Consider the following 63,585-nt stretch of genomic DNA (forward strand, 5'->3'; position numbering starts at 1 on the left):
AGGAACCAGTGACTTCTCGGTTCCTGGTTCAGTGCTCAACTACTGAGCCACACCAGCCAGGCTGATGTAAGGTTGGTTTGTTTTTTTAAATGATCTTTCATCAGAAGCCCTATAGATCTTAGGCCATAGTGGGTGGAAAGTAGTGACAATGTGGCCTGTGACGTAATGAATAAGCCAAGCACGGCAAATATGAGAGCTGCCGCCTTCTATATAGGCAACTGGAAACACTGCATAAGTCGTGGCTGTCCAGTGCAACGCATGGCTTAGCCTCACAGAAATTTCTGGGACCAAGACCCTGGGCCCGGAGCTCTTATTATAAGAAGTTAGAACTCCAAGCGCTTGGTCATGGAAGTTGACTTTGACCTAATCTGCAGCAGCTCATTCAAACCCTTTTGAGGTCAGAATCAGCTAGGGGAGAGGGAAGTACAGTTACACCATTTCTACTCCTTTTACTTTCCCTGCAAGGATCACTAACGGTTAGTTTTATGAACAGCAGCCTCCCTCTCTCCTTCCCTTCCTTGTTGTTTCCTGCTTTGTAAGATCAAGGGTCCATGGCCCCTCAAACAAGCCCTGGTTGGAGATAGGTTTTGGCATTTTAGCCACTTCTGTTCTTCTCTGTACAATTCAGCTCAGCTCTTCCTGTCGTCGGTGAGCACATGAGTCTCATAGGGACAGAAGAAGCAGTAAGGGGAAAGGAACTCTGTCTCTCTTGGGTCCTGTGTGGTGGCTGCTATGTTCCTGGCCAGTGGACCCAAGCCTTCTTTCTAGTGACCTGAAATCCAAGGGCATGGCTATGGTGTCCAGATAGTGGTCAACACTGGGAGGAGCCCCACTCAGGGCCAGTGCTTAGGGGCCAAGCCCAGCTTGAGACCACCTCTGTGTTCAAGGGTGGCAGCAGGGGGCAGTGGCATGAAGTGGGTAGACATGCTGCTACTTACTGTGTAACTAGCTCTGGCTGTGGCTTCTCTCCTGTTTACTGATTCCCACAAACCTGGCCCAGAACCTGAGCAGGGAGAAGCAGGGAAGGGGTCAAGGGCTCTGTAGGTTTACAGGCAGAAGAGATTTTTTTTTTTTTTCGAGACCACTTCCTTTCCCTAGAAAATAGGCTCCCCACCCTGTTGGCCTGGATGGATGCTGCCTCCCCACGGACCCTACTCAGCACTGACCAAAAACTGATTAGGTGAGAGGGGACGGTTCTACTCCATTTACATTAGCAGACCCCTGAAGATCCAGCAGGCCCTGTGTTACTTGTGTTAGGAAGGAGCCCTGCAGCCACCTTGCTCCTAAGGCTCACTACCGCCCTGTGTGTAGCAGAAGCTTATGACCCAATCTTCTCTCTGAGACAGATCCCATTTCTGAAGAGGCTAAGTCTAGGCGGCGTCCCCTCCATAAAGACCGAACTTGGTGTGACTGACTGCTAGTCCCTGCAGCCTCCCTTCAGGGCTTCAGGAACCCCGCCCGGCTGGCGGCTGGCGGCTCCACCCTGAGGCTAGTCTGGAATCCCAGTGAAAGGAAAAGGCTGGAAAACAAGAAGTCCTTCAGAGTGGACAAAAAGAGGAGGGAGAGGTTTCTGGCTAAAATCTAAAAGGAGCGGCTGAAGGAAGGAAGGAAACTCTAAGCCTCTGCCCAGGCTTTTTCCTGAGACTTCAGGACAAGAGAGGAGCTAGGCCCAGTGCTCTCCCTAATTTCCTTTGCTGCCTTGAGAGTTCCCATCTTGCAGCGCCTTTCTCCACCCACCCCCTCCCCTAGGCTCAAGGCCCTCGGGGACTGACAGGGAGGGAGGCTGAGCGGCGGTGCTGTGCTGTGGGCACGCCTGCTCCTCTCCCTTCCCCCTTCCCTTAGCAGCAACGTCACCGCAGCACCAGCGGCGGCAGCAAGGATATTGGGGCTGGGATTGCGCAGCCTCCTTGCATTAGCAACGATGCCATTGTATTAACAGAAATCAGACCTTAAGAAACCAGCCCCGTCCCCGCTGTGTGGCCCCTCAGCTGGAACTGTCAAGGTAGCGCTTGGTCGGAGTGCAAAAGGAACAGCTTGGGGTTCAGCGCGAGGCTCCTTACAGAGGTATGGCTCAGCGGGGCTGGGGGAGGGGCGGGGCGCGATCGAAGGATAACGGATCAGCACATTTGGACCCTAGTTTCTAGGATTGGCTTTGTCCTTCCTAAAAAGAGAGTGAGATCGAGCATGAGAAGCAGACATTAGACAAGCTCATCCATGCATAGATTTGGGCTGTGGTGCAGAGATGGGTAAAAGCAGAGGCTGGGCTAATGCTTTTTGTGTGTGTGTGTAGAAGAGCCTCTCCTTCCTTTCTGAGCATTTCTAATGAAGCTGCTGTAGTGTGGGTCCCGGTGGAGGGGGTCAGATCTAGAAACAAAGACTTAATGGGAGGAGACAGCACTAGAACCATTGTAAGTTTATGATGGAGAATAAGCAAGGATCCATGCAGCCTTCAAGAGGAAGGGCTGGGAAGCATGCAGCCCATCCTTTCTTTCCACGCAAGCATACATGCACATAGACACACATACTGTATCGTCTGGCACTATGGGAACCACCAGGCTCCAGGAAGGATGGATGGAGTGAAAAAGAATGTTGACCAAGAGGCTCCACAGTGTGGGGGAAGGAGGGGGAGGCAGTCAGTGTAATGCCTAGGAGAGCACCTAACCTGTTATAATTAATCTTCTTATACAGACTTAGATTTCTAACAGGAAGAGACCTAAGCATAAACTGACATTCCTGAATTCACCCTCCTGCTCTCTTCCCTCCATTCCTGCCCAAGAGAGGACCCTGGCAGGAAAAAGGTTATCAGTCCTACTGCAGCTCCTCCTGGAACCTCAGGTCAAGGTCAGGCTGCTGCAGAGCAGCCGCTGAGTACCGCTGTCTTCCCCATCCTCCTTTAGGAGGCCAAGAAGAGAGGGGAGGGGTTCTATGACTGAAAATGCTGATGATCAACATCAGGGAAACCTGTCTTTGAAGTTTAGGAACATTTTCCTGCCCAGAGCAGATAGAAAGAGTTCCTTAAATTCTCATTTCCTTTGACCACCTTAGTGGGAGATTCAAAAACATATGCTAAGCCCTGGCCGGTTGCTAAGTGGTTAGAGTATCAGCCTGCAGAGGGAAGGGTCTCGGATTTGATTCCCTGTCAAGGGCACATACCTTGGTTGCAGGTTCTCCAGTCCCAATAGGGGCATGTGCGGAAGAAAACCAAATCGATGTGTCTCTCTCACATCGATGTTTCTCTCTCTCTCTCTCTCTCTCTCTCTCTCTCTCTCTCTCTCTCTCTCTCTCTCTCTCTCTCTCTCTCTCTCCCCTGCCCAATCTCTCTAGAAATCAATGGGGAAAATACCCTCAGGTGAGGATATTGCATAAAATAACCTAATTATGCAAATATATGGTTGAGGAGTATACTGGGAAGTTGTAGAAAGGTGTTAGTTCCCAGGAAGCACTGAGGACTATGAACTTCAGAGCAGGGGAAAGGGTTTGGGGAACTGTGAATGGGGCAGAGACATGAGGGCTGGGAACTATGGCAAGAGGTGGGATTGAAGAGTGTTATTAGAGCCTGGGGCAGTGACATGAAAGGGACAGTTGGATTAGAAAAGGAAAAGTGGGTAAATGCAAATCACGTAAGAAGCTCTTATGAAAAGAGCTCTTCCACCTCCTTGTTTTCTCTTCGCCTTTATTAGAGCTCACGGGCCACAGAATTAAACTTGTCTTGTTATGGAACAAACAAGTCACTCCCAGGGAAGAAGTCAAAGAGATGTGTTCTTGCTAAATGTGCTCTGTTGTATTTGAAATAAGTCACCTGTACAATCTATTCTCATTACATTCTTAACTGAGCAAGAAAAAAAAGTCAAAGGTTAGGATTCCCGAGTCCCATCTTAATTGTGTCATTTATTCACAATGATCTTGGGCAAGTCATTTTCCTTGTTTTTTAAAATGAAAGTGGTTCTGCCCCTTTGGTGAGTTGTGAGGATCAGTGAGATGACATACATAAAAATGTGCGTGTGAAAGTTTGAGGGGGGGGAAGCATGGATATAAAATCTCATGAGATGCCTACAGAACTTCACCTTAGTTGGCTGAACTAGAGTTGTCTGTGGAGGAATGATTGGCAGGTATTTCCCTTGGTTGTGTGGAAATCAGAAAGGAGTAAGACCCCTGAGATACAAAAATATAAAATAAACTATAATCGCCGAAACCGGTTTGGCTCAGTGGATAGAGCATCGGCCTGTGGACTGAAGGGTCCCAGGTTCGATTCCGGTCAAGGGCATGTACCTTGGTTGCGGGCACATCCCCAGTGGGAGGTGTGCAGGAGGCAGCTGATCGATGTTTCTCTCTCATCGATGTTTCTAGCTCTCTATCCCTCTCCCTTCCTCTCTGTAAAATATCAATAAAATATATTTAAAAAAATAAAAAAATAAAAATAAAATAAAATAAACTATAATCAACCAGTGAAAGAGTTTTATACTTAAAATAGAATTTAGTACAACCTAAATGAAAAGCTAAAACTATACAGCTTTTAGGGGAAAAAACAGGAAATTTTATTTATGGTCTTAGGATTGGCAGAGATTTCTTAGATGAGACATAGAAAGCTTTAACCCTAAAAGAAAGAAAAAGATCAATGAAACTTCATAAAATTAAAAGTTTCTTTAAAAAAAGTTTCTATTATTAAAAAATAAATAAATAAAACCATTAAGAAAACAAATGGGCAAAGCCACAGGCTGAGAGAAGATATTCTCAACACTTAATGGGTGTCCCCAAAAAATCTATGCACACACTTTGAATAATTATAAAGGCAGTGTTTATTAAAATACATTTAATTTTCAAAATTAAGCTATCAGCTCTTAAAGTATCTATACATTTTAGGGGGGACACCCTGTATATCTGAAAAAGACATATCCAGAATAATTTTTTAAAATATATTTTTATTGATTTCAGAGAGGAAGAGAGAGGGAGAGACAGACAGAAACATCAATGATGAGAAAGCCTCATTGATTGGCTGCTTCCTGCACACCCCCTACTGGGGATCGAGCCCGCAACCCAGGCATGTGCCCTTGACCGGAATTGAACCTGCGACCCTTCAGTCCACATGCCAATGCTCTATCCACTGAGCCAAACCGGCTAGAGCCAGAATAAATTTTTTTTTAATTCCTAACTTCAATTTTGAAAAAAAAAAAAGGCAATTTTTAAATAGATAAAATAGGAGTCAACAAATAACCAAGTACCTACTATGTTCCAAGCACCATGTGTGGGCTCTGGGGACACAGAGTTAGCTGTATCACAGTTTTTGACTTCAAGGACAGTCTGGGGGACAGATATGTAAACATGATATTATAATACCACTGTCAGAGCCCTCCAGCCAAAGGTTCTTCATCACCTTCCATATCCATTTGTTCCTTATTCCTGGTTGAGAGGATCAGCTTTCTGTCTAGACTCTGTATGTCACTATGTTTTTCCATATGAATGCATGTATGACCCCGTAATAGTTTTGTGGGTCAGAAACATAAATTCTTATGTGTGTATACTTGTGAATCCCTCTTGAAAATGGTGCTTTAAAAGGGGGGAAAATATTCATTGAAGATCAAGTGATGGCTGTAGCCCATAGGTACACCCAAAATTACTGCTATATGTACAAGAAAGCTTTCTATGCTCCTGCTAGTCCAGACCTTGGATTATGGCCTGGGTCCTAGGGAAACCTACTACCATATGTAAGGGGAAACCCCCTCCCGAACCTCAGAACCACAGTATCTGTGGTGTTTAAAGGGGAAAAAACCCTGTTTGAATTATGTACGTAATGGGTATTTATGATATACAAATTAGAAAATACAGATGAAACAAAAGAATAAAATTAAAAATAATCCAAAATCACTCAACAGAGATAAGCATTGTTAACATTTGTTGTATATGCTTTTGAATTTTCTTCCATGCATACCACTGTGGTCTGAATGTCTGTGTCCCCCAAAATTCATATATTGAATCCTAACTCCCAAAGGTAATGAGAGTAAGAGGGGAGCCTTTGGGATTAGTGCCCTTATAAAGCAAGCTCCAGAGCGAGCCCTTGTTCCTTATGCCCTGTGGGGACACAGCAAGAAGGTGCCAGTATGTACCTGAAGAGGGCTTTCGCCAGGACACAACCATGCTGGCACCTTGATGCTGTGAGAAATAAATTCCTGCCTTTTATAAGCCACCCAGCCTGAGGTACTCTGTTATAGCAGCCTGAACTAAGACAGATTAAGATATACTTATTTGCAAAAATGGTGTCAGACTGTACGGGCTGTTTGTGATCTGCTGTTTTCACTTAATATTTTGTGAACATTTTCCTAAGTCGATAATCATATTAACACAACATTATTTTAATGATATCCTGTTCTGTACATTTTTAAATGGACGATTATTGAAATTTTAGGGTGTTTCCAACCTTCTGTTATCTTTGTGGCATACGTATTTGAGCCCAAAGTTTTCTCGACAAAGGAATAGAAAAGATGGGAGGAATGAAAGGAAAATGATCTCATAGCAAAACTTTAAAAAATCCATTTTCCTCTCTCTACAAAACCCCACACGTTAAGGTGGCTGTTCCTCTCTTTTCTTTTTTTTTTTTTATAAATGTTAAAACTTTTTTGTTTATTTGTTTTTTAATATATTTTTAAATTTATCTCAGTGAAGAAGGGAGGAGAGATAGAAACATCAATGATGAGAGAGTATCACTGATTGGCTGCCTCCTGCACACCCCCCACTGGGGATCCAGCCCGAAACCTGGCATATGCCCTGACAGGAAATTGAACTGTGACCTCCTGGTTCATAAGTCGATGCTCAACCACTGAGCCACGCCAGGTGGGCTGTTCTCTCTTTTCTTACTCTCACCTTTCTCTCTGCAAATGCCCAGTATCCTCCACTGCTCAACACTGGTTCCCTCCCTCACCTCCTTACCTCTTCCCATAAACCCTAATCCTTTTTTCTATTTTAAAAAATGTTTTAAATAACAGCTTTATTAAGTTATTCATATGCCATAGAATTCACCCTTTTATAAAATTGAGAGATTATGACATACCATAAAATTCCATTTTGATTTTATTCACAGACTTGTGTAACCATCACCACTGTCTAATTTCAGAGCATTTGAATCACCCCAAAAAGAACCTCCAGGCCCATTTGCAGTCACTCCCCTTCCCAGGATTCTAGTCCCTGGCAACTACTCATTTACATTCTGTTTCTGTTGATTTGCCTATTGTGGACATTTCATGTAAATGGACTCATACAACATCATACAAAGAAGCCTTTTATGACTGGTTTCTTTCACTTAGCATTTTAAGATTCATTCATGTTGTAGCATGTATTAGTATTTCATTCCTTTTATTGCTAAATAATATTCTGTTACATGTATATACCACATTATGTCCATCTATTATTAGTTGATGGACATTTGTATTATTCCCACTTTTTTGGCTGCTGTACACATTCATAATGTTGCTTTGAATATTCATATACAAGCTTTTATGTAAATATATGTTTTAATTTCTCTTGGGTATATACCTAGGAGTAGGAGGGCTGGCTCAGATGGTAACTTTATGTTTAACATTTTGAAGAACTGCCAGACTGTTTTTCCAAAGTGGCCGCATGGCACCATTTTACATTGCTGCAGCAATGTTTGCGGTTCCAATTTCTCCACATCCTCACCAACATTTGTTACTGTCTGTTATCTGAGCTAACATAATGGGGGTGAAGTGTTGTGATTTTTATTTCTCTAATGACTAATGATTTTGAGCATCTTTTCATGTGCTTATTGACCATTTGTAGAATGTCTATTCAAATTCTTTGCCCAGTTTTTAATTGGGTTATACATCTTTTTTTTAATTTAAATTCTTTATTGTTTAAAGTATTACATAAGTCTCCTTTTTCCCCCATTGACCACTCCCCGGCCGCCCCCACCCCCCAGCACATGCTCTCACCCCTCCCCCCCCCGCGTACCCCCCACCCCCCGTCTGTGTCCATTGGCATTGGTTATGCTCATATGCATGTATACAAGTCCTTTGGTTGATCTCTTACCCCCTCACCCCACCCCCGCCTTCCCTAATAGGTTGGACAGTCTGTTCGATGCTTCTCTGACTCTGGTTCTATTTTTGTTCATCAGTTTATGTTGTTCATTATATTCCATAAATGAGTGAGATCATGTGGTATTTGTCTTTCTCTGACTGGCTTATTTCGCTTAGCATAATGCTCTCCAGTTCCATCCATGTCGTTTCAAATGGTAAGGATTCCTTCTTTTTTACCGCAGCATAGTATTCCATTGTGTAGATGTGCCACAGTTTTCTAATCCACTCATCTGCTGATGGGCACTGAGGCTGTTTCCAAATCTTAGCTATGGTGAATTGTGCTGCTATGAACATAGGGGTGCATATATCCTTTCTGATTGGTGTTTCTGTTTTCTTGGGATATATTCCTCAAAGTGGGATCACTGGGTCAAATGTGAGTTCCATTTTTAACTTTTTGAGGAAACTCCATACTGTTCTCCTCAGTGGCTGCACTAGTCTGCATTCCCACCAGCAGTGCACAAGGGTTCCTTTTTCTCCGCATCCTCACCAGCACTTGTCATTTGTTGATTTGTTGATGATAGCCACTCTGACAGGTGTGAGATGGTACCTCATTGTTGTTTTGATTTGTATCTCTCAGATGATTAGTGACTTTGAGCATATTTTCATATGTCTCTTGGCCTTCTGTATGTCTTCTTTCAAAAAGTGTCTATTTAGGTCTTTTGCCCATTTTTTGATCGGGTTGTTTATCTTCTTTTTGTTAAGTTGTATGAGTTCCCTGTAAATTTTGGAGATTAGACCCTTATCGGAGATTACATATGCAAATATGTTCTCCCATGCAGTGGGCTTTCTTGTTGTTTTGTTGATGGTTTCTTCCGCTGTGCAGAAGCTTTTTATTTTGATGTAGTCCCATTTGTTTATTTTCTCCTTAGTTTCCATTGCCCTAGGACCGTGGTCAGCAAACTGCGGCTCGCGAGCCACATGCGGCTCTTTGGCCCCTTGAGTGTGGCTCTTCCACAAAATACCACGGCCTGGGCGAGTCTATTTTGAAGAAATGGCGTTAGAAGAAGTTGAAGTTTAAAAAATTTGGCTCTCAAAAGAAATTTCAATCGTTGTACTGTTGATATTTGGCTCTGTTGACTAATGAGTTTGCCGACCACTGCCCTAGGAGCTGTATCAGTAAAAATATTGCTACGATATATGTCTGATATTTTGCTGCCTGTGGCTTCTTCTAGGATTTTTATGGTTCCCATCTTATGTCTAAGTCCTTTATCCATTTTGAGTTTATTTTTGTGTATGGTGTAAGTTGGTGGTCTAGTTTCATTTTTTTTTTTTTTTGCATGTATCTGACCAAATTTCCCAGCACCATTTATTGAAGAGGCTGTCTAATCTTTTTTTAAAATGTATTTGTATTGCCCAGCTGGTGTGGCTCAGTGGTTGAGTGTCAACCCAGGAATCAAGAGGTTGCTGGTTCAATTCTCAGTCAGGTTACATGCCCAAGTTGCAGGCTCGATCCCCAATAGGCGGTGTGAAGGAGGCAGCCGATGATGAGATGTTTCCATCTCTCTCTTCCTCTCCCTTCCTCTCTCTCTAAAAATCAATAAAACATATTTTAAAAAAATAAAATATATTTGTATTGATTTCAGAGAGAGAGGAAGGGAGAGAGAGAGGGAGATAGAAACATCAATGATGAGAGAGAATCATTGATCATCTGCCTCCTTCACACCCCACACTGGGGATCGAGCCCACAACCTGGACATGTGCCCTGACCGGAATCGAACCATGACCTCCTGGTTCATAGGTCAACACTCAACCACTGAGCCACACAGGCAGGGTCATCTTTTTTTTTTTTTTTTTTTCCTCACCTGAGGATATGCCCTACTGGTCCTAGAGAGAGGGAAAAGGAGAGAGAAAGAGAAATACCAATGTGTGAGAGAAACATTGATCGGTCGCGTCCCATACACACCTCCACCAGGGATGAACCCACACCCTAGATATTTGCGATGACCAGGAATCGAACCAGCAACCTTTTTTTTTTTTAATATTTTATTGATTTTTCACGGAGAGAAAGGGAGAGGGATATAGAGTTAGAAACATCGATGAGATAGAAACATCGATCAGCTGCCTCCTGCACACTCCCCACTGGGGATGTGCCCGCAACCAAGGTACATGCCCTTGACCGGAATCGAACCTGGGACCCTTCAGTCTGCAGGCGGACGCTCTATCCACTGAGCCAAACTGGTTAGGGCGAACCAGCAACCTTTTGATGCATGCATGGATAATGCTCCAACCAAGTGAGCCACACCAGCCAGGGCAGATTATACATCTTCTTCTTTTTTTTAAATTGCTAGGCTTCTGATCAGAAACCTCTTATCAGATATATGATTTGCAAATATTTTTTCCCATTCTGTGGGTTGTCTTTTCATTTTCTTGATGGTATCCTTTGAGGCACAAAGGTTTTTAATTTTTATGAAGTTCATCTTACCTTATTTTGTCACTTATCATTTATGTTTTTGGTGTCATATCTAAGAAACCATCGCCTAATCCAAGATAACAAAGATTTATTCCCATGTTTCTATAACTTTTAATGTTATAGCTCAGTTTAGCCTCTCTAGTTTCTGCCTTCCTCCATATATACTCATTACCCCGAACCACACAAATAGGCTTAGAAGTCCAAAAAAAGGAGCCTTCCTCTCAGAAAGAAGAAAGATGATAAATACTTGCTTTTAAATTTTAATGTAATTTAACCTAACACACATAGTTATATCATAATACTGTGTCCCTCACACATGTATTTATTAGCCGTTTGAATTTTTTATCTCTTGTATTACCTGTCCATGTTTTTAAGCATGAACTTGCCTAGCTCTTTATTGTACTTTACATGAAGAGCTATGAGCCTATGATCTAAATGAGTTAAATTTTTAAGAATTGGTAGTATTGCCCTAACCAGTTTGGCTCAGTGGATAGAGCATCGGCCTGCGGACTGAGGGGTCCCAGGTTCGATTCTGGTCAGGGGCATGTACCTTGGTTGCGGGTACATCACCAGTGGGGGGTGTGCAGGAGGCAGCTGATTGATGTTTCTAACTCTCTATCCCTCTCCCTTCCTCTCTGTAAAAAATCAATAAAATATATTTAAAAAAAAAAAGAATTGGTAGTATTAAGAGTTTAACTAAATGAGTCTAAATGATGGGGGATTTAGACTCATGGTGGATGAAAGGAAAATGACAGGAATAAAAAGGGAAGAAAGAGAAATGAATGAATGAGGAGACATTGGATATGAGGAGTCAGAGCAAGTAAAGACTGTTAGGATCTGAACTTGGTAGCACAGGAGACTAGAAATTGCCTAGTCTGGCCAGGAGACCAGAGAAGCTCAAAGGGGGCTTTGTGTACTTGGAAACCTTGAACAAGAGAGAACCTTAGCCTATCAGAGGTAAAACTGGGGAGAGAATATTTCCTAAAGGACCCCCATAATGAAAGTTCTAGGCTAAAACTGAGCAGAATTTGGATACTTCAGAAGATCTATATCCTGCGCTAGACAAATACTAAGAATGTATTATGCCTCTTATATTTGCCAGGCCTATGTGATGTTGTGCGAGAGTGACAGAAAGGAAATAAAAATAGACCCCACCTCCATTGAGAAGGAAGAAGTTGGTATCAGCCATACTTGCAGTCACTCTAATGCCCACCTTGGCCTCTGCGTTCAAGAAGCATCAATACAGCCCTGACCGGTTTGGCTCAGTGGATGGAGCGTCGGCCTGTGGACTTAAGGGTCCCGGGTTCAATTCCGGTCAAGGGCATGTACCTTGGTTGCAGGCTCATCCCCAGTAGGGGGTGTGCAGGAGGCGGCTGATCGATGTTTCTCTCTCATCGATGTTTCTAGCTCTCTATCCCTCTCCTGTCCTCTCTGTGAAAAATCAATAAAATATATTTAAAAAAAAAAAAAAAGAAGCATCAGTACAGTAGTAGGGAGAGTGAGGATCTTAGCCCACAGCCATCAGAGAGCAGCAAGTATTCTGGGGTTTAGAAGAGGAGAAAAGGAGTCTAAGATGACATAAGGGTCAAATGACAGAGTATACCTAAAAATACTTTTCTTGCAAAATTATAATTTATTGCTATTAGGACATGATTTAGAATTTGTGATTTTTCTCCTCATCTGTAAACTTCCATGCTGTAGCTGTGTCTAAGGCATCTCTGTATCCCCTTAGTGCTTAGCACTATATCAGATATCCTAGTAGTGTTTTCTTAGTTACTTCACTATTCATACTTTTCATTTTTACTGAGAATTAGTCATTGTTTACAGCTAAGAATAGGGTCCTTGATAAGAAGAAAATGCTGCCCTGAGATTCCCCAGATCTTCGTATCTGGCTCACAGTGGACACATGGCAAATTAAAATGAAGGGGGAACTCAAGGGCTGGACCTGTATGATGCAGAAAGTGTGTTGGGTTACCCTTTGTCCTATTGGGCTGTGTTATCAAGCTCCATCTTGACTCTGAGTCTTCTCCCCTTGGGCTTTTCTTCATCTGAAAATCATATGAGGAAGGGCATGTCTCAGACTTCCAGGGAAGTGACATTAGCTTCCCTTTCTTTCCCTCTCTCTCCAGGTGCCAAGCTCTCCTGATGAAATGCGTTCTGCCCCATCGGGCTCCGGGGGCAGTGTCTGGTGCTGTTGATGCCCTTGTTCGAACTTTCCAGAATGGATAGTCCCCCAAAGCTTACTGGAGAGACCCTCATCGTCCACCACATCCCCCTGGTACACTGTCAAGTCCCAGACAGGCAGTGCTGTGGGGGGGCAAGTGGAGGTAGTGGGAGCACAAGACCCAATCCCTTCTGCCCACCTGAGCTGGGCATAACCCAACCTGAACAAGATCTAGGACAAGCTGACTCCCTGCTGTACAACAGTCTGCACTCTGCTCCAGGGGGATCTGCACGGTCTGCAGACAGCAGCACCAAGAGTAGGGGTCGGGATGGAAGAGGCCCTGGGGCCCCTAAACGACATAATCCCTTCTTGCTGCAGGGGGGTGTGGCTGAGCCAGGACTTGGTGACTTATATGATGACAGCATTGGTGATAGTGCCACCCAGCAGTCCTTCCACTTGCATGGAGCTGGCCAGCCCACCTTCCATCTATCCTCTTTCCAGCTGCCACCACCTGGCCCCAGAGCCGGCAGACCATGGGGGTCAACACAGAGTCGGGCTGGAGTGGTGGAGGGGCAAGAACAGGAGCCGGTGACAACCTTGGATCCCCAGCAGTGCAGCAGTAACCACTGCTGCCGGCCAGAGCTGGAAACAGAGACCATGGAGCTGGATGAGTGTGGGGGACCTGGTGGGAGTGGCAGTGGAGGTGGAGCCAGTGATACCTCTGGCTTTTCCTTTGACCAGGAATGGAAGCTCAGTTCAGATGAATCCCCAAGGAACCCTGGATGCTCAGGCTCAGGACCCCAGCACTGCCGCTGCAGTAGCACATCCAGTCAATCTGAGGCGGCTGACCAGTCCATGGGCTATGTGAGTGACTCCTCCTGCAACAGCTCAGATGGTGTACTGGTCACCTTCAGCACCCTCTACAACAAGACGCATGGCAACTCCCATGCCAATCTCAACTCTGCCCCACAATCTTGCAGCGACTCTTCCTTCTGCAGCCACTCAGACTCTGGCGCCTTCTACCTGGACCTGCAACCCTCCCCAGCTGAGTCTAAGATGTCTTATGAGTCCCATCACCCTGATAGTGGAGGAAGGGAAGGGAGCTATGGTTGTCCTCATGCCTCATCTCCTGAGCTCGATGCCAACTGCAACTCCTACCGCCCACACTGTGAGCCCTGCCCAGCTGTGGCTGACCTCACAGCCTGCTTCCAGAGCCAGGCCCGTCTTGTTGTGGCCACACAGAATTACTATAAACTTGTCACCTGCGATCTGTCCTCCCAATCATCACCAAGCCCCGCTGGCTCTTCCATCACCAGTTGCTCGGAGGAACACACCAAGATAAGTCCTGTACCCAGCTCTGCCCCAGACCCTGGCCCTAACCAGCCCTCTGAGTATTATCTATTCCAGAAGCCAGAAGCCCAACCAGAGGAACAAGTGAGGCCCATGGAAGCTGAAGCTCCCACGGGCCCCACTGTGATTGAGGGGCAAGTATACACTAATACTTCACCCCCCAACCTTGGCACTGGACGTCAGCGCTCTCGAAGCTATGATCGCAGCCTGGAGCGTAGCCCTCCTGTCCGCCTGGGCTCACTGGAACGCATGTTGAGCTGCCCAGTGCGCCTGAGTGAGGGCCCTACAGCTCTGGCTGGGCCAAGCTCCCCACCTAAGCGGGTCACCTCCTTTGCTGAGCTCGCCAAAGGCCGGAAGAAAGCTGCAGGCTCTGGTTCCCCCCCACTTCGAGTGAGCGTTGGGGACTCCTCCCAGGATTTCTCACCCATTCAAGAAGCCCAACAAGATAGGGTGGGCTCGCTGGATGAGGGTACTCACTGTAGCCATAGTCTACCACCCATGCCCATGGGGCCAGGCATGGACTCAGTTGGCTCAGAGCCCTGGTCCACCCAGGTCTATCAAGGCCCCCAGTCCAGTGAGATGCCACCTGCTGTCCTCAGAGCTTCTGGGCAAGGCTCCCTGATGCAGCTGATGGATCCAGGCTCTGCTCTCCCAGGGAGCCCAGCCAACAGCCATGCCCAGAGGGATGCAAGAGCTAGAGCTGACGGTAAGGAAACTAAAGGCTGGAGATTACCCGGATAAATGCATGGCCTCCTCAGTGACAGGGCCCTTCAACCACCCCATCCATATCACTAGCGGTTCCTCAGCCTAGACCAAGCATCTTTCCAGTCCAGGGGAGAAGGAGGTTAGAGGATAAAAAATGCACTGAAGAGATAAAATCGACAGAACTTAGAGGATGATTGGGAAAGGAAGCACTCAGAAGATTGTGATTCTAAGCCTGGATAACTGGAAAGATGATAACGTGATTAGGGACTGCCAACAGAATTAGATTTACTGGAAAAGGGATGAGGCAAGAGTTCAGTTTGGGACATATAGGAATTTGCAGTGCTTAAGGGTTGTGTATAAAAGCCGAGGATATGTCCAACAGGCAAACCACACTGGGTGTCAGTGAAGCTCATTCTTTGATCAGTCATTGTAGCCACTTTTCAAAGAGCCTGAGAGCTGACACTTGGCCTTTAGGTCTCCTAGCCTGGCTATTTCCTATTTATCTTATAATATTTAAGTAGTGATTTTATAAAGACTCTCTGTTAAGTGGGTGCTGCTGATAGATGAGAGGGACAATTTCTGTCCTCAAGGAATTCAAACCAAGGATGGAAACAGGAAAGTAAAATGCACAGATGGCGGTTTACAGAACATCTAAATCAGAATGAAATGCCAGAGAAGGACTGCTAACACAGTTTACATTCAAGCACAGTCTAGAAAGACAATTAGGAATTAGCTTTGTGCAGATTCGTAAGAACATCCTAGGTCATAGAATAGTCTGTACAAAACCACAGAGGCACAGAATAACTTGCTGCTTTTTAGAAACTACAAATTATTGAGGATAGCCCTAGTGGAATGTGATAGAACCACTGAAGGATTTCAATCAGGAAAGTGGCTTGTTTGTTTGTTTATAGCAGCTTAGCCTGTTTAGATTTGCATATTAGAAAGTTCACTGGTTGATTGGGTGAAAGGTAGATTGGAAAGGACCCCTGGAGGTCAGGAGATCACCATGATGGGAGAATCATTGGAATAAAAGTGGTAGTTGAAGCTATGAGTGGATGAGAGCATCCAGGAAGAATGTGTGAAGCTATAAAGGGAACAAGGATAGAGCCCTGGGGATACCATGATTTAAGAATGAGCAGAGCAACCCTCAAAGGAAACGGAAAAGAATTAGGCAGGAAAATATAAGGAAAACCAGGAGAGAGCAAAGTCACAGAACCAAAGGAGGAGAAAGTTTCAAAAAGAGTTAGGTTCAACCAAATGAGTTTTGAAGAGAAATCACTAAGAGTAAGGCTGATAATCCTAAAAGCAATATTCGGGAGCAGTGAGGGTGGAAGCCAGATCTCAGCGGGTATGAAAGGAAAGGGAAAAGGCAGGTAAAGGGGAATTTTCTGCGCTGCAGCCTTAGCTTGGGTGTCTTGGCTTATCAAAGGAAAGGGGTTAAAAAGCCATAAATAGTATTATCTCTGCCATTATGGAGACACAGTCCAGCAAAAGATTTCACACCTAAACATACACAAAGGAGCTGCCCTTGAGAGAGGGAATAGAAGGGGGAGGGAAGATGCAGGTCAGAAATAGAGGGATTAGCCAGTCCTTTGGAACCCATTCCCTTCTTAGACTGCAGTATCTGGTGGGCGTATGTAGGCACAGGGGATCCTGTGGCTGGCATTCTGAGGGCAAGGATACTAGTAATCCTGGTCAGAGATGGGAGGAGAGGCATTGGAAGTGTTTTCTATCAGATGACTTTTTGTATCAAGATGGTGTGCTGTTCCATAAGTCTCCAGTGACCTACCACAGGGCTCTTCTCTTGATTCTGTAAAAAAAAAATTTTTTTAATTAAAAAATGAGTGCCAATTCAATGAATTCATAAATGACAAAAGAAGCTGAGATCTCTGAGATCCTCAGCAGCAAAATCAAGATTCAGAAGGATCTTACCAAATCTGGAAAGAACTGATAAAGCAGGGACCCGCGTGAAGTTTGATGTGTGAGCTATGCTTGAGTTATTTGGGATATTTAATTGATTGCAAACTCAGAGTGAATCAGCAGTTTTGAAGGATTTTCAGAAGTTAGGACGACTGGATTTATTCCTAGGCTGCAGAGGGGAGCTGATAGTCCCCCACTCCTCTGAACCAGTTAGTGCTCCCCTGGGAGTTCCGGGCCCTCCATTTTAAGAAGAAATTGAGACTGTGGGGCTGTGTCACCTACAGAAGAGCAGACTTGTGTGAATGTGGTCTGTCTCTGTCTCCAATTTTCTTAAGGGTTGTCACATGGAAAAGTGAAAAAACTTATTCCCTGAGGGCAGAACTGAGACCCACTCCTCAAAATAATCCCCCCTTCCCTCATCGTATTCCTCTGCCTCAAACTCGATCCTGGGAACTTAGCAGGGAGGATGCTTAAAGAGTAGGATTAAATAGTCTAATTAAAACATTCTTTATATAGGAGGTATGTAATATAGGTAGGGTTGAGAGGACCTAATCTGATAGCCAGGGTCAGCTCAGCCTTGAAATGTGATGTTGAAATAAGCGGAAAGGAAGAAGACATTCCCAGCAGGAAAGGCAGCATGCTTAAAGATGGGCCTGCGGTGGGAGGAGTGGTGTAGATGAGGATGGCAGGTGTGGGAGTTTGAGCGGAAGGAGCCTAATCTGTGGCCAGTGTGGGCACCTACCTGACTGAGAAGGTTCCACTTTATTCTGTGGGCAGTTGTGGCCACAGGGGATACAATGAAATCGGTACTTTAGGAAGCAAGCCGATAGGAAGATTTTGGATGCAGTGAGGCTAGCCTTAATCAAAGGTTCAGTGGGGATTCACTCATTTAACAAAGCTTTATTCATTACCTACTATGGACCAGGCTGTGTTCTAGGCACTGGGGTACAGCAATGAACAGCTTTTAAAACCTGCCTTCCTGGGGCCCTTACAAGAAGTAATAGACAAAAACAAATAAGATCATTTCTGGTGGTGAAAAAATGCTGAAAAGAAAATGCAACAGGGTAATGAGAGTGACTGTCCAGAGGGGCTGCGGTGGTTGAGAAGGTCTTACTGAGGAGGTGGTATTTGAGCTGATGCATGAATGATGAGAAAATTTCAGGCAGAAAGAAGAGCAGGTGCAAAAGGCTCGGAGATGTTGATAAACTTGACATGTTAAGGACCGAAGGCAGTATGGCCGAATAGAGTGAGCAGGGGAGAATGACAACGGTTGCTCTCTAAGCACTGACTGGGGATAACAGGAGAGTGTCATTTGAAAGTGTCCCCGGGGAGTGATTCTGAAACACCTCCCTAATGGGGTTGTGGCCACCAGCCCCTTAAGACCCACCGAAGTAAATTGATGGGAAAAGATGAGGGATAGGAAAGCCCAGCCTGATACCATTCCATGTGCAGCGCAATGTGGTAAAGAGAACATCAGCCCCAAAGTCAGACTCTGGCTTAGGCAGAATTCTAGCTCCGCCACTTCCTAGTTGTGTGAACTCGGGCAAAGGACTTAATCTCTGGGTTTCCAATATCCTAATCTGTCAAGGAAGGATGTAATTTCTGCCTCACAGAGTTGTTGAGCCACAGAGCTGTGCTAGTGAGCCACACCCAGGGGTTTAGGCCGTGTGGCTGCCTATAGCGTCACCTTGTGTTCGTCCAGATATTTGCAGCATGCAGTGTTTCATTAGAAGCACCACCCATGCACAAAGACAAAGTGACGGGAGTTTTGGGTTTCGTTCTGAGCCCCGTGTTTTGAGGGACATGGACCTGAAGATTGGCTGGAAGAGCAGGAGAGGACCACTCTCGGGAATATATGAATGTGTAGAGGAAGCAGATATGGACTCTGAGGCTCCAATGCCTGGATCATGTAGGAGTGAGGTGAGGAGGGGTGACAGGAGGCTGATTCTGGCTGCAAGTAAAGAAATATTTTATTATGGCTAGATTTGCTCAAGAATGAGATGTGCCTACTTGGATGGAGATAGGGGATGCTGAGTGGAAGTGTGAGGCAAATAACATCTTGACCCTGGAAATCTGTGGCTCTGACTCCAAGTCTTTGGGCCTTAGAAACAAAGAAAACAGTAGTTCTGCCACTGACAGAGATGGAAGTCATCAGGAGAACGGTGATGGATGAAGTGTTCTAAAATTTTAAATGAAAGCAAAACCCTAAAGCAGAATGATGGAGGGATCATAGGAAGGGGGGTTCGGGGAGTATGAATGTCCGAACTTGAATAATACAGGGGAGAATGTATAAAGTGAGATATAAGAATTGAGCCTTCAGATATACCCACCTTTGAAGTCAAGAAAATGAAGAGTTAGTGAACAGCCAAGAATACAAGACAGTTCCATTTCATATCCGATAGGAAAAGCTTTACAAAAGAAGGGGGGAAGCCATGTCATAGTCCACAATCTTGGATTACCCCAACCCCACTCAGTTCCTACAACCCAGGTCTTGCCCACCTCTTTCCCCTTCCCCAGGGAGCAGCATCTCCTGTCTGCTTCTGTGCTTCCTCTCATGTGGTTTCAGTGTCTATCCATCTGATTCCTTCTCCATCCATGTTGCCACAGGGGGTGGTGCTGAGAGCCGACCAGTCCTCCGCTACAGCAAGGAGCAGAGGCCAACCACGCTGCCCATCCAGCCCTTCGTGTTCCAGCACCACTTCCCCAAACAGTTGTCCAAGGCCCGGGCCCTCCACAGCCTTTCCCAGCTCTACGGCCTGTCGGGCTGCAGCCGTGCACAGCAGCCTGCCCCCCTGGCCGCCTCAGAACCTTCAGGGGAGTCACAGGCATCCACCAACAGAGGTGCCAGGAAAGCTGGACCTGAGCCAGAAACCTCACGACCGTCACCCCTGGGCAGCTACTCCCCTATCCGGAGCGCTGGCCCCTTTGGGCTCAGCACCGACTCTTCTGCCTCCGCTTCGTGCTCCCCTCCCCCAGAGCAGGCCATAGCCACAGAAAGCTCACCCCCATGGAGCCTCTCCTGTCCTGCTGTCCAGCCTGCCACCTCCCAGCAGCCCCAGAAGGAGGATCAGAAGATACTGACCTTGACTGAGTACCGACTCCATGGAACAGGAAGCTTGCCTCCTCTGGGCTCCTGGAGATCTAGCCTCAGTCGAGCAGAGAGCCTGGCCCGGGGAGGTGGTGAAGGCTGCATGGCCTCCAGGCCCAATAACGGTATGAGCTTCACAGCCTGCCCCCAAACACGTTGACACCACCACCCTCTTTGAATAGTTTCTTATACTCCAGCCTGGGATCTGAGGTTAAAATATTTGCATCTCGCCCTGATGTGTTTGGCTCAGTGGATAGAGGGTTCACCTTCGGATTCAAGGGTCCCAGGTTCGATTCCGGTCAAGGGCATGTACCTTGGTTGCAGGCACATCCCCAGTAGGGGTTGAGCAGGAGGCAGCTGATTGATGTTTCTCTCTCATGGATGTTTCTGACTCTCTCCCTCTCCCTTCCTCTCTGTAAATATATATATATCCTTCCCCAACATCTGTGGATAATATGTACTCACTCCTAACGCTCATGTTATACATGGGCCCACTGGGTGGGTATGAAATGCTGTCTCCTGCTAATTCTTTCCTGTCTCTTCTGCTAATCTGTTCTGCTTTCAGTCAACCACCTATCCCCTCAAGCACTCAAGTGGCGGGAATACAGGAGGAAGAACCCACTAGGGCCACCTGGTTTGTCAGGGAGCCTAGACCGAAGGCCACAGGAAGCTCGGCTGGCCCGAAGGAACCCCATCTTTGAATTCCCTGGCTCCCTCAGTGCTGCTGGCCACCTGAACTGCCGGCTGAATGGTGTGTAGGCAGGTCCCCAGGATACCAGGGCAGGCTCTGCCCTAGCTGGGAAGGGCTGGAGAAGGGGTCAGTCTCAGGGGGAATAAGGCACAGAACTGAGCTGCAACTCTTGGAAAGAGAGTTCTTGTGACTGATTTTTCTCCTTTTTTTCCAGGTCAAATGGTGAAGCCGTTACCACTGGCCTGCCCTGACTTCCAGGATCCCTTTTCCTTGACTGAGAAGCCTCCAGCTGAGTTTTGTCTGTCCCCAGACGGCAACTCAGAAGCCATTTCCATTGACCTGCTTCAGAAAAAAGGTGGATGTTACCCCAGCTCAGGCCAGGAATTCTGTTGTCACTACCTATTTGTGCCTGTTGCCCTGCTGTCTGGCCCTCCCTACCTTAGAATTCCAGGTGCCAGGAAGGAATTAGCAAAGGCATTGGGGCAAGAAGTCTGTGTACCATGTGCCATGAGTGTGTACAAGTGAGAAAGAGTCATTGATCAGATGCTTTGGAGTCAGACTCAGTCTCTTCTCTCCGGGAGCTTAGTGAGGGAGACTACATGTCATAAACAAACGTCCATATGCTCTAATGGGGGAATTCCGTTACCACAGGGCCTAGAGGCCAGGGAAAATGTGATGGTAACATCTAGTAAGATACGGACTAACAAGGAATCAAGCTATTTAGCAAATAAGAGACCATAAGAGAGAGCAGTTTCAGTGCGATGATGGAGAGAAAACATTGAGGGGCTGAAGGGGAAGGAGCCTATTAAAGGGGAGAAAGAGGAAGCTAAAGTCCCTTTCAGAGACAGAGTGGGAGATTCAGAGCTTAGGGAGAGGGGAAACTTGGGCAAGAAGGGGAGCAGCCACCTTCCTCCAAAAGATGGAAAGAGCGTGAGAGGGGCAGCAGGGGGAGAGGAGAAATAAAATAGTTATGTCTTTTGGATGGAGAGGAAAGTTGGAGGAACTCATGACCAATGGCCTCTGCTCTCTGTGTGAAGTAGAACCAAGGGCTTGAGAAGAGGGGTAAAGATTTGGCATGGCAACTTGAGAGCATAGCTGAGGGTGCCACAAGGCACACTTCAGAGAAGTGCCCTTGTCGGTCACCAGTGTGAGTGGCCCTGGACTTTACCCAGCAGTCAGTAGCCTGGTGTCTCAGAGTGGAGAAGACAGGTAGATTGATCCAGGATTGGAGTAAGATGGCAAGGAAGTTAGGACTTTGAGGGTCTCAATAAGGTAATCATTGAAGTGGGTCCCAGCTGGGGCATGAAAACAGGAGGGGCTTAAGAACTGGGAAAAATAGGAAGTGGCCTGGGCCTGGTACCTTGATGAGACCCATGTGCAGGGACAGAGAGAGACAGTATGGAAGCCCTTCCTCCTCCCATGGAGGGTCAGTCCCAGCTGAGTTGCTCAGGGACTTTCCATGGAGCTGTTACATGCGATTCTCTCCTGCAGGGCTGGTGAAAGCTGTTAACACTGCGGTGGACCTCATCGTGGCCCACTTTGGCACGAGCCGGGATCCTGGGGTGAAGGTAGGAAAGCAACTGTGGAGAGCTGAGCCCTACCCGCTGGCCCTCACCTTCTCTTGCTCTCTTGCATCTAGGACCCAGAGTTGATTCTTAGGAATGGGGATCACAAAGAAGCACCATAAGGGCTAAGAAGGTCAAAGAGGACCAGGGTTGGACTTCCAATGATCCCCTGTACTTCCCTACTGCATCCACAGGCAAAGCTGGGGAACAGTTCTGTTAGCCCCAATGTAGGCCATCTGGTTCTGAAGTACTTGTGCCCTGCGGTCCGGGCTGTGCTAGAGGATGGGCTCAAGGCCTTTGTCCTGGATGTCATCATCGGGCAACGTAAGAACATGCCGTGGAGTGTGGTTGAGGCTTCTACACAACTAGGTAAGTGCTGTGTGCAAGATGGGGACCCCAGGGTGAATTTAGGGTCCCAGAGATTGGGCATGTGACCTGCAACTCTGGCTTCCTCCTAGGCCCATCCACCAAGGTCCTGCACGGCCTCTACAACAAGGTCAGCCAATTCCCAGAGCTCACCAGTCACACCATGCGCTTCGATGCCTTCGTCCTCGGCCTGCTCAAGTGAGTGTGGTGGCGCAGCGAGATCTGCAGCCACCAGCCCTCCCCCTGGTCACGGCTGCCTCTGAGGAAGCAGCTCCCTACCTGAGACAGAAAGGGGGCTCTGTGGGACCTGCTGCCAGAGCGCAGGCTCACTTCTCTCCACCTAGCTACAGCCTCTCAGTAGATCAGTGTTTTCCCACCACACCCACCATCCTCCTGCACTGACACCAACATGGTCTTCTGCTTTTACAATTCCACAGTCTGGCTTCTTTGGAAATTAATCTGGTTCTGTTTCTCTGGATATTGTAAACCCTGCTCCTCTCAGTTCCAGCAGTGCTTCCAAATCCTGCTTGACCCTAAGTCCACCTTGGGATCCATGTCATAGTATTCTTCTTTCTCAAGCATGGATGGGCCCAGGTCATCCCCTTCGGCTCTGTACTCTCACTCAGGAGCTGCCCCGACTTCCTGGGTCTTGTGCAAAGTGACTCCATTCTAGGAGGAAGTGACTGGTTTGTGAACCACATGTTCACCCCCTCCCTACATCTTCACTGGCTTGTCAGAACTACATGACATAAAATGAACCAGGTAGCATCCCTGCCTAGAAGGGAGACATTCACCTGCAGTCTGCCCTGTGTCTGACCCCTGTGTCTGTCTCCTTTGCACCTTATGATCTGGCTATGCTCACATAAGACTCACCTCTCTTCACCTATCTCCCTACAGCATCCGGTCCCTGGAGTTCTGGTTTAATCACCTCTATAACCACGAAGGTAATGCCCAGAACCCTGCCCTGTCTTGCAAACTCATCATAGGCCAGGTCTCACAGGCTCAAGAGGGAGGCACAGCTGTCTTTTCAGATGTTAGAGGTGGAGAGGGGGACCATGCAAAGCTTGGGCTTCTACCAGAGTCCTTCCCCAGCTTCGGCTGTGGTAGAGCCTGGCAGTCAGCGGGACACTCGGGCCGTCGCAGCTGCCACTTAGGCTGTGGAGTTAATGCACCGCACCACTTCAGGAATTGCCTACACTGTGGTGCCTCTAAATAGCACATTACAGCCTGTGCACGATGCAGTGGCTCTGCCCAGGTTGCCTTTCAAAGGCCACCCCAGGCCAGGCTCTGTTTTCCTGTGTGGCTCAGTCCCTCTCTCTTTCTCCCTAGATATCATCCAGACCCACTACCAGCCGTGGGGCTTCCTGAGTGCAGCGCATACCGTGTGCCCTGGCCTCTTTGAGGAGCTGCTGCTGCTGCTACAGCCCCTGGCCCTGCTGCCCTTCAGCCTAGACTTGCTGTTCCAGCACCGGCTGCTGCAGAGCGGGCAGCAGCAGCGGCAGCACAAGGAACTGCTGCGTGTGTCCCAGGACCTGCTGCTGTCCGCCCACTCCACGCTGCAGTTGGCCCGGGCCCGGAGCCAGGAGGGCCCTGGAGACATGGACAGCGCAGCCCATGGGAAACGGGTGAAAGGTGTGGGTGCCCCAGAAGGGGGAGAAGATGAGGAAGAGGAGGAGACAGAAGAGGTGGCAGAGGCAGCTGGGGGCTCAGAGCGTGGCAGGGCCCGAAGTGGGCAGGCTGGTTGGTGGTACCAGCTCATGCAGAGCTCCCAGGTCTACATTGACGGCTCCACTGAAGGTTCTAGGTTCCCCCGTGGTAGCAACAATAGCTGCAGTGGCAGCAGCAGTGAGAAAAAGAAAGGGGCAGGAGGTGGGGGCCCACCCCCCCGAGAGGGAGTAGTAGAGGGAGCTGAGGCCTGCCCTGCCCCTGAGGAGACCCTTGGCCGGGACAGGGGCTGGCCCTTCTGGATGGGGAGCCCCCCTGATTCTGTGCTGGCTGAGCTGAGACACAGTCGGGAGAGAGAGGGGTCTACTGCCCCCCCAGCAGAAAGTGAGGAAGGAGCCTCCGGACCGTCACCTGGGGGCATCAAGTGGGGACACCTCTTTGGATCCCGAAAGGCTCAGCGAGAGATCCGGCCCACAAACAGGTGAGAGGCAGCCCATAGAGGGAGTGGGGAGCCTGGTCTAAGCCAGGGCTCAGTCACAGCCCTGACTGCTAACCCCTAGGCTACCCTCGGACTGGCTGAGTCTGGACAAGTCCATGTTCCAACTAGTGGCGCAGACCGTGGGTGCCCGCCGGGAACCAGAGCCCAAGGAGAGCCTGCAGGAGCCACATGCTCCAGCCCTGCCCTCCAAGCCTCCATGGTGAGCCCTGGGGGACTGAAGGACTGGGGATGGGGTTTGGTTTGGGGTGGGGTTTCTCTGACCTCCATTTGTTGTTTCTCCAGCGAGGTAAAAGCACTATGCCACCATCTGGCCACAGGCCCTGGACAGCTGAGCTTCCACAAGGGGGATATCCTTCGAGTGCTGGGGCCAGCCGGAGGAGACTGGCTGCGCTGCAGCCGTGGCCCTGACACTGGCCTGGTGCCTCTGGCCTACGTGACCTTGACCCCAACTCCAAGTCCAACTCCTGGAAACAGCCAAAACTGAGGTCCTGTGCATGCTGGTGGCCTCAGGGACCCTCAAAACCATCAGACTCAGAGCCTGAGAGTCCCTCCCAAGCCCTCTGGCTTGGCTGTAGAGAGCAGACTGAGAGCTGGGGCCACGTATTCCTGTGCTCAGTATTAATTACCCCCCACCCCAACTGTCCCATGACCATGTCCAGACCACCCAGGAAAGAAGGGAAGGGACGCAGCACTGGGCTGCCAGGGTTTCCCCGGCCCATCTGGGCCAGCCTTTCCATGGGTACAGACAAGCACGTCCCTGTGGATGGTGGTGACCAGAAGGCCCATCTGCAGGGCTGCGCAGGCCAGGTAGTGAGGATGATGGGTGACAGTGTAGGGCAGATCCCTAAGCTCCCAGATGTAAATAGGCTGTGGCCAATGCCTGGTGGTCAGAAGAGGGAGGAGCAGCCCAGGCTTCTGTTTATGTATTTATTTATTTATTTATTACACCTATTAATAAAAAAGGTGCTTGGCCTCCAAACCATTCTCTTTGTGCCTCCCCTTACCCCCCAGCCCATCTCTCTTTCTTCCAAAAGCATGGCTGGGATACATGAAAAGGGAAGAAAGAACTTGAAGTCCAGGTGCCTACGCCACAAGCTGCTTCTGGAAGGTGCTGAGACCCAGGGCATCATGGGTGAGATGCCCATATGTGCGGCCAAACTGGAACTTATATCCTGTGTGGTCAAGAGAGTCTGTCACATGTAGTCAGTGGCATGGAAAAGCCATTTATATCTCAGCCAGTTGCCTAGACCAGTGGTCGGCAAACCGCGGCTCGCGAGCCACTTGCGGCTCTTTGGCCCCTTGAGTGTTCTAACGCCACTTCTTCAAAATAGACTCGCCCAAGCCGAAAACCGACTTCTGCGCATGGGCCACGAAGTTTCAATCGCACTGTACGTGCACGCCCGCACATGGTATTTTGTGTAAGAGCCACACTCAAGGGGCCAAAGAGCCGCATGTGGCTCGTAAGCTGCGGTTTGCCGACCACTGGCCTAGACCCTCCAAGCTGTCCTCCAAAATCTGGTCCTAATTCCCCACTGTGAGCTCCCTCAGTTTTCTTTTCTGCCCAATGATAAAGCTGAACTACATGACCTGAGGTCCCCCATATCTATTCTTTCCAACTACCAAAACTACCTCCACCCATCTCACACACACACACATACACACACACACACACACACACACACACACACAACCTCACCTGGCACGTAGCCCCCATAGTTAGGTAAAAGACCCAGGTTCTGAGGGTAGATCCTTGAAAGTGGGGGAAGATGTTTGAGACCCTTCTGAGCTTTGCCCTCTGAGCACATCTGTCCAAATTCCTGCAGTGCCTGGTTGGTGAGCACAGGAAAGCTGGAGCCGAACAGGAAGCGGGCACGGGGCACATAGCCAGTGAAACCTGGGGAATGGGGATTCTGGGTCAGGATCTCCTGGCGGCCTCCCCACACCTTTAGTCATTACCACCTCCCCTCACCTGACATGAAGAACTTGTGCGGATCTCCGTCATCCATCGAATAGGGGGAAGCCTTGTGAGGGAAGTTGACAGAAGAAAAACGATGCTATCAAACTTAGCCCCCATGCTCTGACACAGGCTCCCAGGGAGTGGAGCTGGCAGGCAAGCCCATGTCCCCAGCCTACACAGAGGACAGCTCCCCACTCCCACCACACTGCCACCCCCTCTCCGCAGCCTTCTCAGCCTCACTTGTCCTGCCTCCTGCCCCAGCTCTGCCCCCTGCGCCTCCAGCTCTGGCTTCGGCTTTGGCTCTGATTCTTGGTCTTCCTCCACATCTTCTCCCTTGACCTGCTTTGACAGCTCCTGACTCCCTTGTTCCCCGTGCCACTGAGTAAAATCGTTCAGAGCCTCAGCCCAGACCTGGTTGCAGTTCTTGGCAAAGATGAACTGTGCCTGGGGGATAAAACCTGGGTGGGCAGGGGGCAAAGAAGATCTCTGTTAGTGTTTAGGACACACATTCAGGGATGGGGCACCTGTTCATATTTGTGTACATACCTGTGTACCCAGGGATCATGCTGGAACTGAGCCTTTTGTGCCCATACCTGACAGGCAGGCTTCCACGAGGAACCTCGGGAGATCTTGGAGGCCGAATGGGAGGCAGAAGTATGCGATGGGCAGGGGGCCAGGCTATGCCAGGAGCTCCCCGAAGTAGCTGACCAGTCATCTGCCCATAGGTCTGGCCCATGCTGAACCGAAGCAGTGGGCAGTGTCCAGTGTACCTGTAGCACAGGACTCACCCACTCATCTCTAGATTCCCCTGCCCGCCCTCCCCAGAGACAGAAGCAGAGAGCTCTGAAGCCCTCATCTTTTCTGGACTCGGCTGGTTGTGTATTTGGAGCAGGCATTTCCCTCTGCTGCTACCCTGTTACCATGGAAAAGACAACATAGAGCTTTGTGGCAGCCCCAGCTACTGTTCCTTGCTTTTCATTTTCTATCCACCATAAACATTCCAGCCCTGGGCCTCCTGCACAGGTGTGTCCACTTGGCCCCCAAGGTCCGGGTGCACAACTCCTATATCCCTAAACCTCTATTCCCAGAAGCATGCAGGGATGTGCTCTGGGTAGAAGTCTTACCCCGGGATATAATGAGGATTCTGAGGGTTCAGCCCCGGCACGAAGGTGCTGGCCATAGCCATGGGAACACAGGCAGTCTTTTTGTTTCCCTTTGAGCAAAGGCTCTAGGCTGTTTACCCTGTGTCCAGGGCTGTGGGGCGGAGCCAGAGGCAGGGGGCGGGGCGAAGGGAGGCGAGAGGGGAGGGGGCGCTAGTGTGATGATTGCCTGGGCCAAAGCCAGCAGAACCTGAGAGCAGAGGCTCACTGGTCTCCAGAGCAAGTGCAGTCCTGCCACATGGGGGCAGGGAAGAGTGGCAGTACAGCCTCCCCACTCCGGGACCCAAGGAAGGCCTGAGGTGGGAGAGCGAAAACTGTTAGGTCTCTTCAGCTTTATCTCAAAAGAGGACCCTTCCTTCTTAAACCCTCATCTGAGCACCTGCCTGAGGAGATGTGGATTCTGCTCTTTGTGAGTCTTGACTAAAGGTGATGGATGGAGTTCATTGGAAAAGAGAGTCTCTGAGGGGAGCCCAGGGGGGAGGTGACAGGGAAAAAGGAAACGAGAGAGCTCTAGGCAGTGTGACATCGTTAATTTTCACTAGTATAACTTGACATTTATTGAATACCTACTATAATCTGGATCAGCATCCATTCAACAAATATGCCTGCCACTCTCTGCTAGTCACACTTCATGGTGGCAGAATGTGTACTATGTAGGAGTCAGAAAAGCTAAGCTTCACGTGACATTGGCAAATTATTTACTATCTCTAAACCCCACTATCATTTATAAAATGCAGATACTATAGTCACCCTGCCACTGTTGTGAGGCTCAAATTTATGTATGCAAATGTTTTGTAAAAATTAAGACCATGAAGCCAGATTTTTTTTGGGGGGGGGGGGTTGGGGGAGGGGCGCAGCGGGAGGCTGGGTAGGGGAAAGAGCATGAACAGAAGTTCAGGCAATCCTGGGCTCCTAATAGCTTGTGCCCTTGAGCTGACCTTACCTTCTCTGAGCAGGTGACTTAACTTCTTCTGAACCTGGATTCTCTAAACTCTAACATGAAGGTTAATATAACCTAACCTACCAAGGTGCTGTTAAGGATAAAGTCAGATAGTGTGTGAGAAAGAACTTGGCACACGGCTCCTAAAATTTAATTTCCTTCCCTATTGTCTGGTGTTGTCTCTAAGCTTCTAATACATATGGGAAATCAATGAATGATTAGTAAATTCAGTGGATACGGGTTTTTGTTTTGTTTTTTACTGTGGGAGCTCAAGGAAAAGAGATATGAGGGTAATGTTGAGATTTAAGATTAGGGGGCAAATTATGTGTTAAGAGAAGAATTCGGATTGTAAGAGAAGTACAGACCAGGAAGAAGAGATCTCAGAGGGAGTGGAGATTAGAACTCAGCGCTGGGCCCGGCTGGTGTGCTCAGTGGTTGAACATTTACCTATGATCCAAAAGGTCACCAGTTCAATTCCTGGTCAAGGCACATGCCCTGGTTGTGGGCTCAATCCCCAGTAGAGGGCATGCAAGAGGCAGCCAATCAATGATTCTCTCTCATCATTGATGTTTCTATCTCTCTGTCCCTCTCCCTTCCTCTCTAAAATCAATTAAAAAATTAAAAAAGAACTCAGCTCTGGGGCCCAGGCAAAGCCAGGCCAGTCCACCTTTCCAGGAGCCTCTGTTCTTCTCCCTGATCCCAGACTGTGACAGTGCCTGGTCTGACTAAGCACAGGTCACTGACTTCTCAGGAATTGCACAAGAGCGCTGGATCCCAAGGAATACATGTCATGTGCCCCACTGTTCTGCCAAGGACAGCCTTGGTATGTGTTATTTAGAGCTAGAGTTGTAGAGAACTTGATTCACAGTTAAGGAAATACAGCAGCGATTTTCAAACTTTTTCACTTCATGGCACATAAACTAATTACTAAAATTCTGTGGCACGCCAAAAATATATTTTTGCTGAACCAACCCAAAAAATATGTATAATTTTGATTCATTCACATCGGACATGTATGTTGTGTTGGCTGTTGTCATTTTTTTATTTGACAATTTAAGGGAAAAGAGGTCAATGCCAGGTATTGCAGGTAAGTAGTCAGGTATTGCATGTTTCAAAAATTCTTGTGGCACACCAGTGTTGAAAATCACTGTGTTAGAGTAAGGGTGGGAGCTGAGAGGAGAGCCCAGAATAGCAGTACTGTGTCAAGGTTAACAACCTGGGCACTTGGATTCTGTAACATACTGTTAGTTGCACACCACATACCTATTCTCACCCCCATCTTCATTTTTCCTGAAGGAACCTTACTTTTGTTCTACCGAGCAGCCAGCAACTTCAGGGAAGCTTGGAGCCAGCCCTAGGAGTGAGTCTTGATTAGTCAAAGCCCATCATAGTGTTCCTGTACCTCTTGTCAGTGATAGGCCTGAGCTGTGGCATTCTGGCAATATGAAAGGAAGTCTGGGATGAGGGAAGGTCATAGAAGAGTTTATTTGCTCTTAAAAAAAGATGCACAACAAATTAAAAAGAAAGAGATGGACAACAAGAAATGATGGCCCTTGTCAGTTTGGCTCAGAGGATAGAGCATTGGCCCACGGACTGAAGGGTCCCGGGTTTGATTCAGGTCAAGGGCACATACCTTAGCCCTGGTTGGGGCATGTATGGGAAGCAACCAATCTATGTGTCCCTTTCACATTGATGTTTCTCTCTCTGTCTCTCACCCTCCCTTCCACTCTCTCTAAAAATCAATGGGAAAATATCCTCAGGTGAGGATTAACAAAACAAAAATAAAAGAAGGAATGATGTATTTTCCTGCCTCTAGAAGTTCTGTGGATGTGATGATGGGACTTTGGCAGGCATCATGAAACGGTATGGAAAGCTAAGCTAAGGACTTTTAGTGAACCAGGAATAGAAACATGATACAGAATATTTCAAATGAACAGCCATGCCCTGACCAGTGTGGCTCAGTTGGTTGAGTGTCTGTCCATATACCCAAAAGGTCACTGGTTTAATTCCCAGTCAGTGCACATGCCCAGGTAGTGGGTTCGATCCCATTCAGGGTGCATGCAGGAAGCAAACAATGGATGTTTCTTTCTCCCTCTCCCTTCCTTTCTCAAATCAATAAAAACATTTAAAAAAAAAATAAAATGAAGAACCACTATCAAACTTCATCAAAGAGAAAAGCTAGAGCCAGGGTTTGCAAACATCTCACTCGTTGAACCAAATCCAATTAACTGTAGTCACTTATGGTGGTGTAACTGTGAGGTTTCTGGAGTAGGGTCCCAGCTTAATAGGAAAAAATAGTAAGGATTTGCAGTGTTTTCCAGGGTCATAAGATGGATGCCAGCATATAGCATTGATAGTCCTTCACGTTAGACAATCTTAGACTGATCACTATCACCTTTATATCCAACATTATTCAGTGCATGAAATCAAAATAATAATCATAAATGTTAAGAAACATGTTATCTGCTTAACTCTAAAAACTGAGAAACCACTGAAAAACAATGAGAACTAATCAGAGTACTGTAAGACTTATTACATGAAAAATATATTCAAATGTCAATAGCTTTCTTATTAACCATCATTGCCAGTTAAATGACACATTGGAGGACTTCTACTTCCAGCATGATGGCAAGATAGGTGTTCTTCAGAAGATTTGTTGAAAGCAAATCAACTATATATGGTATAGGTCATTGTGTGTTTGCCTTTCGACAATTTTACTAGATTCTAATCCCTAGAGCAGCCACTAAGGAATTATCTAAAACATAAATTTTTTTTAAAACTCAGGACAATTAGAATAGTATGTTAAAAATATTTATTTCAACCAAAATAAGGTAATAAAGGGAGGAACAGAGGAATAAAAACAAAGCTAAAAGGTCAGGAGACAAAACATTGTCCACATGAAAACCTGTATATAATTGTTCATAGGAGCAACATGTATAACAGCCAAAAAAAGTAGAAACAACCCAAATGATCTTCAACTGATGAATAAACAATCATGGTATATTCATACTGAAACATCAACCGTAAAAAGAAGTAAGTACTTTTCAACCAATGGTTGTTGGTGCCGTTCAATGCCAACAGGAATGCCCAATTTGGGGTGTGGTGAAAAAAACTTTTTTTAGTGCAAACAGCTCAATTGTGATACAGCACAGCTGTAAGAACTGTTCAATAGTGTTACAGCTCAATTTCGAAGCAGCACAGGTGGCCCTGGAGCAAGGCGGCCCTGGGGAGGCGGCCCTTGGGTGAGGCCACTCTCTGACTAGATGGCTCTGCTCTGCTCCACTCTGCTCTGGCAAGATGTCTTTGGTGTTTCAGCTCCAACGGGGGAAATACGGTCTTCAGTCTTTGGTGGAAAGAGAAAGTGAGCCACAGAGGAGCTGACATATGGAGAGAAGTCCTCACCCCTGATCCCTGATTGGTTCATCCTTCTGCAAATGAGGGCTCCAAATCCTCAACAGAAGTTTGGTCCAAAGGCACTGTCCTGATTAGTCATAATGGAGCCACTCTGGTTGGTCAGTAAAGATGCTGACAGGGATGTAACTTCAGTTGGGTGGAGTAAGCCTCAATCCTATGGATTGAAATACAATTCTAGGATCTCTATAAGGCTGGTTCAGATGGCAGGAACACTGTGTAGGCGGGCACTTCAGTGTGGGAGGCAGTATGAAGTGCACTTTGGGAGAGAGACCCTGTTTAGAAATGGCTGCTAGGCTCTGCTTTAAAATTTGAGCAGTTAACCCTGGCCAGCATTGCTCGGTGGTTAGAGCATTGACTGTGCACTGGAGTGTCTTGGGTTCGATTCCCAGTCAAGGGCATGTACCTGGGTTGTGGGTCTGATCCCTGTTCCCCACCCCCTGTTCCCCACCCTCTGCCCCCCCGTCAGGGCCCATCTGGGAGACAACTAATCGATGTGTCTCTGTCACATCAATGTTTCTCTCTCCTCTTTCTCTCTCTCCCCCTCCCCCCTCTTTTCACTCTCTAAAACTCAATGGAAAAATATCTTTACTCCTCAGGTAAGGATTTTAAAAATTGAGCACTGTTAGCTCAGTTTTTAAAAATGGAGCGCTTTTTTTTTAATTAGGTATGATATATAGTTATTTTTAATTCTTTATTGTTGGAAGTATTACATATGTCTCCTTTCCCCCAGTGACCTCTCCCAGCCTGCTCCCTGCCTCCAGCACAGGCCCTCACCCCGCTATTGTCTGTGTCCACTGGTTATGCTTATATGCATGCATGCAAGTCCATTGGTTGATCTCTTACCCTCCCCTCCCACCAACCTTCCTTAATAGGTATCTTCTTCCCCACGGTCCACATACTGATACCTGCTATAACATGAATGAACCTTGAAAACATGTTAAGTAAAAGAAGCAAGATATAAGATATTGTATGAGTCTATATATGAAATGTCCAAAAAGAGGCAAACCTATATAGTCAGAAAGTGAAATAATGATTGTTTAGGGCTGGGGGTAAGGGAATTAGCACATGAGGTTTCTCCTTGGGATGACAAAAATTTTCTATAACTGATTATGGTAATAGTTGCACAACTCTGTGAATAAAAACCATTGAACACTTTAAATGGGTGAATTATATGGTATGTGAATTATATCTCAGTATGAAGCTGATAAAAAATAAAATTGTAAAATACCCCCCAAAACAACCAAAATCTAATGTTAAAAGAAAATGAAGGGAAGAGAGTGGAAGAAATATCAAATTGGGTTTATTCTACAAATGCAAAGTCAGTTTAACACTAAAAATTTAATGTAAAGTATCACTGTTTAGAAATATTTTCTCCCTTTCTACCACCATCTCTACAGACAGTATACTTGGGCTTGGCCCTATGACTTTCTTTGGCCACTGGAATGTTGACAGACATGGTCTAAATACATGAAAAGCAGTTGCTAAACTGTGTTTATCTTCTTGCCCTGCTTCTATCACCATGAGAAGAACATGCCCGAGCTGTCCTGCTGGTTGTAGGAGAAGTGAGAAACAGATGGAGCACAATCCCAGTTTAGAATGCTGCCCCAGTCAACCTGCAGATTTGTGAGAATAAATAATTGCCGTTTTATGCCACTGAGTTTTGCTAGGGTTACTTACATGGCACTTAAAAACAAACAAACAGCTAATTGGTATAAGTAGCTACAAAAAAACCTACAGTAAACATGAAACTTAGTAGTGAAACATTAAAAGCATTCTTTTCAAGAACAGGAACAAGACACGAGGGTCTACTGCACTACTTCACTCAACATTATATTGATGCTCTTAAGCAAGGGAATAGAAATTAAAGGTATAAATATCAGAAAGAAAGGAAACTATAGAAAAGATTTTGGATTTGATTCTGAGATGACAGAAGGTTTAAAGCAGAGATATAAAGTGATCTGACTTGCACATTAAAAGGAATATTTGGCAGCTGTGTAGAGAATAGACTGTAGGGAGAGAAAGGTATAAGCAGGAAGACCAGAGAGGAGGCTACTGCAACAATCCAGGCAAGAAACTGGTGGACTAGGCTGGTTTAGAAGCGGTGGAAATGTGCGAAGCAGTTGGGTTATAGATAGATTTCAAACATACAGCATACACAATTTGCTGATGGGCTTAGATATGAGATAAAGAGAAAGAGAGGAGGCAGGATAACTGAATTGCCTTGCCTGAGCACCTAACAGATTGGATTTATTGAGATGGGGAAGCCTTAAAGAAAAACTGGGAAGAGGGGTAAGATTCAAGAGTTCTATTTTGTATTCATCAATTTTGAAAAGCCAACTAGATAACCAACTGGAGATGATGAATAAGCAATTGAATATAGGAGTCTAGAGTTCAGAGGACAGTTTGGGTGGAGAGAGAAAAAGTGGTAGTCACTAGAATATAAATAGTATTTAGAGCCTTGGAATGATCTACCATGTATGTGTGTAGGGAGAAGAGAAGAGGTCCAATGATGGAGCTGTGGATACACCACTATTTAGAGATCAGGAAGAGGAAGAAGAAACAGCAGAAGAGTCCTAAGAAGCCAATAAAACTAAATGAAGAAAGTAATTCAAGATATGATAATGGTGTTATAGTTACATAGAAAATGATCTCAGCAGATAATGCTAATGAAGTGTTACAATGCCTGAAACTTATTTTCAAATGGTACAATAAAAATTGTACCTGAGCCCTGGCCAGTGTGGCTCAGCTGGTTGGAGTGTCAATCCTGAGGGAGGCATGTACAGGAGGCAATGGATGGATTGATCGATGTTTCTCTTCTCTCTCTCTCTTTCTCTCTCTCTCTCTCTCTCTTTCTCTCTCTCTCTCTCTCTCTCTCTCTCTCTCTCTCTCTCTCTCTCCCTCACTCTCTAAAAATCAATAGAAACATGTTCTCATGTGAGGATTTAAAAAACTTATATGATATGATACTCTATCATACCATACCATACCACATGAGAAAGAAGAGAGAAAACAAACACAATAGAATATAAACAATTGTTGAATCTAGGTGAGAGTATACAATTGTTCATTGTGCATTCCTTCCACTTTTTTGCAAGTTTGAAATTTTTTATAATAAAGAGGTGGTGCAGGCGGCTGTTTTGAGAACAGGTAATTGACTATATATTCATTTAACTGCTCTTCCTAAGGTCAAATAACCTACATCCCTAGTGCCCAGAATGTGTTCTCTAAATACCATTTCCAGTTAAAAGGAACCATGAATCATTGGAAAAAATCACTGATACCAGCTCTAGTCTAGGAACACACAAAATGAGCCTGGAAATTTTTATCATATCAAGGAGCAAGAAACCTTAAAGGTCATATCAAGAGGACTCTCAGGTGCCAATTTGAACAAGTTCCCACTGGCCAAAATAAGTCAATTAAAATGTTTAAAAACTGCCAATGATTGAGACACATCATATATGTGTTAAATTATGAGTCATAATAGTACTAAAAAAAATCACTGGTTCCTTTGGAAGATGCTAGGTAACCAACTCATTACTGTATTTATTTTTTTTCCAACTCATTACTTTAAAAGCTGGTAAAATAAAAGGGAAACAAAGCAGCATTTTTCTTGCTTTCCTACATGAAATGTAGCTCTAGGGAACAAACAGTTACTGTGTAAAATTTTCTCTTTGTAGAGGTATTTATTCTACCTAGCAAAGAAGGAAGGCTCGAATAAAAATATTATGTTCTAAATCCTATATTAATGAACCTAGACCAGTGGTTCTCAATCAAGGACATTTAGCCCACTAAGGGAAATTTGACAATTGTCTAGAAGCATTTTTGGTTATCACAATTGGGGGAGTTGCTACTGGCATCCAGTGGGTAGAGGCCAGAGATGCTACTAAATATCCTACAATGCATAGAACAACTTCCTACGATAAAGAACTATCCGGCCCAAAATGTCAACAGTGCTAAGTTTGAACAATGCTAGTCTAGACAATGATCATCATTAATTACTAATATCACAAAAAGACCACCACTGTATGCCTCCTTGTAAATGTGCTAAAACCACCTATAAATTAGTTTTACCGAAATAATCAAATCTAAATCTGATTAAGCCTCTAACAATTTACCAGAAATACAGAGCTGATGAACATACTAAATTATGCCAGTAGAAGCTCAACAAAATTCAGACTTTGAGAAACTTTACAGGATAAATGACCTGGTTTCTTAACAAATAAATTAATTAAATAATAAGGGGGGAAAGATGGAGAATAGACAAAGTTTTTTAAAAATTCAAGAGACATATCAGCTGCAAAGTATGGTCCTTACTCATATTTTGACTCACATAAACAATTTTTAAAACAATTTTTTAATATAGCCCTAGCTGGTTTGGCTCAGTGGATAGAGTGTCGGCCTGTGGACTGAAGGGTCCCAGGTTCAATTCCAGTCAGGGGCACCAGCCTGGGATTTCAGACTCGATCCCCAGTAGGGAATGTATAGGAGGCAGCCTATCAATGATTCTCATCATTGATGTTTCTTTCTCTCTCTCTCTCTCTCTCTCTCTCTCTCATCAATAAAATAACATTTAAAAAAAACTAAGTATAAAACAGTGGGGGAAATGTGAATAACTAGATGCTTGATGACATTAAGAAATTGTTAATTTTTTTCAGGTGTGACAATGGTACCATGATTTTGTTTTAAAGAAGAATCCTTATGTTTTAGAGAACATATTGATAAACATATTGATAAAATGATATAATGTCAGAAATATGCATCAAATAACTGGGTGGGGGAAGACAGCAGGGGTATAAATGAAACAAAATGGGCCATGAGTTGATCATTGGAGAATCATTGGGATAAAAGGTACACGAAGCTGGTACTTTTACTCCGACAGATCAACTGTACAACTGAGGCATGGGTCTCCAACAAAATGAACTTACTCTCCCAGGTAAATAAGGGCCCACTGTTCTATTCTCTGCTTATGTTTGACATTTGCCATCATAAAAAGTTTGAAAAACACCAAAAGGATCTTCTAAAAGACTAACTCAAGAAACATTTAAAATTTATCTTAGCAGACCCCTCTGCACTATTTAATGCTGTTCATTACTGTATTCCATTTTCCCTAACTGCTCCATCCTTAGATTCCATGACACCAGACTCTCTAAATTCTCTTCCTATCTTTTAGCTTGTTTCTTCTTAGTGTCCTTCGTGGACTTCTCTCCCTCCATTGCCCTTTAATGCTGGTTTTCCCCAGGATTCCACTGCCAGCCTATTTCTCCTTCCATACACTCTACTTGGACGATGGCAACGACCTTCATAGTTTTACCATCATCCCTTTGTTTATGGAAATCATTTACCATTCTTTCCTCAACCTTTCCTCCTCCTGGATTTTTTATCCCAGTTAATATCTCCCCATCATCTAAGCTAGAAATTTGAAAATTATCCTGGCTGATGCTATTTCTCTCCCCAGGACCGACTTTGGATACTAATCAATCAGCAAATTTTCCCATATGGCATGGATGTTTCCTCTTTCCCTTCCCTATTATCCCTATCCTAGTTCAGTCCCTTATCGTCTCCTGACTGAGTCATTGTCAGAGCCTCCTTCCTAATCAGACTCCCTGCCCCCATACAACCACCACAGTAGTCTTTCTGAAACAGAAACCTGGCTTCTCCGCTTGGACTTACTATCATCAACTATAATAATTCTCAAACTTGGATAAATGGTCAGATACGTGTCAAAGTATCTATTATAATATTATGTAAACTAAATGAGGCATAAATTCCTAGCATTTATCCATGTCATACTTCTATAGAAAGCAAATTTACAAATTACAAAACAGTTGTAGATGCTAACATTAATTTAATGTGAAGAATGAGTTTGTTGGGCTGAGACCAAATTGCCTCTGGAAGAATGAATGTGATGCACAAGGTCCAGCCACAGGTTTCTCCGGATTGGTCTGTCTCCACTGGCTCCGGAGGACCGTGATCTCTCCGGTTCTTCCCTCCAAACCCGTGCAACACCTTCCCTCACCGAGGCAGCCTTCTGAGCCTAATGCTTCTTTTGTCATTTAAGACTGACTTTATTCTTTTCTCATTCGCCCTTAACAAGGAGTACTTGGTCCCAACTCTGGGACAGACCTCTAATTTTCTTTCCAGCTTACCACAGAAATAGAAACACCACTACAGAATTTTTCAAAAGCACTCAGCCCCGCTCCTTTAAGGTCCTACGGCCGGTTTCACTCCCGAGGCCCGAGGCCTCCACTCCCGCCGCCCTCCATCCCGCCGCTAGATGGCGATCACCCACGCCCAGCGCCGCTCGTCGGGAAGCCGCCACCGGTATGCAGTGACGTCACCCACCCCTGGCGATGATTGGCTATTTCGCCGGAGGAGCCAGAAACGAACCGGAAGCGTAGGGGACGACGAGTGCACGGGGTCCCGAAACGGTGCGCGCACACGTAGGGCCCCGCGGCGAAGGAGGCGGCGGCTGCAGCGCCTCCTCCTGCCTGAAGGGGCAGAGCGGGCTCCTACGAGCCGGAGGGCGGAACCTGCCGAGGGGTCAAACCGCTGAGGGCTGGGCCACAAGGAGGGGAGGGGCCCAATGGCCGGTGGAGTCACTCTGAGAGGTGGGGTCTCGCTGCGTGGCAGGAGCACCCAGAGGAGGGGTGTCCACTGAGAAGTGCAGCAGTGCGATGCTGAGGGAAGGCCCCTCGGCAGGGGAGGGGGTCTCGGTGAGGAAGCCGGGGGTCTTTGAGGGGAAGGGCCCCTTGAGGGGCGGAGTTTGGCCAAGGGGTAGGGTCTCGCGGAAGGAGGGGCTTCCCTGCAGGTGGAGACTTCTTTTTTGAAAAGGGTCATTGGGACGGAATAGTGCGAAGGTCCAGACTGTGTGTCACTAGGCGGAGGCTCTGGAATTTGAACTTTGTTCGAGGGAGCTGGAATGGAGTGAGGAGGAGTTGGCGCCACAGTGGGGATGGGCTGGACAAGGGCTCACTACCGTCCGTGGGCATCACTGCAGCCCGAGAAGGAAGGACGTCCCGGGGAGTCCAGAGGTCTAAGGTGTAGGGGTGGAGACATGGGGGGAGGCCAGGGAGATGGACTGGTGGCTGCCTTAGATTTTGGTTGGCCGTGAGGGTTTAATACTCTGCCCTGTTGGTCCATGGAGCCCAGGAAGCGAGCGGTTTCCCGAGCCCGGTCCCCTACTGACAGTGACCTGAGGGTGGGAGCGGAGAGAGGGCTCCCTGGGCAGCTGAGACATTGGACCTGCGCGTACGCACAACCAGCCCTCAGCTGCCTTCAGTTATTCAGCTCTGGCCTGAGTTTATTTATTGAATCCGGACGCCCCAGACCCCTCGCCTGGGGCGTCACCGCCACAGTAGGGGGTGCGTACCTGGGGGGCGTGGCCGCCGCCGGGGGCCGGGCTCCAAGGAGTTAAGCGGAGGCCCGCTCAGCCCCGCCCCCGACAGGCCGCGAGCCTGAGCCCAGCGGTGCAGCGGAGCAGCCGCCGCCGCCCGCCTCCGCCTGCGGGGAGCCCGCCTGCCCGCCGGCGCCCGGGAGCGCCGCCGCCGCCGCCGCCCGGCCCAGGCCCAGGCCCAGGCCCTGCGCAGAGCGGAGCGGCGTCCCCGGGGCCCAGCGAGCCGGCACGGCGGGGGCGGGTCCGGGATCTTCGGCGGATCTTCCATTCTCCGAGGCGGGAGCGGGAGTCCCGGCGTCCCGGACCCGGCTGGGCCCACTCCCATGGCCAGCGCGGCTTGCCCCGGGCCCAGGGACCTGGCCATGTGAGGCAGGCCCGGGCTGGGGGCCCGGCCATGGCCGGGGAACGGCCCCCGCGGCGGGGCCCAGGGCCCGGCCCGGGAGAGGCGCCGGGGGAGGGGCCCGTGGGCGCTGGGGGAGGCCCGGGTCGGGGCCGCCCCTCCTCCTACCGGGCCCTCCGCAGCGCCGTGTCCAGCCTGGCGCGCGTGGACGATTTCCACTGCGCGGAGAAGATCGGCGCCGGCTTCTTCTCGGAGGTCTACAAGGTAGGACCGGCCAAGAGGGCAGAGGGGCGGGACCAAGCCTTGGACGGGAGGCTGGAGCTAGGGGGCCCGGACGGGGCAACCCGTCCCACCTGCCCGAGACTCGTCGGCCCCTGGCACCCCCAGGTACGGCACCGACAGTCAGGGCAAGTCATGGTGCTGAAAATGAACAGGCTCCCCAGTAACCGGGGAAACACGCTACGGGAGGTGCAGCTGATGAACCAGCTCCAGCACCCTAACATCCTAAGGTGAGCAGCCCCAATCGCTTGCTGGGAGGCTTGCTGGGATAAGGGGAAAGATCCCTCCGGAAAAGTGGAGACTGCGGAGAGGCCGAGTATCTTACAGCCTACCCTCCCTCCATCCCTCCCCTCTAACAGGTTCATGGGGGTCTGTGTGCACCAGGGGCAGCTGCACGCTCTTACAGAGGTGAGAATGGACCAGGAAGGGGGACCCCCACACCACCAAGGGGAAAGAGATCAATGGCCTGGTGCTTCTCCTGAGAAACAGGGCGAGGCAGCAGGACCTCCTCCCAGAGAGTCTTCCCTAAACTTCCCCTGGGGCAAACCACAAAAGGCCCCAGCTGTTCTCATCCTCTCCTCCAACTGTGCTGTCCAATAGAACTTTCTGTGGTGATGAAAATGTTCTGTATCTGTTCTGTGCAAAACTGTGAGCACGGAAATGTGGCCAGTCTGAGAAACTGAATCTTTAATGTTATTTAAACTTACTACCTTAATTTTAAGTGGTTGCACATGTATTGGATAGGACAGCCCTAGAATATGAATTTGGAACCCTAGAGCACAGGCCCACTCCTTCTGACCTTTGTGATCCTCCCGAGTGTCCCCTGGCTTATAAGTGGGAGACTAGAGACTGAAACCTTGACATCCATGCCCCTTCTCCTCCCACTCTGCCTAGTATATGAATGGGGGAACCTTGGAACAGCTGCTCAGCTCTCCTGAACCCCTCTCCTGGCCTGTCAGGCTCCGCCTGGCTCTGGATATTGCTCAGGGCCTGCAGTACCTGCATGCCAAAGGTGTATTCCACCGAGACCTCACATCCAAGGTAGGCTGGCCAGACAGGTAGCGGCATGAAGGGGGTTTTGAGACTACTGGGTTGTAACTAGCCTATGGATGTTAGAATGTGGATAAGTATGTTAGGATGTTAGAGTAGCAAAACATTGGGGGACTGGGTGAGGGGGTTGCTCTGAGGGGCTAAGTACCATGCTGTGTTTGGAGTGATAGATGATGTTGCAAGATTGGAGTACACTGGAGAACTGGGAGAGGGTTGGGGTTATTCTTGAGTGACAGAGGTTTGAGTTATAGATTGGGAGATCGAAGAGCAGAAAGTGATAGGTGTGTGGGATACTATATGTGTATGTCAGAATTGTCTGATCCGTCGGGAAGGCCGAAGCTTCACAGCTGTTGTGGGTGACTTCGGGCTGGCTGAAAAGATTCCTGTGTATAGGTGAGCTCATGCCCCTGTTCCCCCAAACCTCCCAGAAGGCCCCTATCTAAATGAAGCCCCCTGGGACGTTTCCCCTGGGATGGGGAGAGGGGGCTGGCCTCATCTCTTTTTGTTTGGGGAGGATGTCTGAGTGGGATGTTTCTGACCACTCTGCCCCTGCCCTGCAGGGAAGGGGAAAGGAAGGAGCCATTGGCTGTAGTGGGCTCCCCGTACTGGATGGCTCCAGAGGTGTTGAGGGGTGAGCTATATGATGAAAAGGTAAGATATCAATCCTTCAGATCCCCAAGGTCTTCCAGAGACCCTTGAGATATTCTTATAAGTTCCTGTCCCAAGTTCCTCACAACCCTACCAGATATTCAGGAGGCCCCCAAGACACCCCCTTGCCCCTCACAGGCACCCCTCAAACACATGGAAACTGTCAAGACTCCCCGGTGAATTCTGACATATTCTAACTAAATTCTGACATGAAAACTGGCAATTCCTCCCCCTAACATTATCTCTTACCCCCAGGCCGATGTCTTTGCCTTTGGGATTGTCCTCTGTGAGCTCATCGCACGAGTACCTGCAGACCCTGACTACCTGCCCCGGACTGAGGTGAATGATGTCTCCAGGTTTGAAAAGGCGGACCTCCAGACTGGGAAACTTACAACCAAGAAGGGTTCCCTGGAACTTGAGGTCCTGATTGGGGGCAGAAGGAGAACCCAAGGAAAGTTGACTTGGAGGCCCTTCCTTTCTGTCCCCACAGGACTTTGGCTTGGATGTGCCTGCTTTCCGGACCCTGGTAGGGGATGACTGCCCACTACCTTTCCTGCTCCTGGCCATCCATTGCTGCAGTGTAAGAGCCTCACCCTCCCTGCCTTCCGCCCCATCCATCAGCTGACAAGGCTGTCCTGTCCCAGGTGATGGATGGAGAACTCAGGGACCCGCTTTTGGAGCACTGAGTGAAGCTGCCCCTGTCTCTACCCATCAGATGGAACCTAGTGCTCGTGCTCCCTTCACCGAAATCACCCAGCACCTGGAATGGATCCTGGAGCAACTGCCTGAGCCAGCCCCCCTCACCAGGGCTCCCCTGATGCACAATCAGGGTAAGTGAGCATGACCTTGACGCAACTGGAGTCCTTTTGCCTCTCTCCTCCTTAGAACTCAGGGCATTATCTGGGGGACACTTCGTGTATTTATTAGTTGAGAAGGCTGGGGGTGAAAGGACATTTCAAAGAAGATAGTTTTCTAATTCTAGAGCTTTAAGGAAGGAAAAAGGTAAAAAGCAGCTGGAGGTGACGTCTCCTTTCCAAAGCACCCCGTCAAACTCTAAGTTCTAGTCCCACCAGCCTCCTGGTGAATAATGAGACATAGAACAAGGGTGGGGAACCATTATTCTGCCAAGGGCCATTTGGATATTCATAACATCATTCGCCAGCCATGCAAAATTATCAACTTGAAAACTAGCCTGCTGTATTTGGTCAAACATTTAATTAACTCACCCTTAATGCTTGGCAGGGCCAGACCAAATGATTTCGTGGGCCTTATATGCCCCACAGGCCGGATGTTCCCCACCCCTGCTCTAGAAGCTATCAATACTGAGAAGAGTGATCACAGACTTCTCTGTTGACAGGGTCTGTTCCAAGAGGGGGTCCCTCTGCCACGCTTCCCAGGCCAGACCCTCGGCTCTCCCGAAGCCGATCAGACCTCTTCCTGCCCCCATCACTAGAATCACCCCCCAACTGGGGGGACAATCTGACTCGAGTCAACCCCTTCTCACTGCGGGAAGACCTCAGGGGTGGCAAGATCAAGCTCCTGGACACACCCAGCAAGCCAGTCGCCCCTTTGCCCCTTGTACCACCATCACCACTGTCCTCCACCCGGCTGCCCTTGGTGACGACTCCAGAGACCCTGCTCCAGCCTGGAACACCTGCCCGTCGCTGCCGCTCATTACCATCATCCCCTGAACTCCCCCGGCGCATGGAGACAGTACTGCCAGGTCCTGGCCCTCCCTCTGTGGGTCCCTTGGCTGAAGAGAGAATGGAGTGTGAGGGCAGTAGCCCTGAGCCAGAACCCCCAGCTCCTCAGCTGCCCCTGGCTGTGGCCACAGACAACTTCATCAGCACTTGTTCATCAACCTCCCAGCCCTGGTCCCCAAGATCAGGACCTCCCCTTAACAACAACCCCCCAGCTGTGGTGGTGAACTCCCCACAGGGCTGGGCCGGGGAGCCCTGGAACCGGGCCCAGCATAGCCTGCCCCGGGCAGCAGCTCTGGAGCGGACAGAACCCTCGCCGCCCCCTTCAGCTCCTCGGGAGTCCGATGAGGGGCTACCCTGCCCTGGCTGCTGCCTGGGCCCCTTCAGCTTTGGCTTCTTGTCCATGTGCCCCCGCCCCACACCAGCTGTTGCTCGCTACCGCAACCTGAACTGTGAGGCGGGCAGTCTCCTCTGCCATCGAGGGCACCGTGCCAAGCCACCCACACCCAGCCTTCAGCTGCCTGGGGCACGCTCTTAGCAGTGGGGCCTCCAGCTTTGGCCTTCAGGATGCCCTGTGAGGACTGCACATGCTCGACATTGCCAGCCCCAGATGGGCTGGCCAGCTGCTTCGTATAGGGGAGCCTCAGCATGGACTCAAGGGACAGAACATTTCCTCTCCAACCCTGGGCTTGCTGTCCCAGGGGGATCACACAGCATTGCTGACACACGAGACTAACACGTGCAAATTATTTAAAAATATTTCAATAAAACTGCCTGGCTGGCTCCGGGCTGCCCCTATCCGCTCAGCCCGTGCGCCCTCCTCCCCGAAGCACCCCATTCCACTATGGGAGGTTCTTGGAGGCCAAAATCTCTTCTGTACCCTTTTCCCAGGGATAGTCCAGTTTCTGGGACAGGATTTCAGGCAGGCAGTAGGCTGCCTATAAGTGCTGGGCATAGATCAGCCCTTGGCCGGGCACTATCCAGGCAGATTGAGGAAATGCTAGAGAGAGATAATCATAGGACCTGTGGCTGCAGGTTAGGGATGAAGGGCACAGGCTCTTGTTGGCATGAGGATCTGGAAGAGTAAAATATCAATGAGCTCCACTGTTGACTGTCACTAAGAACCTTCATCCAGCTCCCTGAGAGTCACATCACCAGCCTCCCTTCAGTTCCAGGCCTTCCCTGCCCCTCTCCCTGTGCAACACCCCCTTACACAAGTATACCAAGCTCCTGTAGGCTGTGGACGTGACTCACTCCCAGGAACATGTCGTGCCCCACCCCCTCCCAGCAGCTGGACCCCTGCTCTGAGCCCCTGTCCTCCCAGGCTCCCAACCCGCACACTTACTCAGCTCAGTGGTAATCTGGACGCCTAATAGATGCCATCTCACAGATGCAGGGAAGAGAAGTAGAACATTCTGTCTGGTGTGGGTATCTTGGCCACTTTTGTTGTACAGAGGGACATTTTTTGTTTTGAACATGATACCTAAAAAGTGATAAAATAGAACTGGGATAGGCTCTGGCCCCCACCCCCCCCCCTCCCTCCTCTCCCCTTGCCCTGAATAAAACTTAACCCAAGTCCCAACTCACCCTACCTACCTAGGGCCACATTTGGGTGTGGGTCAGGGACAGATGTCTGGACTCCAACCCAAAGAGCCTTTAGGACCAGGGGAGGGAAAAATCACCCAAGGTCTTAAAGATGGAAATTCCAGTTAGGGAACAGGTGACCATCCTGTTTCAGGGTCCCTGGGGTTGATCCTTAAAGTTACCTCACTGCCCCTTTACTCCCCTGGAGCAACTCTAGTGCCCCAAGTGGTCCTGACTGAGAAAGTAAACCCCCGTTTGGGTAGCCTTTTCAAGGGAGGGAGAACGGCAAGGCTCTTCATCAGCTGTGAAGCCCTAGCTTCTGAGAGAAAAATGACATGGGTCCCAGTCTAGTAATTAATTAAAATAAAGCACGTGCCAGGGACTGCTCTCGGGGTAGAATAAAGAACAGAATGCCCTAAAGAGTTTGTAATAGAGGAAATGGACAGGCAGGCAATTTCAGTATTGATTTGTGAAAGGTTTGGGAGCAGACCTGAAGGGAGATCTCATTACTATGTCTTTTTGAAGGGATTATAAAGTTGAAGATCCCCAAAGTCATAAACTTACCCAACCGTTCTTTTAGCATCAGTCCCGTCCCTGTCCTTCAGCCTGTGGTCAATCCAATATGAACCAGACCAATCAACTTGTTCCAACACCTTATATAAGCTGCTGCCATAAAAACCCTGAGGGGAGATTCAGAGATGTGTGGAGAGGGATGAGAAATAGTGGAATGGGGAGGAGGGGTAAAAGAGGGAACCTGGGCTGATGGAAGAAAATAAATAGGGAAACCCAGGAGCTTTTGAAAATTGGTTTCAGAGAGGAAGGGAGAGGGAGAGAGAGAAACATCAATGATGAGAGAGAATCATTGATTGGCTGCCTCCTGCTCACCCCCTACTGGGGATTGAGCCCACAACCCAAGCACGTGCCCTTGACTGGAATCGAACCTGGGACCCTTCAGTCCGCAGGCCGAGGCTCTATCCACTGAGCCAAACCAGCTAGGGCAACCTAGGAGTTTTGACAAGAGAACTGTGCCCATCTTTGGTGACCTTCCCCTGCATCCTCCAAGTGCCACCCTGCAGATGCAGGCTCACCCTGCAGTCCCCCTCCCAGCTGGGTAAGAACTTCTGCCAGCCTGTGAAAGGGAGTCATTCTGGGGGCTGCTATGGTCACAAGGAAACAATCCCTACAATCCAGCCCACCAGGTCTGGGGCCTCTGCCTGCGGGGTCACGACAGTCAAATGCTTTGTTAGGCAGCCCAGAACACTGAACAGAAAGCTGAAATGAGAAACGGGTAAAAGTAAAGATGGCTCATAAGTCAACTCTCATGCCAAGTCTAATCCTTGGGGCTGCCTGAAGCACTGTGCTGAGAAGCTGCACAGAGAAGGAATGCATGCCACAGGAAGCATGCATGTGTGCACTGCCATTCCTGACGGATGACATATGTGCCTTTACCTAATATTACCCATGGCTGTCTGTAAATAAAGGTATGCTTACTGAATAATACTCAGTGACCTCAATCGTGGCGAGGTTGGAGGACAGAGATTTACAATAGTTTTGGCTGTCTTCCCAACTTCTTTTAATAAGTGAGATGTAAAAGCAATTCGTCGCCATCAGTATCCATCCCAGGGGACAGCAGGTGTCTAAAAAACAGAAAGAGTGTGACAGCACAGCACAGACCCAGAGGGAGATCTCAACACTTGGAATGAAAGTGTTGCTCAGCGACCTAGTTGCTAACAGTGGTCTCCAGACTACTCTCAGCCCCTTCATTGACTTCTAGTCCTTGATCTTTGCAACCTTTCTGGAAATGCCAAACTTGTGTATACTTAGTAAAAGCCTTAACATTCAACAACTTTACTCCTAACAATCCGGGAGGTTTATTTTAATAGGGCTAGCATACCATTCCCAAACACACCTCAAGCTGCCAGCTAACCTCCTGCCCTCTCTGCTCTTCCCCTCCACAAGTAGACAACCTTGGTTCCCATTTTGCTGAAATTGCCAGACACTTGATGTGAACTCTCTCCATTTCCCTTCCCTCCACCTCAAAATGTGTCTTTTCTCTGTTCCTCTTTTCCTGACCATCCATAAGAAATAAACAACCCACTTTCTTTAACATCCTACACCTCAATCTGTGCTCCTGACCCCAATCTACCTCTCTCCTTGCTTTGTTCCATCAGTACTACCCCCGTCACTCAAAAACCATTCCTTCTCCACTAGCTCCTTCTCTTCTGTCTACATTTCCTCATGTGCCCACTCAACTACCCTCTGGAATTATAGTCCTTGCCCCACCACCAGACTGCCCTTTGTAAACCAGTCATTTATTTTTAAATTATTTTTCCCACCATCATTTATCCCCCATACACCTTTTTCCACCTCCACCCTCCCTCTTCCCTAGTATATCAGTAATTTAAAGGAATAAAAAAAAAAAAAGTTGGTCTGCTCAAACTGAAGAGGGTAAGGGGAGAAGAGGTATGCTGAAAGGTAGGCAGGGGCCTTGAAAGCCATGTTAAGCGGTTTTTTATTTTTATATTCCAAGGAAGAGAAAGTCAATGTGGGGTTTTACATACAGGAATTTTGCCCGCTGCCTACATTCCAATGCCTGGGCACAGTGCTAGACATATAGTATGTATTCCATAACCTTTGATTAATTAATTAACTGGGATGATATGCTCAGATTTTTGTTTTTAAAGGATTACCCTGGCTGCAATATGAAGAGTGGAATGAGGGTGTAGGGGGGTGTTTAGGGAAAACATCCAGCAAGCTGTTGCAGTTATCCTTGCAAGAGATGAGGGTGGGCAAAAATGTAAGTGGATATATAGACTTTGTGGTGGAAATGGAGGGCATTCCTCTCTAAGGAAACAGGGCTTCTGCTGAAAGCGAGAACAGGTAGTAGGGTAAGTTCTCGTGGAGAGCAAGGCAACCATTGCAGAGTTGCCAGGCAGCGCTGAGGCCCCAGCTGAGGTTGAAACTAGAGTTTCAAAGGCACCGAGCAGAATGATCGCACAATGTGTCACACCTGGGTGCACGCACGGCCAAGGTGGGCAGCGGAGTTCATCCACAGTTGAGATATCGCCAGTCAGGTGCACCAGGACAGTGGAACAAAGGAGTGAGTGATCGAAGTGACGGCCCCCGGAATGCAAGATGGGTAGAGAGAAGTGAGGACAGGTGACAGCTGCCAGGAAAGGAGGAGACAGGGTTCTCCATCGGGGTGGAGAACTCAGTGAGGCTGAAGAAGTGTGGGGGAGCCTGGAGCAGGCAGTAGTGCTCAGAGTGGAGGGTCTGAAACCATCCTTTCAGCAGAAGAGCAGTTTGGGATGCTGAGCTCAGGTGCAGCTGTGGGAGTGGGTGGCAGCATGCATGGAACTGAGGGTCATAGAGGTTAAGAAGGTAAAAAATAAAATGGGGGCTGGGGGGTGTATGCACATAATCTCCATCCCTCACAGCAGACCCTCCCATCTCTCCTCTCCCAGAGCGATACCTGAGGGCTGGTGGTGTTCCAAGTCGGGCTTCAGCATTTCCGGCACGCAGAGGGGCTTCAGCTTTTCCTGCAAGCGGTTCAGCCTCTCCTCCACGGCCCTCCTCTGCGTCTCCTCACTTCTCAAGGCCTCCTTTGTCTCCTCCAAGCTGGCCAGCCAGGCCTGTGACTGCTCCTTCACAGCCTGGCAATCCCGCTGTTCCACCTGCAGCGCTTCCTGCGCCTGGGCCAGCTCCCTCCTGGAGCCCTGCAGATCCCGCTCCCGCTGCCCCAGCTGGGTGCTCTTCTGGTGGAGCTGCTGCCTCAGACTGCTGTTGGTGGCTTCCAGAGCCCTGTTCGTGTGCTGGAGCTGCTGAGACACCTGCAGATCTGCTTGGCCAGAAAGAGAGATCTGGGTGGCATCTTCCTCAGCCGTGCCCTGGTGCCCTGTGATCCAGCCTCAGTCCTTTTTCTGTTGCTTGCAACTTTCTGCTGAAATGTAAGCTCTGCCGCCTAAAGTTTAAGGAGTGACTGGACTAGGTGAGGTTAATTTAGAGCAAGACCAGGCTGGAAACCAGACCCAAAGCTTAGGACGTGGTGGTCGTAACTCTGGCCCCTGCTGAGGAAGGGCAGCTGTTGGGGGGAATCAGGGAGAGGGCGGTCTGGGGGGAGTGGGAGATGGGAGCCATACTCACAGCGCACTCCCAGGGAGATGGCAGCCATCCCTAAGAGCAGGCAGGTGAGGAGCAGGCCCAGAAGGAGGTATTTCGAACAGGTTGAATGGCCTGTGGGGAAGTGTGGCACGAGGCGCAGTGAGCCCCAGGAACGAGTTTATAAACCCGAGCGGGGGGCGGGGTATTCTTGGGAAAGAGCCTCGCTCAGAGGACGCGGTGAGGCGCCGTGGTCGATCGGGCAGCGAGTGTCCGCAGGCAGCGCGGGAAGACGCCCGGAATAAGGGCTGGGGCTGTTACCGGTGGGGAGGATGGAGGGCACTACCTGGCAGGAGCCCCTAAATCCCAGGCCCAGACGGAGGCAGGGCGTATGTGAATGGGGACCATCCTAAGTGCGGAGTGGGGAGAGGATCTGGGTCGACACCTCAGAAGGATGGGGTGAAAGGGGCAGAGGAGGGGGTCGCGGGGCTGCCCGAGACCAGACCAGCACCCCCCGGGGCCCAGCACCCCGACCCCCACTATCCTCCGGCGCCGAGCCCCTCAAGGCCTGGCGGGTCCGCGCGGTGGGCAAGGCTGCCGAGCCCTCGGCCCCGCCCCGCCCCGCCCCGCCTGCCCGCCCCGCCTGCCGCCGCGGGGAGGGCGCGGTACTCACCGCCCAGGAGCCGCCAGGCTGCGGGTGACGTCACGGAGCTCCAGGCCGCTGCGGGCGGCTCCGACTGCACCCCTGCACCGGGTGAGCGAGTCCCGTTAGGAGACGGGAGCCCCGGAAATGCCCCCTCTGCCCCTCCACCCGCCCACTCCCTCCACCGCGCGGAGGCCCCCGTGTCCCCCGTGCCTGGCGCTGCTCTTTCGCCTCCCGTCCGCGCCCTCCCGAGTTCCTCGGCTCCCCCGGGCTCTCCTGCCGGTCCTGAGTCTCACCTGTCTTCCCCCAGCGCCCTCCGGAGTCTTCCCGCCCCACCCCTCTCCCAGGACTGCTCTCAGCCCTGCCCCTCCCTCCCTGCCCCGCTCCCTATTTTCCCTTGGAACGCCTCTCCCGCTGGGCTGCCCTGAGCCCTACCCTCTCCCCAGGGGATCCACCTTCCCCCGGGAGCGAGCGTCACTCTCCCCCTGGCTGCCATTTATCCAGGGCTCCTTCTCTTTCCTGGGAACCCCCCTCCTTTTGCCAAGGATATTGTTCTCCCAAGACTACCCTGGACTCCCCAGCTCAAGACACAGCGCCCCCACAAACACCCATCCCCTGGGCGCTCCATACCGGCCTTGTCCCCTAGTCCAGAAGAGGCCAAGTTTGAGGCCCCCCCTGAGATTGTGGGCACTTGCACGTTCTCATAGGTGAGCTCCCCGTCATCGTCAGCCTCTGGGTCTGTAGAAGGGAGAAAAGGGGCCAAGGTGGGAGTTGGGAATGGGGGTCTGAGGGGTGGGTGAGGTGGGGTCACGAAAGAGGTTGGGGATGCAGAATCCAGGAGACGCCTCCTCTGCCCTTACCCTGTCCTAGCTGGCTGGAGACTCTCTTCTTCAGGGGTGCCTTCACAAACCGCAGGTCTGCGTAGGTGACAGACTCGGCCATGGTCTTGGGCACCTCTGCCCCACCGTCTCCCTTCTCCCCTTCTCTTGTCACTCTCCCCTCTGTCCCTTCACACTCTTAGGCTCTGTGGTTCCTCTGTGACTCTACAGCTTAGTGCGTTGCCCTGTGACTTCCAGTCACAAAAGAGGAAGGTGTGAGCAAGTCTCAGACAGATGGGTTCAGTGAAGCAGATGGCATCCTGAGCACTGACCAGAGGGGCAGGGGAGGGGAGACTAAGGCCCAGAGCATGGGGCTGGGGCTGGGGAGTCACAGGACCACTGCTCACTCAGGCCTGCCCCTGCGCCCTCTCTCTTCCACCTTCATGTAGCCCAGACCCCCTTGGGCAGTGCAGAGCTCCAAATGGCCTTCCTCTGATCATCTCCCCTGATGTGTCCCATGCCTCCTCCCCTGGCTGCCGTGTCCAGAGGCTTTCTCTGTGTAGTCAGAGCTCTTTTGTGCCCAGCTAACCCGGAGGATCTCCCCAGTCATTGCTCCAGGGCAGGGCTTCATCCTCCCCATCAGATTGAGGGGTTGTCTATGGAGCCCTAGCTCATCATCCTGGGGATCCCAGTAGGTATCAGTTCCCGGAAAGGAGTCTCTGATTTTTTGGACTCATCTCCTCATCAGTTTGGGGACTCCCAGGGTGGACCCAGCTCCCCTCCTGCTGTAGGTCTACAGAGCTGCCGAGTGTCCCCCACACAGGGCGTCTCACTCCAAAGCTCTTCCCGGGAACGGCAGTCTTTGGAGGATGCAGAAATCTGGGACCACACTTTCTCCTCTGTGACATCCCCAGACTCCAGCCTTTCCCTGACCCCTTCCACCCTTGTTGCCCTACTGATCACACCTGTGGCAAGTCAGCCCCTTCTGGGTCCCCTCCTGCCCCCTGCTGGGCTCATGGCATCTCCTGTGTCCCAACATCTGAGCTGGATCCCACAAGCTGTCCCTGAGGCAAGGGCTCTGAGCTCGGACTGGGCTGAGGTGAGGATGGGGCAACCCCACCTGTGCACCCCTGGAAAAGCCTGCAGCACTAACCACTCATGCACCCTTGTAGGGGGTCAGGAGCAGACAGCAAAGGAGTTGCATAGGTCCGGAGGGCTGCAGCTTCTTAGACAATGGGGGGCAAAGGAAAGAAGCAGAGCTGGGTGCGGACTCTGGACCAGTGAGGTTTTGATTTTTCTTGGCAGCAGGTTTTGGTTTCTTTTTTTTATATATTTTATTGATATTTTACAGAGAGGAAGGGAGAGGGACAGAGAGCTAGAAACATCGATGAGAGAGAAACATCGATCAGCTGCCTCCTGCACACCCCCCACTGGGGATGTGCCCGCAACCAAGGCACGTGCCCTTGACCGGAATCGAACCCAGGACCCCTCAGTCCGCAGGCCGACGCTCTATCCTCCGAGCCAAACCGGTTTCGGCACAGGTTTTGGTTTCTTTCTTACTTTACTAATAACTTCTTCCTTTAAAAAGTCCCAACATTGTCCCTTCACACCCATCCTCAAGGAAAAAGGGGCATTTATGGGGAAGACCAGGGGCTGATGGAGGAGAGGGAAACCAGGGGAAGCAGGAGGCAGCTGATGAGCTATGGTTCAAAGGTGCTCCCTGATTCTCTTTTACGGTTGTGACTTAGAATATGACCCCCAAAGGGCCTACTTATGGGGGTGGGAAGAAGTTGGGACAAGACAAGGTATGGGTGGGGGAAACCCACCCCTAGTGGGTGACATCCGCCCCCTCAGAAACACCCCCCTGCAGCTGCGGGAGGAAAGGGGAAGGGGAGAGTTCCTCACCGCACGCTAACAGCCTGTAGTGTGATCAGTGGTGTGTGGAGGAGCGCGGTGACGGGCCTGTGGGTCTGTGGAGAGCTCTCACAGTGGCGCCCAGCCTGCCCAGACAGTGCCCACTGAGGCAGACGTGCACATTTGCCACCTGAGGAATGTGTCTCAGGGAGAGGCAGGTGTGTGTGTGTGTGTGTGTGTGTGTGTGTGTGTGTATGTGTGTGTGTGTGTGTGTGTGTGAGTGTCTATGAGAGTGTGTGAGTGCAGGCACCACAACCCCGGCTCCTTGTGGCCTCTTAGGGATGTCTGTGCGCGGTGAGCATCTAAGCCGACCTGGAGGATTAAACATGGAGGATTCTGTGGGCTAACGGGTGCCTGTGCTAGCTGTTATTGTTTTCCATAGCAGGGAGTTTTCAGAAAAGTATTAAGAGGTCGTGGGGACAGATTCTACAAATATTTCCTTTTTAAGGCTGTTTCCTACGGTGTCCCTGCAGCTGTTAACTGTCCCTGCTTGATTAAAGTTTCCAACAACCCAGTCCCCTCCCCTAGCACCCGGTCGGGACCTCCCTCAGATAACAGACAGTTGTGTGTTGGTGACTCCCTTGGGGGCCTCCGAGGCCTGTGAGAGTGAGTGGGAGTACAGCGCAGCTGGTGGCAGCGTGTGGGAGGGTGCAGTCAGGGTACTGTGTCTGTGGTGTACAGGGGTGGGGGCAGCGTGTGTGTATAAATCAATTGTGGGAACACTTACAGAAATGCTATAAACTACAGATAGTGTTCCAGTTTTCAGAACCAAACTCAAGTGAACATGGCTTGGATGCCAGGTAAAATGCCAAAACCAAGCTTCCAGTACGTTCTTGAAAAACAATCAGTGTGGCCCTAGCCAGTTTGGCTCAGTGGATAGAGCATCATTCTGGGGACCTTTGAAGGGTCCTGGGGACTGAAGGGTCCTGGGGACTGACGGGTCCCGGGTTCGATTCTGGTCAAGGGCACATGCCCGGGTTGCAGGCTCACTTGTCACTAGGGGGCGAGTAGGAGGCAGCCGATCAATGATTCTCTCTTATTGATGTTTCTATCTCTCCCTCTCCCTTCCTCTCTGAAATCAATAAAAATATACTTTTTAAAAAAGAATCAGTGGGCATGCTGCCTAACTTAACCCTTGGAGAGGCTTCAGAAGGGAGAGTGCCCAGTGGAACTAGGATGTACCAAACTGCACACCCACAGTGGCCTACGTCCCTCTCCTCTTGGGCTCTTTTGGTGATGGTTGTACATCTCCTTATGACAGTCTGCATTCCCTTCCATCCGAGACTGTCTTGTGCCCTTCTTTTGTGAATAGGGATGAGATCTGGATCCTTCTCTTTCCCCATGTGGTCTCTGCAATATTGACACTCATTACATTTCAAAACTGGACACCAGAAAGAACATCTGAGCTGCACCTCACCTGCCCACATGTCAGCAACACCTGGGGCTTTTAAGAGCTGAGGGGCCAGTGCTGGACAGCTTTTCCAGGACCATAATATCACCTGCCGCCCCAGAGGACCAACACCAAAGCCCATTTCTTGCCTTCTCCTGACCTCTGCTGCTTATCACAGGGAATGGGTTGCTACGGTGACAAGAGGAGGGAGCCCAGCTATGAGGGCATCCGGAAGGAATTTGCTGTGTTAAAGGGGCTCATCTGGATCCACTTTGGTGAAGTGCAGCCAACATCAGGAAGTCAAGGAAGCCTCTCGATACCCTGAAAGTCATGTTATCTGTCTTATTACTTAAACCCACTGGCTGCAGGACGCCCAAGCTATGGATAGGGCATGGTGGGCAGAATAATGGCCTCCCCAAAGTGTTCACACTCTGATCGCAGAACCTGTGAATATGTTGCTTCACCTGACAAAAGGCAGTTTGCTTCAGGGAAGAGCCTTTAGATGGGGAGACTATCCTGTCTTTCCTGGTGGGCCCAATCTAATCCAATGAGTCTTTGTGGGGTTTTTAAATCTTTTTTGTTGAAAGTATTACATATGTCCTCTCCCCACACACACACACATTGACCTCTCCCCGCTCCCCTCCTCACCCCCCAATCACATGAGTCTTTGAAAGGAAGACACTTTCAGGACCATGGGGAGGGCGATTTGGCCCTGGAAGAAGAGGCAGAGATTTGGCATGAAAAGGACTCCACCCAAGTGGCTGGCTTTGAAGACCAGGAATGCAGGTGGCCTCTAGGAACTGGAAAAGGAGAGGGAACAGGTTTCCTGATAGAGCCTGCAGAGAGCTCTGCCAACACCGTCACTTGAGTCCAGTGAGACCTGTCAGACTTCTGATCAACAGAACTAGGAAATGAGAAACTTGTCTTTTTTGAGCCACTAAATTTTTAGTAATTTATTACGGCAGCAATAGATGCGTTTCCCAAACTGTAGAAAAAGCATGATGTAAAGGAGAGAACATGCTATTATGTATGGATCAAGAAGACAGCCCTGGCCACTGTAGGTGACTTTGGGCAAGTCACAAATTTCTATCTAAAATATGGGATTGTCAGGATACAAAATTAACGCCAAGAAATCTATGGCATTTCTATACACCAATAGTGAACTCACAGAAAGAGAGACTAAAAAAGCAATCCCATTTACCATCGCACCAAAAAAATTAAGATACCTAGGAATAAACTTAACTAAGGAGGTAAAAGACCTATATGCGGAAAACTACAGGACACTGAAAAAAGAGATAGAGGAAGATGTAAACAGATGGAAGAACATACCATGTTCATGGATTGGGAGAATCAACATCATTAAAATGTCCATACTACCCAAAGCAATCTATAGATTCAATGCACTCCCCATTAAAATACCAACAGCATATTTCACAGACCCAGAAAGAACTCTCCAAAAATTCATCTGGAATAAAAAAAGACCCCGAATAGCCACAGCAATCCTGAGAAAGAAGAACAAAGTAGGTGGGATCTCAATACCAGATTTCAAGCTGTATTACAAGGCCACTATTCTCTTTTTTTTTTTTTTTTTTTTTTTTTTTTTAAATATATTTTATTGATTTTTTTTACAGAGAGGAAGGAAGAGGGATAGATAGTCAGAAACATCGATCAGCTGCCTCCTGCACACCTCCCACTGAGGATGTGCCCGCAACCAAGTTACATGCCCTTGACCGGAATCGAACCCGGGACCCTTCAGTCCGCAGGCTGACGCTCTATCCACTGAGCCAAACCGGTTTTGGCAAGGCCACTATTCTCAAAACTGCCTGGTACTGGCACGAGAACAGACTTATAGATCAATGGAATAGAATAGAGAACCCAGAAATCGACCCAAATCACTACGCTCAATTAATATTTGACAAAGGAGGCATGAACATACAATGGAGTCAAGACAGTCTCTTCAATAAATGGTGTTGGGAAAATTGGACAGATACATGCAAAAAAATGAAACTAGACCACCAACTTACACCATACACAAAAATAAACTTAAAATGGATCAAGGATTTAAACATAAGACGGGAAACCATAAAAATACTAGAGGAATCCACAGGCAGAAAAATCTCTGACATATGCTGAAGCAATTTCTTCACCGATATTGCTCCTAGGGCAATGGAAACTAAAGAGAAAATAAACAAATGGGACAACATCAAAATAAAAAGCTTTTGCACAGCAAAGCAGACCACCAATAAAACAACAAGAAAGCCCACTGCATGGGAGAACATATTTGCCAATGATATCAACAATAAGGGTTTAATCTCCAACATTTACAGGGAACTCATGCAGCTTAACAAAAAGAAGATAAACCCAATCAAAAAATGGGCAACTGTTCTAAATAGACACTTTTCGAAAGAATACAGAAGGAAGGCCAAGAGACATATGAAAACATGCTCAAAGTCACTAATCATCAGAGAGATGCCAATCAAAACAACAATGCGGTACCATCTCACACCTGTCAGAATGGCTATTATCAACAAATCAACAAATGACAAGTGCTGGTGAGGATGCGGAGAAAAAGGAACCCTTGTGCACTGCTGGTGGGAATGCAGACTGGTGCAGCCACTGTGGAGAACAGTATGGAGTTTCCTCAGAAAACTAAAAATGGAACTCCCATTTGACCCAGTGATCCCACTTCTAGGAATATATCCCAAGAAACTAGAAACACCAATCAGAAAGGATATATGCACCCCTATGTTCATAGCAGCACAATTCACCATAGCTAAGATTTGGAAACAGCCTCAGTGCCCATCAGCAGATGAGTGGATTAGAAAACTGTGGTACATCTACACAATGGAATACTACGCTGCGGTAAAAAAGAAGGAGTTCTTACCATTTGCAACAACATGGATGGAGATGGAGAGCATTATGCTAAGTGAAATAAGCCAGGCAGAGAAAGATAAATATCACATGATCTCACTCATTTGTGGAATATAATGAACAACATAAACTGATGAACAAAAATAGATCCAGAGACAGAGAAACATCAATCAGAACGTCAAACCTCAGGGAAGGTAGGGGAGGGTGGGGGTAAGGGGGAGAGATCAACCAAAGGACTTACATGCATTCATGTAAGCCTAATCAATGGACACAGACAACAGGGGGGTGGGGGCATGAATGGGAGGTGGGGGGTAATGGGGGAATAAGGACACATATGTAATACCTTAATCAATAAAGAAATTTAAAAATAAATAAATAAATAAATAAATAAATAAATAAATAAAATATGGGATTGTCTCAACAGTGTCTGACATAAATAAAGGATGTGACTGCTGCCTATATAGTAGGTGCAGATTTAGCAAAAGCGTCTTTAGAAGTCTCGATAACTTCAAGTCAAGAGGGAGAACCGTGAGCCATCTTCTAGCACTATGAAGGAGATGTGCAGCCCTTGGATCACTGAAGCCAAAGTGTGTCCATAGGTTTCCAGTGACTTGCCCCAGGCCTCTCTTTGGTCCTGTCTTGAATGGTGACACAGAAAGCACATTCATAGATGCTGAGGTACGGAGCTAGGAGCTATAACAAAACAAACAAAAAGCGAGTACACCAAAAGGGAAACTCAAGATTCAAACATTAAGACAGGGAAAAATGAGCCCTAGCGGGTTTGGCTCGGTGGATAGAGCGTCAGCCTGCAGTCTGAAGGGTCCCAGGTTCAATTCCGGTCAAGGGCACATGCCCGGGGTTGTGGGCTCAATCCCCAGTATGGGGCGTGCAGGAGGCAGCCAATCAATGATTCTCTCTCATCATTGATGTTTCTATCTCTCCTTCCTTCTTCTCTGAAATCAATAAAAATAAAAAAATGTTTTTAAAAAGAGCTTACAATTGAATCAGAATTTTGTGAGGACCAATAAAAACCTTATTTTTTTTAAAAAAAAGACAGGGAAAAATGATAGTTCCAAACCACAGAACAAACTGTAATAAAGATAAATAATAACAGATAGCATTTATTTAAAAATGAACTTTGGGGTTCAAAAAATAAATTACAGAAGCATGGGATGGAGGGGGTCTGGCTTAACAAAGTTTATGTACGAAGGTTGAGGAGAAAGGCAGTTATCAGGCATTTTGGAGCTCAAAGGGGTCATAGTGAGCCCAACCCACTTACCATACAAATTAGGAAACTGAGCTCAGTAGGCTGTAAGTTAATTATGAACTAACCTCATGCCTATGAGGGCTTGTGACAGAAGGTTGTCCCTTAGGACTACAGCACTTAATATATATATATATATATATATATATATATATATATATATATATATATATGATTTCAGAGAGGAAGAGAGAGGGGCAGAGAGATAGAAACATCAATGATGAGAGAGAATCATTGATTGGCTGGCTCCTGCACACCCCACCCTGGGGATCAAGCCTGCAACCCAGGCATAGGCCCTGACTGGGAATCAAACCGTGACCTCCTGGTTCATAGGTCAAAGCTTAACCACTGAGCCATGCCGGCCGGGCAGGACTACAGCACTTTTACTAAATATGTCACACACTGTGCCAGCCACACTTACCAGCCCCTTTGAAGGGGGTGATTCCTGCTGATGAGGCAGCCTTGGGCCCCCCCAAATTGTATTATGTGACCGCCAACCCCTCTGACCTCAGGTGTCTGGGCGACTGACTCAAGCCTGTGGCCTGTGGGGTGGCCTGGCCTGGAAGTCAGAATTATAAAATTTTCATTCTCAGGAATTTAAATGGGAGACTATGGAGATGACCACTCAGTTCACAGTGGGAGCTGAAGGTGAAAGGTTGCCTAGAATCCTCCACACTCAGCACTGTGCCTGGCTCCCCCGTCTCCCACGCTTGGAGAGCATTACCGGCAAGGGTAATCGAACCTGGTTATCATGAGGAGATAGGGTTGCTGCTACATAATGGGAGCAGGTAGAATGTCTGCCAGGGGATTCACGGGTGCCTCTTGGTGTTCCATGCCCAGTGATACACTGTCCACACATGGGCAACTGCAGCCACCACAGCCTGAAAAGGGCACAGTACTCAGGGCTCAGAAATGAAAGTCCGGCTCAGCTGGCGTGGCTCTGTGGTTGAGCATCGACCTATGAACCAGGAGGTCACAATTCGATTCCTGGTCAGGGCACATGCTTGGTTTGCGGGCTTAATCCCCAGTGTGGGATGTGCAGGAGGCAGCCGATCAATGATTCTCTCTCATCATGAATGTTTCTCTCTCTCTCCCTCTCCCTTCCTCTCTGAAATCAATTAAAAGGAAAGAAATGAAAGTCCGGGTAACCCACCAGCCAAGCCATCTAGACCAGTATCTAGTGCTGCCTGAGTGAGGAGGAAAATGAAGAATCTCGGTTGCAGCCTCAGAACCAACCGCAGCAGTGGGGACTGTAGCTTGTCCCACTGTCCCTCCTCTTTTACTCCTCTCCCCACTCCTCCTTCTCTTTTGAGAAATTGTCACCTTAAAGAAACAGCGACAGCCTGAACTTGATGAGGGGCATGAGTGGATCTGAGCAATGCCGGAGCACTCAGTGCCTCAGCCATCCCTGTCACCTCAGGCCTTACCCTTTGGTACACACCAGCCTGATTTCCAACTGCCAGCATCTTTGCCTGCAGCTTTTCTTTGGCCAGCAGCTCTGCCCCAGCACACGCCAGCCAAAATCAGCTCCTCTCCCCGCCACACCCCCCCACCCCCCCACCCCCGGCCCCTCGCCCAGTAACTTCGCTCCTGCTGGGAGGGTGGGGATAACTCATGATACACTGGCTCTCAGAGTTCCCCAATGGTTTATTTTTTTAAATTTCTTTATTGATTAAGGTATTACATACGTGTCCTTATTCCCCCATTGCCCCCTACCTCCCATTCATGCCCCCACCCCCTGTTGTCTGTGTCCATTGATTAGGCTTACCTGCATGCATATAAGTCCTTTGGTTGATCTCTCCCCCTTACCCCCACCCTCCCCTACCTTCCCTGAGGTTTGACGTTCTGCTTGATGTTTCTCTGTCTCTGGATCTATTTTTGGTTTTGTTTTTTGTTTTTTTTGTGTGTTTTTTTTTTAAATATATTTTATTGATTTTCTACAGAGAGGAAGGGAGAGGGAGAGAGAGTTAGAAACATCGATCAGCTGCCTCCTGCACACATTCCACTGGGGATGTGCCCGCAACCAAGGCACATGCCCCCGACCGGAATCGAACCCGGGACCCTCCAGTCCGCAGGCCGACGCTCCATCCACTAAGCCAAACTGGCTAGGGCTGGATCTATTTTTGTTCATCAGTTTATGTTGTTCATTATATTCCACAAATGAGTGAGATCATGTGATATTTATCTTTCTCTGCCTGGCTTATTTCACTTAGCATAATGCTCTCCATCTCCATCCATGTTGTTGCAAATGATAAGAACTCCTTCTTTTTTACCGCAGCGTAGTATTCCATTGTGTAGATGTACCAGTTTTTTTAATCCACTCATCTGCTGATGGGCACTGAGGCTGTTTCCAAATCTTAGCTATGGTGAATTGTGCTGGTATGAACATAGAGGTGCATATATCCTTTCTGATTGGTGTTTCTAGTTTCTTGGGATATATTCCTAGAAGTGGGATCACTGGGTCAAATGGGAGTTCCATTTTTAGTTTTCTGAGGAAATTCCATGCTGTTCTCCACAGTGGCTGCACCAGTCTGCATTCCCACCAGCAGTGCACGAGGGTTCCTTTTTCTCCGCATCCTCACCAGCACTTGTCATTTGTTCATTTGTTGATAATAGCCATTCTGACAGGTGTGAGATGGTACCTCATTGTTGTTTTGATTTGCATCTCTCTCTGATGATTAGTGACTTTGAGCAGGTTTTCACATGTCTCTTGGCCTCCCTTCTGTCTTCTTTCGAAAAGAGTCTATTTAGATCAGTTGCCCATTTTTTGATATTGGGTTGTTTATCTTCTTTTTGTTAAGCTGCATGAGTTCCCTGTAAATGTTGGAGATTAAACCCTTATTGTTGATATCATTGGCAAATATGTTCTCCCATGCAGTGGGCTTTCTTGTTGTTTTATTGATGGTCTCCTTTGCTGTGCAAAAGCTTTTTATTTTGATGTAGTCCCATTTGTTTATTTTCTCTTTAGTTTCCATTGCCCTAGGACAGTGGTCGGCAAACTCATTAGTCAACAGAGCCAAATATCAACAGTACAACGATTGAAATTTCTTTTGAGAGCCAAATTTTTTAAACTTAAACTTCTTCTAATGCCACTTCTTCAAAATAGACTCGTCCAGGCCGTGGTATTTTGTGGAAGAACCACACTCAAGGGGCCAAATAGCTGCATGTGGCTCCCGAGCCGCAGTTTGCCGACCACTGCCCTAGGACGAGTATCAGTGAAGAAATTGCTTCGGCATATGTCAGAGATTTTTCTGCCTGTGGATTCCTTTAGTATTTTTATCGTATGTTTAAATCCTTGATCCATTTTGAGTTTATTTTTGTGTATGGTGTAAGTTGGTGGTCTAGTTTCATTTTTTTGCATGTATCTGTCCAATTTTCCCAACACCATTTATTGAAGAGATTGTCTTGTCTCCATTGTATGTTCATGCCTCCTTTGTCAAATATTAATTGAGCGTAGTGATTTGGGTCGATTTCTGGGTTCTCTATTCTATTCCATTGATCTATAAGTCTGTTCTCGTGCCAGTACCAGGCAGTTTTGAGAATAGTGGCTTTGTAATACAGCTTGAAATCTGGTATTGAGATCCCACCTACTTTGTTCTTCTTTCTCAGGATTGCTGTGGCTATTCGGGGTCTTTTTTATTCCAGATGAATTTTTGGAGAGTTCTTTCTGGGTCTGTGAAATATGCTGTTGGTATTTTCATGGGGAGTGCATTGAATCTATAGATTGCTTTGGGTAGTATGGACATTTTAATGATGTTGATTCTCCCAATCCATGAACATGGTATGTTCTTCCATCTGTTTATGTCTTCCTCTATCTCTTTTTTCAGTGTCCTGTAGTTTTCCGCGTATAGGTCTTTTACCTCCTTAGTTAAGTTTATTCCTAGGTATCTTAATTTTTTTGGTGCGATGGTAAATGGGATTGCTTTTTTAGTCTCTCTTTCTGTGAGTTCACTATTGGTGTATAGAAATGCCATAGATTTCTTGGCGTTAATTTTGTATCCTGCTACATTGCCGAATTCATTTATTAAGTCTATTAGTTTTTTGGTGGAGTCTTTTGGGGTTTTATGTACAATATCATGTCATCTGCAAATAAGGACAGCTTTACTTCTTTTCCAATTTGAGTGCCTTTTATTTCTTCTTCTTGTCTAATTGCAATGGCTAATACTTCCAGTACTATGTCGAGCAGGAGTGGTGAGAGTAGGCATCCCTGTCTTGTTCCTGTTCTTAGGGGAAATGGTTTTAGTTTTTGCCCATTGAGTATGATGTTAGCTGTGGGTTTATCATATATAGCTTTTATTATGTTGAGGTATGATCCTTCTATTCCCACCTTGTTGAGAGTTTTTACCAAGAAAGGGTGTTGGATTTTGTCAAATGCTTTTTCTGCATCAATTGATATGACTATGTGATTTTTATCTCTCAATTTGTTTATGTGATGTATCACGTTTATTGATTTGCAGATATTGTACCATCCTTGCATTCCTGGGATAAATCCTACTTGGTCATGGTGTATGATCTTTCTGATGTAGTGCTGGATCCGATTTGCTAGAATTTTGTTGAGGATTTTGGTATCTATGTTCATGAGGGATATTGGCCTGTAATTCTCTTTCATTGTGTTGTCTTTATCTGGTTTTGGTATTAGGGTGATAAGCCAGAACCCCTGGGGACAGACTGGAACCCGAGTCAGTCTCATGCTGCCTCCAACTCTGGTGATGTGAATGTCCTGCAGGAGAGGCTCCATTGCTCCCCGGGAAGGCGAGCCCGACCAGTGCACAGCCCTAGCACAGCGTAGGCACTCAGTCAGGACAGCTGTCATCCAGGACCATTTAGTATGTGAGCCTTCCTTTGCCCAATGAGTTGAATTCCATGTTCTCGTATATACAAACACCTAGTTTTGGATTCCTGTTTTATTCCACTGATCAATTATTTTTCCCTTTACCTATTGATTTGATCAAGTGGCCTTATAGTATGTTCTGATAGTTGGTAAGGCAAAATTATCTTACTGTTTTTCTCTTAAAATATTTGTTCTTGACTCTTCTTTGAGGTGTTAATTGTAAATATTTTAACTGTATACATGCTTTAATTTTTGGAGAATTGATTTTTTGGAGAATCATATTTTGATGATATGTTATCTTCCAAGCCAAGGAAATGGTTGATTTCCTGTTTGTTCCAATCTTGCTTTAGGTCTTTGAATAATATTGTATAACTTTCTTCATGAGTACTGTGTGTTTCTTGATTAAATTCACATGTAAAACTTACAGTTATTAGGGATGTAATGTACAACATGGTGACTATAGTTACTCATACTGTATTGCATATTTGAAAGTTGCTAAAAGAGTTGATCTTAAAAGTTCTCATTACAAGAAAGATGTGTAACTAGGTGAGGTGATGGATATTAACTAGACCAGTCATTGGCAAACTCACTAGTCAACAGAGCCAAATATCAACAGTACAACGATTGAAATTTCTTTTGAGAGCCAAATTTTTTAAACTTAACCTTCTTCTAACGCCACTTCTTCAAACTAGACTCACCCAGGCCATGGAAGAGCCACACTCAAGGGGCCAAACAGCCGCATGTGGCTCATGAGCCGCAGTTTGCCGACCATGGAACTAGACTT

General features: G+C 48.1%; 4 protein-coding genes across 8 annotated transcripts in view; 2 read left to right on the plus strand and 2 right to left on the minus strand.

Annotated features, from left to right (window-relative positions):
- Positions 1 to 25,484, plus strand: part of RUSC2 (RUN and SH3 domain containing 2) — a 56,485-nt gene extending 31,001 nt beyond the window's left edge. Inside the window, exons 1-12 of one of the 3 annotated variants that reach the window (XM_080670750.1) lie at positions 1,858 to 2,064; positions 12,624 to 14,714; positions 19,241 to 19,846; positions 20,287 to 20,472; positions 20,627 to 20,767; positions 21,904 to 21,980; positions 22,172 to 22,346; positions 22,436 to 22,541; positions 23,241 to 23,287; positions 23,673 to 24,489; positions 24,569 to 24,706; positions 24,790 to 25,484. In XM_080670750.1, coding sequence (XP_080526876.1) covers positions 12,692 to 14,714; positions 19,241 to 19,846; positions 20,287 to 20,472; positions 20,627 to 20,767; positions 21,904 to 21,980; positions 22,172 to 22,346; positions 22,436 to 22,541; positions 23,241 to 23,287; positions 23,673 to 24,489; positions 24,569 to 24,706; positions 24,790 to 24,991 — 4,518 coding nt within the window. In that variant the 5' untranslated portion in view covers positions 1,858 to 2,064; positions 12,624 to 12,691 and the 3' untranslated portion in view covers positions 24,992 to 25,484. Of the gene's footprint in view, positions 1 to 1,857; positions 2,065 to 12,623; positions 14,715 to 19,240; positions 19,847 to 20,286; positions 20,473 to 20,626; positions 20,768 to 21,903; positions 21,981 to 22,171; positions 22,347 to 22,435; positions 22,542 to 23,240; positions 23,288 to 23,672; positions 24,490 to 24,568; positions 24,707 to 24,789 lie in introns of those variants that run through there. The other 2 variants (XM_080670751.1, XM_080670752.1) reach the window with 2 other exon arrangements.
- CIMIP2B (ciliary microtubule inner protein 2B) lies at positions 25,443 to 27,683 on the minus strand (the record flags this gene model as incomplete). Of its 2 annotated transcripts, XM_080670758.1 has the most annotated exons (6): positions 27,589 to 27,683; positions 27,011 to 27,234; positions 26,705 to 26,922; positions 26,477 to 26,528; positions 26,204 to 26,401; positions 25,452 to 25,679 (listed from the first exon to the last, which is right to left on the minus strand). In XM_080670758.1, exons 1-6 carry the CDS (start codon positions 27,648 to 27,650, stop codon positions 25,591 to 25,593), a joined length of 843 nt encoding a protein of 280 aa, XP_080526884.1. In that variant the 5' UTR covers positions 27,651 to 27,683. The 2 variants fall into 2 exon arrangements, with proteins under 2 accessions (XP_080526883.1, XP_080526884.1); XM_080670757.1 differs by having other exon boundaries at positions 25,443 to 25,679; positions 26,477 to 26,922; positions 27,589 to 27,682.
- Positions 27,684 to 39,341: 11,658 nt separating this feature from the next.
- TESK1 (testis associated actin remodelling kinase 1) lies at positions 39,342 to 44,186 on the plus strand. Its single transcript, XM_080668656.1, has 10 exons — positions 39,342 to 39,975; positions 40,099 to 40,220; positions 40,350 to 40,398; positions 40,885 to 41,031; positions 41,351 to 41,433; positions 41,601 to 41,691; positions 41,944 to 42,027; positions 42,179 to 42,268; positions 42,404 to 42,518; positions 43,046 to 44,186. Exons 1-10 carry the CDS (start codon positions 39,766 to 39,768, stop codon positions 43,924 to 43,926), a joined length of 1,872 nt encoding a protein of 623 aa, XP_080524782.1. The 5' UTR covers positions 39,342 to 39,765; the 3' UTR covers positions 43,927 to 44,186.
- Positions 44,123 to 50,678, minus strand: CD72 (CD72 molecule). 2 transcript variants are annotated; one of them, XM_080668657.1, is made up of 10 exons: positions 50,574 to 50,678; positions 50,344 to 50,451; positions 49,744 to 49,815; positions 49,116 to 49,205; positions 48,445 to 48,810; positions 47,983 to 48,138; positions 46,464 to 46,609; positions 45,537 to 45,652; positions 44,734 to 44,871; positions 44,123 to 44,463 (listed from the first exon to the last, which is right to left on the minus strand). In XM_080668657.1, the coding sequence occupies exons 1-9, from the start codon at positions 50,653 to 50,655 to the stop codon at positions 44,739 to 44,741; spliced, it is 1,269 nt and encodes a 422-aa protein (XP_080524783.1). In that variant the 5' UTR covers positions 50,656 to 50,678; the 3' UTR covers positions 44,123 to 44,463; positions 44,734 to 44,738. The 2 variants fall into 2 exon arrangements, with proteins under 2 accessions (XP_080524783.1, XP_080524784.1); XM_080668658.1 differs by lacking the exons at positions 50,344 to 50,451; positions 50,574 to 50,678 and adding an exon at positions 50,149 to 50,259.
- Positions 50,679 to 63,585: the final 12,907 nt, after the last annotated feature.

The sequence above is a fragment of the Plecotus auritus genome (assembly GCF_963455305.1).
Source record: "Plecotus auritus genome assembly, chromosome: 5".
Taxonomy (NCBI): domain Eukaryota; kingdom Metazoa; phylum Chordata; class Mammalia; order Chiroptera; family Vespertilionidae; genus Plecotus; species Plecotus auritus.

Coding starts and splice junctions, on each gene's coding strand:
- CD72 (XM_080668657.1), bottom strand. CDS start 50,655: ATGGCCGAGTCTGTCACCTACGCAGACCTGCGGTTTGTGAAGGCACCC. Junction 49,816..50,343: donor TGGACTAGGGGACAAGGCCG/GTATGGAGCGCC, acceptor CACCCGGTGCAG/GGGTGCAGTCGGAGCCGCCC. Junction 45,653..46,463: donor AGGTCACTGAGTATTATTCA/GTAAGCATACCT, acceptor ATCTCCCCTCAG/GGTTTTTATGGCAGCAGCTT.
- TESK1 (XM_080668656.1), top strand. CDS start 39,766: ATGGCCGGGGAACGGCCCCCGCGGCGGGGCCCAGGGCCCGGCCCGGGA. Junction 39,976..40,098: donor TCTTCTCGGAGGTCTACAAG/GTAGGACCGGCC, acceptor TGGCACCCCCAG/GTACGGCACCGACAGTCAGG. Junction 42,519..43,045: donor TCCCCTGATGCACAATCAGG/GTAAGTGAGCAT, acceptor CTCTGTTGACAG/GGTCTGTTCCAAGAGGGGGT.